The 72089-nt window shown below is 45.1% G+C and overlaps 2 protein-coding genes across 11 annotated transcripts; one reads left to right on the top strand and one right to left on the bottom strand.

Moving 5' to 3' along the window:
- Positions 1 to 33974: 33974 nt before the first annotated feature.
- LOC100304248 (uncharacterized) lies at positions 33975 to 50750 on the top strand. 10 transcript variants are annotated; one of them, XR_555469.2, is made up of 17 exons: positions 33995 to 35114; positions 35205 to 35323; positions 35653 to 35727; positions 40673 to 40751; positions 40878 to 40937; positions 41700 to 41783; positions 41865 to 42056; positions 42686 to 42790; positions 44196 to 44456; positions 44547 to 44882; positions 44995 to 45597; positions 45674 to 45762; positions 48532 to 48568; positions 48660 to 48727; positions 48882 to 48972; positions 49131 to 49462; positions 50159 to 50354. XR_555469.2 is itself a non-coding variant. In XM_008653377.3 (16 exons), exons 1-16 carry the CDS (start codon positions 34038 to 34040, stop codon positions 50318 to 50320), a joined length of 3855 nt encoding a protein of 1284 aa, XP_008651599.2. In that variant the 5' UTR covers positions 33975 to 34037; the 3' UTR covers positions 50321 to 50746. The 10 variants fall into 10 exon arrangements, 5 of the variants coding, with proteins under 5 accessions (XP_008651599.2, XP_008651598.2, XP_020396191.1 ...); XR_002263320.1 differs by having other exon boundaries at positions 48642 to 48727; XM_008653377.3 differs by having other exon boundaries at positions 33975 to 35114; positions 41700 to 41777; positions 48532 to 48727; positions 50159 to 50746.
- A 1285-nt stretch (positions 50751 to 52035) lies between these two features.
- On the bottom strand, positions 52036 to 54108 carry LOC100281013 (RING-H2 finger protein ATL3I). The gene is made up of 2 exons (NM_001291674.1): positions 53929 to 54108; positions 52036 to 52513 (listed from the first exon to the last, which is right to left on the bottom strand). The coding sequence occupies exons 1-2, from the start codon at positions 54032 to 54034 to the stop codon at positions 52326 to 52328; spliced, it is 294 nt and encodes a 97-aa protein (NP_001278603.1). The 5' UTR covers positions 54035 to 54108; the 3' UTR covers positions 52036 to 52325.
- Between the last annotated feature and the right edge of the window lie 17981 nt (positions 54109 to 72089).

Raw genomic sequence — 72089 nt, 5'->3', positions numbered from 1 at the left:
GAGGATCAAGACTGTGTCTGAGTTTCTAGATGTGTTTCCAAAGGATTTACCAGGTATGCCACCAGAGCGGAAAGTTGAATTTGCCATAGAGCTTCTTCCTGCAACCGCCCCCATCTTTAAGAGAGCTTACAGAATATCCGGACCAGAGTTGGTTGAACTTAAGAAGCAGATTGATGAGCTGTCAGAGAAAGGTTACATCCGGCCAAGCACCTCGCCTTGGGCCGCCCCTGTCCTATTTGTGGAAAAGAAATATGGCACCAAAAGGATGTGTATCGATTATCGAGCTCTGAATGAAGTCACGATCAAGAACAAGTACCCTTTGCCCAGAATAGAAGATCTGTTCGACCAGTTGAGAGGAGCCAATGTGTTCTCCAAGATTGATCTGAGGTCAGGTTATCATCAGCTCAGGATCCGACCTTCGTTCATTCCGAAGACGGCATTCATTACCAAGTATGGGTTGTATGAGTTCACAGTAATGTCTTTCGGTCTAACAAATGCACCGGCCTTCTTCATGAACTTGATGAACAATGTATTCATGGATTATCTTGATAAGTTTGTGGTGGTATTCATTGATGACATTCTGATTTATTCTCAAAGCGAAGAAGAGCATGCAAGTCATTTGAGGATGGTATTGCAGAGATTGCGAGAGCACCAATTGTATGCAAAGTTGAGCAAGTGTGAGTTCTGGATTAGTGAGGTCCTGTTCTTGGGTCACATCATCAACAAAGAAGGATTGGCTGTGGATCCAAAGAAAGTGGCAGACATTCTGAACTGGAAAGCGCCAACAGATGCTCGAGGAATCAAGAGCTTCATTGGAATGGCCGGATATTATCGGCGATTCATTGAAGGGTTTTCGAAGATTGCGAAACCAATGACAGCGTTGCTAGGCAACAAAGTTGAGTTCAAGTGGACCCAGAAATGCCAAGAGGCCTTTGAAGCGCTGAAAGAGAAGTTGACTACAGCGCCTGTCTTAGTCTTACCTGATGTGCACAAGCCCTTCTCAGTGTATTGTGATGCTTGTTACACCGGTTTGGGATGTGTGTTGATGCAAGAGGGAAGAGTTGTGGCTTACTCGTCCCGACAACTGAAGGTTCATGATAAGAATTACCCAATCCATGATCTAGAGTTGGCAGTAGTGGTTCACGCACTGAAGACATGGAAGCACTATCTGTATGGACAGAAATGTGATGTTTACACAGACCACAAGAGTCTGAAATATATATTCACTCAGTCAGAGTTGAATATGAGGCAACGAAGATGGTTAGAGTTGATCAAAGACTATGAGTTGGAGATTCACTACCATCCAGGCAAAGCGAACGTAGTGGCAGATGCTTTGAGCAGAAAGAGTCAAGTCAATCTGATGGTCGCTCGTCCGATGCCTTATGAGTTGGCCAAGGAGTTTGATAGGTTGAGTCTCGGATTTCTGAACAACTCGCGAGGAGTCACAGTTGAGTTGGAACCTACCTTGGAGCGAGAAATCAAAGAAGCACAAAAGAATGATGAGAAGATCAGTGAGATCCGGCGACTGATTCTAGACGGCAGAGGCAAAGATTTTCGGGAAGATGCAGAAGGTGTGATATGGTTCAAAGACCGCTTGTGCGTTCCCCATGTCCAGTCTATTCGGGAGTTGATCCTCAAGGAAGCTCATGAGACAGCCTATTCGATTCACCCTGGCAGTGAGAAGATGTATCAAGATCTGAAGAAGAAATTCTGGTGGTACAGAATGAAGAGGGAAATCGCAGAGCATGTGGCTATGTGCGATAGTTGTCGAAGGATCAAGGCAGAGCACCAGAGACCAGCTGGATTGTTGCAGCCGTTGCAAATCCCTCAGTGGAAATGGGATGAAATCGGTATGGATTTCATAGTCAAATTGCCTCGCACTCGAGCCGGCTACGATTCCATTTGGGTAGTAGTGGACCGTTTGACCAAGTCAGCCCACTTCATACCTGTCAAGACCAACTACAGCAGTGCAGTATTGGTAGAGTTGTACATGTCTCGGATCATTTGTCTTCATGGTGTGCCAAAGAAGATAGTGTCAGACAGAGGAACGCAGTTCACCTCTCATTTCTGGCAGCAGTTGCATGAAGCCTTGGGCACACATCTGAATTTCAGTTCAGCTTATCATCCGCAGACAGATGGTCAGACTGAAAGAACCAACCAAATCCTTGAAGATATGTTGAGAGCCTGTGCGTTGCAAGATCAGTCCGGATGGGACAAGAGATTGCCTTATGCAGAGTTTTCCTATAACAACAGTTACCAGGCTAGTTTGAAGATGTCACCATTTCAAGCGCTTTACGGGAGGAGTTGTAGAACTCCGTTGCAATGGGATCAGTTTGGAGAAAAGCAGGTGTTTGGGCCAGACATTTTGCTTGAAGCTGAAGAGAACATCAAGATGGTTCGAGAGAATCTGAAGATAGCGCAATCAAGACAGCGAAGCTATGCAGACACAAGAAGAAGAGAGTTGAGTTTTGAAGTCGGAGACTTCGTCTATCTGAAAGTGTCACCGATCAGAGGAGTCAGAAGATTCGGAGTCAAAGGCAAGCTAGCACCCTGCTACATTGGTCAGTACCAGATTCTCGCAAGGCGTGGAGAAGTGGCCTATCAGCTCAACCTACCAGAAAATTTGTCTGTTGTACATGATGTCTTTCATGTGTCTCAGTTGAAGAAGTGCTTGCGTGTGTCGGAAGAGCAATTGCCAGTGGAAACCAAGAGGACTTGACCTACACAGAGAAACCAGCGCAAATCCTTGAGATTGCAGATAGAGTCACCCGAAGGAAGACCATCATAATGTGCAAGGTCAGATGGAATCATCATTCAGAAGAAGAAGCAACCTGGGAGCGTGAGGATGATCTGATGGCCAAATACCCTGAACTCTTTGCTAGCCAACCCTGAATCTCGAGGGCGAGATTCTTTTAAGGGGGATAGGTTTGTAACACCCTGAATTTGGGGGTAGAATTTTTTTCTTCTTTTCCCTCACCAAATTCAGGTGTTACCCTTTCCTTTTCCCTTTTCTCCTCGCTAAGCCTTGACCCTTTTCCAAAGTTATAGCGGGATTCGGCTTGAGATCCCATGTAAAGCAAAACCCTAAAATATTTTATTTTGCTTGATGCACCATGCCGAACCATGCATTTTTTGATTGTTTGAAAATGTAAATGCATTCATCTAGGAAATAGATATTAAAAAAAGGAAAATCCTTTCCTCTCTCCCCTCCCCCTCCTTCCCCATTTCGGCCCAGCCACCCCTCCCCCTCGTGCCCGGCCCAGCCGCCCCCCCCTCCCCTTTCCCTCCCCCGCGTCGTGGGCCGGCCTGGCCGCGGCCCACCTCGCCCCCCCCCCCCTCGCGCGCCCCCGCTTTGGGCCCAAAGCGGCCCATCCGCGCCCCCCTCCCCCTCCCCCCCCAAAATTTCTCTCCCCTCCCCTGCGGGCCCCGCCCATCATTCTCTCCCCTGCCCTAACCGCGCCTCCCCTCCCCCTGCGCGCCGCCGCCGCCCTCCCCTGCGCGGTAAGCCTCCCCTCCTCCCTCTCCTCTCCCCCTCCCTCCCTCTCCCCGGCCATGGCGCCCGCCCCGCCCGTGCTTCGTGCTCGCCCGCTCGCCCCGGCGTGCCCTGCTCGCATCGTGACGGCCCTGGCGCGGCCTCAAGCTCGGCCCAGCGTGCTTGTGGCGCGCGGCCTTGAGCTCGGCCAGCGCGCGGCCCCGACGTGCGCACGGCTAGTTCGCGGCGCGTGCGTGCAGCCTCGCGCGCGTGCTGGCGTAGTGCGCGGTGCCTTGGCACGACTCGTCGTGCCCTCGTCTACCCATGGACATGCCCGTCTACCCCCCTATATTTTATGCGCGTTAATCACGTTGTTCATGTTAATAAAATAGGAAACTCAACTTAGAAATTGGTTACGTTAGTTAATTTATATAGCTAATCGACTATCTTATTTAATGTTAATCTACTAAAAGTGGTCACGTTTCTATTAGTGCATGTAGCTAATCCTTATTATTGGAGCTAAGTAGAACTAGAGCATGTAACGTTTAGTTATTCGTCTACCCGTAGTGCGCCTCGAGCATAAACTTTAACCCTTGCGAGACATTTCCCCGTTTCTTTCTAACCATGGTAAATGCAATATCGCATAGTGTACTGTTTGTTTCCTAATTTGAATGGATGGATGTATGTATGTTTGCACTCGCATAGAGAACGATCCGGTTGAAGAGCCCGAAGAACTCGCAGGAGAAGCCCCTGAGCAGCAGTCGGTTGGTGGAGGCAAGTGTCCCTTGACCTAACTCTATCTTATACATTCTTTAATTCACCTCCCGCATTACACATTTATACCTAAGGATTGACTAGCTTTTGTTATCCATGTCCTTGTTTACCTATTTGGGTTGGATTATTATTGCTTAGTCTTATGCTATTGCTCCACTCTAATCAATGAACATGATGAGAATGATCAATGATACGCTGTTTTCCCTTCTTTTATTATGATGTTATGCTTGTGGTCTTCAAGGGGGCTCGAGCGGTTTCTCGAGTGCCTCTCTGTAAGGACCTGTTCTTTGGATGACCGCCCGGGAAAACAGTGCAACCATGAGGGTGGAATAGGGTGCCCTTAGCTGAATAATTAGAGGATCCGGGGTGTAGTTCGCTTAGCCGTTGTGCCGTCAATGGGGCTCGGTGTATGTGGCTCGCTCTGCCAAGTTTGGGTTCGCCCCTTAGGGAGGAGTGCGGTGCATTTAGGAAACCTAACGGGCGGCTACAGCCCCGAGAATCTTTGTAAAGGCTACGTAGTGATGCCCTGCTGGGTCACCTTGGTAGTGATCAATGGAGAGTCATGATCTCCGGGCAGAAAGGGAATCACGGCTTGTGGGTAAAGTGCACAACCTCTGCAGAGTGTTTGAAAACTGATATATCAGTCGTGCTCGCGGTTATGAGCGGCCAAGGGAGCTCCAGTGATTAGTGGTACTTGATCAGAGACATTTTGGTTTACAGGTGGCAATGAGGTTGATGGTTCTGGTTATGACTGTGGTGCTGGTAAGTGGTATTCCTTCCATTTGGAAAGAGTACATCGGGCTAATAACTTGGGTCAATGTTAAAACCTGGCTTTCTACTAGTAAATAATAATCTGACCAACTAAAAGCAACTACTTGACTTATCCCCACATAAAGCTAGTCCACTACAGCCAAACAGGATACTTGCTGAGTATGTTGATGTGTACTCACCCTTGCTCTACACACCAAACCCCCCATCCCCAGGTTATCAGCATTGCAACCACTGCTCAGGAGAAGATGAAGTTGTGGAAGGAGACTTCCAGGAGTTCCAAGACTACGACGAGTTCTAGGTGTGGGTTAGCGGCAACCCCCAGTCGGCTGCCTGTGAAGGCCGTGTTTACCTACGTTTCTTTTCCGCACTTTGATTTATTGTAAAGACTATGTGGATGTCTCAGACATATGATGTAATCGACTATTATTTCCCTTTTTAATACTATTTGAGCACTGTGTGATGATGTCCATGTTATGTAACTGTTGTGTACGTGAATTGCTGATCCTGGCACGTACATGGTTCGCATTCGGTTTGCCTTCTAAAACCGGGTGTGACAATAGCCCTACTAGCAAAGAAAGTTGAGTTCAAGTGGACCCTAGAGTGCCAAGAGTCCTTTGAAACATTGAAGAAGAAGTTAACTACATCACATGTGTTGATTCCGCCAGATGTTCATAAACCATTCTCAGTGTATTGTGATGCTTCGTACACCGGACTGGGATGTGTGCTAATGCAAGAAGGGAGAGTAGTGGCATACTTGTCCCGATAGTTGAAGATTCATGAAAGAAATTACCTCACACATGACCTGGAATTAGCAGCAATGGTTCATGCACTGAAGACCTAGAGGCACTATCTATATGGGCAGAAGTGTGACATTTATACAGACCACAAGAGTCTTAAGTATATATTCACCCAGTCAGAGTTGAACATGAGGCAGCGAAGATGACTAGAATTAATGAAAGACTATGAGATGGAGATACATTATCACCCAGGCAAAGCAAATGTGGTTGGCGATGCATTGAGCAGAAAAAGTCAAGTCAACATGATGGTCGCTCATCCGATGCCATATGAACTAGCAAAGGAATTTGATAGGCTGAGTCTCGGATTTCTAAACAACACCCAAGGAGTGACAGTTGAGCTATCTAGAGCGAGAAATCAAGGATGGGCAGAAATATGATGAGAAGATCAACAAAATTCGCCAGCTGATCTTAGATGGGAAAGGCAAGGATTTCCGGGAAGACGCAAAAGGTGTGGTATGGTTCAAAGATAGGTTGTGCGTTCCCAACATCAAATCAATTCGGGAGCTGATTCTCAAGGAAGCTCATGAGGCAGTTTATTCCATACACCCTGGTAGCGAGAAAATGTACCAAGACCTGAAGAAAAGATTCTGGTGGTATGGCATGAGAAGGGAGATCACATAATATGTTGCCATATGTCACAGTTGTCAGAGACTCAAGGCAGAGCATCAGAGGCCCGCAGGTTTGTTGCAGTCATTGCAGATTCCTTAGTGGAAATGGGATGAGATTGGAATGGACTTTATAGTCAGTTTGCCTCGCACTCGAGCCGGTTATGACTCCATCTGGGTGGTAGTGGACCGCTTGACAAAGGTGGCTCATTTCATACCAGTCAAGACCACCTATAACATTGCAATGTTGGCAGAGCTATACATGTCCCAGATTGTATGATTGCATGGAGTAACGAAGAAGATAGTATTAGATCGGAGAACCCAGTTTACTTTTCATTTTTTTTACAGTAGTTGCATTAAGCTTTGGGCACACATTTGAATTTCAGTTCAGCTTATCACCCGCAAACAGATGGTCAGACTAAGAGAACCAACCAGATCATTGAAGACATGTTGAGGGCTTGTGCTTTGCAAGACAAGTTAGGTTGGGACAAAAGGCTACCTTATGCAGGATTCTCCTACAATAACAGTTATCAGGCCAGTTTGACGATGTCACCGTTCCAAGCACTCTATGGGAGGAATTGTCGAACCCCGTTGCATGGGACCAGCCCGGTGAAAGGCAGGTGTTTGGTCCAGATATTTTGCTTGAAGACGAAGAGAATATCAAGATGGTTCGAGATAATCTGAAGACAACGCAATCCAAGCAGCGAAGTTATGTCGACACAAGAATAAGAGAACTAAGTTTTGAATTGGGAGACTATGTTTACCTGAAGGTGTCACCCATCAGAGGAATCAAAAGGTTCAGAGTCAAGGGCAAGCTAGCACCTCGATACATCGGGTCGTACCAGATTCAGGTAAGACAAGGAGAAGTGGCATATCAACTTAGCCTACCGAAAAGCCTGTCAGCCGTGCATGATGTGTTCCATGTGTCTTAGCTAATGAAATGCTTGTGAGTGCCAGAAGAGCAATTGCCAACCGAGTATCTCGAAGTTCAAGAAGATTTGACTTATATTGAGAAGCCAACTCAGATTCTGGAGACAGCGGACAGAGTCACTCGAAGAAGCACCATCAGAATGTGCAAATTCAAGTTGGGCCATCATTCAGAGGAAGAAGCAACCTAGGAAAGAGAAGATGATCTGAAAGCCAAACATCCCAAACTCTTGAGGCAGGATGAATAGGTGAAACCTGAAAATTATAAACTTTGAACACGAACTTCACTCGGGGTTAGGATTAGAAATAAGTAATAATGAAACCAGAGTGTGGAAGAGAGTTCTTCTAGCTATGAGTTGATCAATCAATGTGGATGACTTTGTGAGCAAACTCAAAAAGATTGTAAGCAAGAGAACTTAGAGAGAGGGGTGAGAAAGAATCAAATTGTAAGGTAATGATCAATACAAATGAACACGACGATTTTTTTCCCGAGGTTCGATTCTGAAGAACCTACTCTCCGTTGATGAGACCACGTAGGTCGGGTCTCTTTCAACCCTTTTCCTCTCTCTCAAACAATCACTTAGACCGGTTGAGTGCTTCTCCTTAATATCGAGGGTCACTTAGACCCCGCAAGGATCACCACACACTTAGGTGTCTCTTGCTAGCTTTACAAGTCACTTGAGAGTTTAGAAGGAGATGAAAAAAGCATGATTAAGAAAATCAAGCAACAAGAGCAAAAATGAAAACACCGGATCACACTCTCTCAAGTCACTAATCACTAATGATCACTAGTCACAATTTTGGCACTTGGAGAGGTTTGAAAGCTTTGAATGTATCTTGGAATGAATTGCTTGCTCTTGTATGGAATGTGAGTGAGTAGAATGCTTGGGTGGATTGAATGGAGGTGGTTGGGGTTGTATCTATAGCCACCAACCACTTCCTAGTCGTTACCTCCTTTCTACCAACCGCGGACGGTCCGCGCCCCTAGTCTGGATGATCCGCCCCTGCACATCAACGACTGAAATCGCAATGGTCAGTAGTAATGGCTACAAGTGCATTAAATGCATCGTCAGATGTTAGATAAAGTAGTCGCGGACGGTCCGTCCGTGCACCCCGGATGGTCCGTGAGGACGCTAAAAATGCATTTTACCAAACCCATCACCTTCGGGTTTTTACTGGTTTTTTCAACGAGTGGATGGTCCGTGCCTGAGGCCGAACGAACCGGCTTGGTCCCGGATGGTGCTCTCTTCTGCTTTGGGCGGACCGTAGTATAAATGCGAGTTTTGCACATTTCCTATCCGAGGCACACCTTGGTGTCGCGGATGGTCCGGCGGGAGGGCCCGGACGGTCCGCGCACAGGTGAATTTTCCAAAAATAATCTCCTATCCAGAATAATTTATGGTATTTGGATAGTCAACTTAGAATTGATATAGATGGACTTATGCACCAGAGAAATAATTAACTAGGCAAACTAGTTAGTCCATAAGATTTGTGATGGTCATCAAGCACCAAAATTGATTTATAGAAAATGGTTGAGGCCATTTCCCTTTCAAGTTCCACGGCCTAAAAGAGAAATGTGTTGCAGGGACATTTCTACCTGGTATGGTGATTAAGTGTCCAACACACCACATTGTACTACCTATATTAATGTGAGTATGAGCACAAGTCCATAAAAGGCAAGTTGAAGAGATCGAGTTCAAAAGAGCTCAAACAGGGGGCCCAAATATGCAACTTGGAGTAAAATGGTATATTTGTGAATTTTGCATCTTTAGATATGTTGCATGGGTCTATTACAATGTTTCTAGTATGTGTGTTTGGGCTCTAACCGCTTTTGTAGAGAAAAGCACCTTTTGTGCTTGAGATGAGCCATACTGCACACCCTAGAGAAACTTTGGTAAAAAGTATGTTTCCTACACTTAGTCAATTGGACTAGGTGCTAATTATGTTTGTCTAAGTTGTAGGGAAGCTACCAAAGAAAGCCAAAAAGGTTTGGTGAAGTTTGGCTCAAAATAGCCAAAGTTGGCCTAGTGTGGGTTGCACCAGAATGGGTTCGCGACCTGGCCGTACTGCTCACTCTCGACAATTTTATTATAAATCCACCAGACCGTGAATAGTATCGATCAGGTGTGCACCGGACCACCTCTCCAATGGCTCTCTCTCCACCGGGCTCCAGACACCAACGACTAGCTGATGTCACCGGACGGTCTGGTGGTGCACCGGACCAGTCTCATGCCACCCAGCTAAGGAAAGGCGCTAATTAGACCCAGACTAGAGGCACATGGACTCGGTCTGGTGGTGCACCAGTCACCGGACGGGTCTGGTGTGCCCACAGACTGGAAGGTTTCGCAGTTTCCAAATGAAGGAGGCAACAACTCCTAGGCCCTCTTGGCCTATAAAAGGACCCCCTAGGTGCCTCCAACCAGTACCCAAGTCCTCCAAGAGCTATACAACACTCTGACATGCTGTAACAACGCACACTAGCTGTTTTAGTGAGACCTAAGCGCCAGTTTCGAGTTGTTCTTATTTATTTGTGTTCTTGTGTTCTTGTCTTTGTGATTCTTGCATGTGTTGCTGCTCATTGTTCTTGTGTGTGTGTGTACTTTCTCTCCCTCCCTTACTCTAAGTTGATAGTGTGATCTTTTGTAAGGGTGCAAGAGACTCCGAGTTGTGGAGATTCCTTGGGAACATGAATACTTGAGATATAAGGAAGAACTATGGCACTCAAGTTTGATCTACGTCATCACTTGAGAGGGGTTGATTGCAACCCTTGTCCAAATGAGAACACCACAATGTGGAGGTAGGCTTTTGCCGAACCATGAGATAAAAATTGTTGTCTCACTTGTCTCTTTTACTTTCCTGTGATTTTCTCACTTCCTAAGTTCTCAACATCACTTGCGATATTGCTCTTAGTATAATTCACATCTTGGAAGAGCAATCAAGTGAAGAGAACTTTTCTCTCTTTTCTTGTCTCAAACCTGATTTTACTTTACTCTAACTTCATTATTAGACCAAGTTTGTGTTGTTTTAAGTTATTTTTGCAGGATCACCTATTCACCCCCTCTAGGTGCTCTCAATTGGTATCACAACCGGTCTCTTCCATTATGTCTAACAACCAAAGAGATGGCTAGCAACGACGCTAAAGGGAAAGGCAAGGTGACCGACGAGAAGGAGATCCCCGTCGACAGTGACATCAAGGACGATGCTCCCGTCGACTCTGGATCGAACAAGAAGAGGGACGACAAGAAGGAGTGCATCAAGAAGATATTCTACCAGAAGAGCGACATTTCTTCCTCTTCTCAAAAGGACGTTGACTCCTCCTCTTCAAAGAAAAAGACGGTTAAACAAAACTATACTCAAACATCTTTTAATTACTCTCACATTCCTTACAATGCCAATGACCATTTACTTTCTATAGCTCTTGGCAAGCCTCCTCACTTTGATGGGGAGGATTATTCTTGGTGGAACCACAAAATGCATAGTCATTTATTTTCTCTTCATCCTAGCATTTGGGATGTAGTAGAAAATGTAATGCGTATTTTAGATAGCATTGATGACAACCACAATGCTATTTATGTTTAAGAAATGATTCATAAAAATGCCCAAACTACTATTGTATTGTTAGCTTCTCTATGCAGTGAGGAATATAACAAAGTGAGCGGTTGCGCCAAAGAAATTCGGGACACATTGAAGATCGCTCACAAGGGCAATGATATGACGATGATCACCAAGATGGAGCTCATCTAAGGTGAACTTGGGAGGTTCGCCATGAAGAGAGGTGAAGAGCCAACATTAACATACAACAGGTTCAAGACCTTGGTGAACCAAATCTGGAACTATGGGAGTACAAGATGGACAGATCATGGCGTCGTGCGACTAATGTTAAGGTCATTTGCCATTCTTGATCCTAATCATGTAAACTTGATCCATGAAAGTCCCAGGTACACAAAGATGACACACGGGGAGATCCTTGGTAAGTTTATAAGTGGATACATGATGACCAAGGAGGCTAGGTACATCGACGATGTCGCCAACGGGAGCCTCCCCCACTACAACGAACCACAACTTGTTGCTCTCAAAGCGACAAACAGCAAGGAGGCGCTTCCGACAAAGTGGTGCAAATTGAGACGACCAACCTCAACGAAGATGAGATGACGCTTCTGATCAAGCGCTTTAAAACCACACTCAAGGGCGCAAGGGTTACCCCAACAAGGCAACAAGAACAAATCAAGGGGAAAGCGTGCATGCTTCAAATGCGGTAAGTCTAGTCGCACAATGTCCTAATAATGATGTCTAGGCACAAGACAAGAGCGCCAAGGGGAAGGAGAATAAGTTTTACAAGAAAAAGAAGGGTGAGGCGCACATCGACAACGAGTGGGACTCATATTGCTCTTCATCTAACTCTGACGACGAAGGACTCACCACCTCCGCCTTCAACAAATCAACTCTCTTCCCCAACGAGTGCTACACCTGCCTCATGCCTAAGGAGAGGAAGGTATTTACACGTGAAACTTCTAAGTATACTTCTTCTAGTGATGAGGATTTGGATGGTGATGTAGACTATAGTGATTTATTTAAGGGATTGGATAGATCAAAAGTTGATACAATTAATGAGTTGATTGATGCTTTGAATAATAAAAATAGATTAATAGAGAAGCAAGAGGATTTCCTTTTTGAAGAACATGATAAAATTGTAGAAGTCGAGAAATCCCTTGCTTTGGAAAAGAAGAAAACAAAATTATTATCTTCTGAGTTATCTTCATGTCAATCGTCTACTTCTAGCTTTAGGACTGGAAATGATGATTTGAATGTTAGACTAGAAAAATTGAATGTTCCTAGTTCATCCTTGGAGCATGTTTATATTTGAAATAGATGCAAGGATATTGATATTGATTCATGTGTTGCAAATGTTGCTTTGATTAATAACTTGAATGCTAGATTTGATGAATTAAATGTTCATGTTAAAAATGCTAATGATGAACTAGGAAAAATAAAATTTGCTAGGGATGCCTACACCATTGGTAGACATCCCTCCATTAAGGATGAGCTTAGCTTCCATAGGGGAGCCAAGGACACAAAGAGCCATAAGGTCCCCAACTTTATTAAGGAGAAGGGGAAGGCGCCTATGACTAGTAGCTCACATTCTTCTAATATTAGCAAGAATCATGCTTTTATTTATACTAATGTGAAGAATGTTCGAAATGTGCATCATAGTGTTGATCATGCTTATCATGTGTGAAATGATGTTATGTATGTTTCTCATGCCATGATTGCATCATCTAGTTCATCCAATGCTCATGGTAGAAGTAGACAGGCAAAATGTTCATCATGTCAGTTCTCATGTGCTTAAGGTTAGGAATGCATCATATGGTCATTCTGTTTCACATCGTACATTTGATGCTTCCTATATTTTATATTGCAAATCAGGTTGTGTTGTTGCTTCTCATGTGGGATCCAAAAGCAAGAATGGTAAAACTTGCATTTGGGTACCGAAATCCTATGTAACTAACTTGACAAGACCCAATACTAGCTAGGTACCTAAACCGCAAGCCTAAATTATCTTGCAGGTTTATGCATCCGGGGGATCAAGCTGGATTATTGACAACAGATGCATAAACCACACGACGAGGGAGAAGCAGATGTTCTCTTCCTACGTCAAGAACAAGGATTCCCACGACATGATCATCTCTTATGATGGGAACCAAGGCAAGGTAAAGGAGTTAGGTAAGCTTACGATTACTACCGAGCATTCGATTTCTAATGCCTTTTTGGTAGAATTGCTTGGTTATAACTTGCTTTCCGTTAGTCAACTTTGTCACATGGGTTACAATTGCTTATTTACAAATATAGATGTGATTGTATTTAGAAGGAGTGATGGTTCATTAGCTTTTAAATATGTACTAGATGACAAGCTTTATTTGTTTGATGTTATAAAAGAGAATGCCGATCTAGATGCATGTTTAATTGCTAAGACCGACATGGGCTGGTTGTGGCATCGCCATCTAGCATATGTTGGAATGAAGAACCTTCATAAACTTCTAAAGGAGAACATATGTTAGGACTAACCAGTGTCTGTTTTGAGAAAGACAGACCTTGTGCAACATGTCAAGTAGGGAAGCAAATTGGAACCATTCATCCGAGCAAGAACGTAATGACGACGACAAGACCATTGGAGCTGCTTCATATGGATCTCTTCGGACCCGTTGCTTACATTATCATCGGGGAAGTAAGTATGGTCTCGTTATAATTGATGACTATTCTTGCTTCAGTTGAGTATTCTTTTTGCATGATAAATCTAAAACCCAAGGGACTATCAAGCGCTTCTTAAGTCAAGCTCAAAATGAGTTCAAATTAAGAATAAAAAGATAAGGAGCGACAACAGTTTGATCCAATATATTTGGATTATGTTAGTTTTTTAACCATATCTTGCATGTGTGACTGATTTGCTTATTGGGTCTCATGCTTCACGGTTGTGTCACATATGTGATATATAAACCATAACAACGCACAGACATCTGACTATCATATATGAAGTCTATATGGTACTGATGGTTGCAATGTAGTAGTTAAATAGTTAGATTAAAACAACAAAATTTATGTATGGCTAGGATCACAAATAAATTATGAAAGTTTTTCGCATAATAGTATAACACACGTTTGTACATAAGTTATCATAGTATTATATGTTTCCGTTGTAACACACGGGCACTCACCTAGTAAAGATATAAGTAGAGAAATAAATAGCTCTACAGAAAATTTGAGATCTATATTGAATTTTAAGCTACTTTGAATCTTTTTTAGAATGAAACCAGCGCACATTTGCGCCCGTGGAAGGCATCCAAGTCACCATGATAAATAGATACCGTCAATTTAAACTACAATGTAATACCGTCCGTAGGATCTTGGCCCAAACAGTAGGGGTCTCTCTAGAAGACATGTGATGTCTAGGGAAGGCATCCACGTCATCATGCAACCTAGAAAGCACACAGAAATAAGAGAGAAAGCACAATTAAAAAAAGAAAAGTCGCAGTTGTGGCTCTTGAAGGTCCATTGTAGGGAACCGACTTAATGGTACTAATAAAACAATAGTACAAGAGAACCCACGGACAGAGGAGAGAAAAAAATAAAAAGTAAAAAGAGAAGGAAGAGTAACGACTTCGAGTATTTGCACCTAGGCCCAATCAACTCATCAAAATATATCAAAATAGCATCTGGTGATTTAGAAGTGCAGCAGAAAAAGAGGTACAACCAAAGCCTGACCAAAATATTTACATGTAGATACTTCATCACATTATGTATATTAATTCTTCATCGCTCCATCGCTAAGTTCTAATTTTTTAATTAGTAAAATATAAAATAACAACAAGCTTGGTTCCCAATTAAAGTGGCTAATGAGTTATTTGCTACAATGCCTACGAGCGCCAACTGAAAAGAGAAAGGAAACAATTTGATATACTTTGTTGGCCTTGTACCAATTATTTGGTTTAGAGTTTTGTTCACCTTCTGCTATTTTCGTATTAAAATATAGAAACAACCATATTAAATAAATAATAACAGACATTCTCTTTAACGAGTTCAAATATTACAAATGATGCATGAAAGGATCACGATGCCCAAGAGGGGGGTGAATTGGGCTTTTCTAAAAATCAACACTAATTAAAACCTAAGCAAGAGCTAAATAAAGAGCCCAACTTCACCCCAACAACTAGCACTAAGAATATAATACTAGAAATGCAACAAAGCTAAGATAATACTTTAAATACTTGCTAAACAAATACACAATGTAAAGTGCTTGAATTAAGTGCGGAATGTAAAGCAAAGTTTAGAAGACTCCTCCAATTTTTTCCCGAGGTATCGAAGAGTCGGCACTCTCCACTAGTCCTCGTTGGAGCACCCGCGCAAGGGTATCGCTCCCCCTTGGTCCTCGCAAGAACCAAGTGCTCACTACGAGATGATCCTTTGCCACTCTGGCGCGGTGGATCCCTCGAGACCGCTTACAAACTTGAGTCGGGTCACCAACAAGATCTTCACGGTGATCACCGAGCTCCCAACGCCACCAAGCCGTCTAGGTGATGCCGATCACCAAGAGTAACAAGCCGTAGACTTTCGCTTGACCAAGAGAAGCCTAATGCAAGTGGTGTGTGCTCTAGGTGGCTCTCACTAGCGCTAATGAGGAACAAGCGCGGATTATGATTCTCTAATCTCCTCACTAGGCTTTTGGTGCTTGCAATGCTTTAGCAAAGTGTTGGAATAAATGTGGAGTGCAAGACATTGAATATGGTGGGTGGAAGGGGTATAAATAGCCCTCACCCACCAACTAGCCGTTACAGGCAGTTCACTGTGCGATGGCGCACCGGACAGTCCGGTGTGCCACCGGTGCGCCAACGGTCACTTCCAACGGCTAGTTCTGACAGAGAGCCGTTGGACTCATGGCGCACCGGACAGTGAACAGTCCACTGTCCGGTGCGGTGTCCGGTGTGCCACTAAAATTCATCTCTGAAAGCTGCGCTCTCGGGTTTCTGCGAAGGGAGGGACTCTGCCGTGGACCAGCCTGGCCCCACCTGGCAGAGGGTGCACCGGACAGTCCGGTGCACACCGGACAGTCCGGTGCCCCAAAGCCAGAAACACTAACTCTTGTTTTTCAGCTGATTTTCAAATCGGTTTTTTTGCTCTAACTTGTGTGTGAGTTCTAGAGTGACACCTAGCACTGTATATGAGTGTGATTGTGCACCAACACTACACTAGAACTCTCTTGGTCAAACTACTCATCGACAACCCCTCTTTATAGTACGGCTAAAAGAGAATAAAAGACCTAACTAAATCGCGAGTGTCCACATCTCCTTGACACTCGGACTCCGTAGACCTTCACCTTTTGTTCCGTCGTTTTAGCCGTCGCTTCGAGTTCTTATCTCCGGGATTGTTTTCACCGTTGTAGTACTTCTACCTGTCATGCGACCTAACTTACCATTTGTCTCTGCAAAACACACGTTAGTCACATATAATATTACGTTGTCATTAATCACTAAAACCAACCAGGGGCCTAGATGCTTTCAATCTCCCCCTTTTTGGTGATTGATGACAACCCTACAAGTTTTGTGAGAGTAGTTTGTCTTGAAGATTCTGTCAATAGAAAGAATGGTTAGTTATACTCAGTAATCTTTGACAGAAAGAATGTGTACCATAATAATAAGAGTCAGCGCATACACATCATAAGATTCTTGTTCATATAAAAGTGAAGTTAAATTAATGAAACAAGAGCTAGAAGACTGGTGATAAAATATAAGGTGAAAACATAATACACACAGTCAATCATACGCAACGAGAGTATATGACGAGTTTGTGAGCCAAAAACATCAAGCTAGTACAGAGAGTAGCAAGCACATATATTACATCAAAATGACTCTGACTCTCTACTAACTCTCTAACTCCCCCTAGCTCTCACAACTCATATCTCTCCCCCTTTGGCGTCAAACACCAAAAGGGACCTGAACCTAAACATCTGAAGCAGGAGGAGGCGGCGGGGGCGCATCCGGTCGAGGTCGAGGTAGCAGAGCGAACGCCGGCGGAGGGTCAGAGTCAGTCTCGGATCCAGGATCTGCGGTAGAAGCTGGAGCTGGTACTGACTCGGACGGAGGCCGCGCTGCAGGAGCTACCGGAACAGAAGCGGTCACAGATACTGCCACAGCGGTAGTGGTAACAGCAGATGCTGGTGGCACTGGCGGCTGCGGACAGACAGAGCTGAGAACCGGAGAGGTGAACGCCAAAGTGACCGGCCGGAGCGGAGAGGTACCAACAGGGGGTCCAGACAGAATCGATGGCACCACTGGAGCATGAAGCGGAGGAGGCGGAGCAGACTGAACCGGAGGTGCTGAGATACCAGAATGCTGAAGCATGAGAGCCATGAATGCCCTATTCTCTGCCCGATCCTGAAGTAGCTGCTGCTGAAGTGCATCCTGCCTGTCCTGCATGCTCTGAAACATCGAGAGCATCGTCTCAGATAACCGGGCCTGCTCGGCTGCCAGGTTGGCCAGAATCGTCGCAAGAGCAGGGTCCATAGCCGGAGGAGGAGCAGGGGCAGCACGAGAACTCCCAGCCTCATGATCATGTGAGCGTGGAGGCATAGGAGGCGGAGGAGTAACCCCAAAATCATCATCATCATCATCATCAGCTGTTGTACCCTGAGTGTCAAACTGTCGAAGAGCTGCATCCTCGGCCTGAGAGTCAAACACAGAAGCAGAAGCTGGCACTGGAATCTCAGGAGCAGGACGGTAAGATCCAAATACAAGGCGTGAGGCCTCAAGGGTGCTCTGAAATCGAGGTGGCTGAATCAGCTGCGCAAAGATGTGGCACAAGTAGTGAGCATAAGGTAACTGCCGACGAGCACGAATCCCATCCAGAACGGTGTCCTCGATCTCACAGATCAGGAAGTCCACAACGTCAAACTCAGAGTGGGATACCAGGGCACCAAGGAGCCAAAGCTGAATATGAGTGGTAGCCTCCCTGTATCCCATCCTCGGCAGGAGTGTCCGTCTGATGAGCTCATATAAGTACTTCGCTGCTGTAGTAAAGTCTGTTGGTGAACGTCGCGACCCATCTGTGAAAGGCGGGCGGAACAGAGCCGCGACGTGAGCTGTCCCTGGAGCCACACCGCCGTGAGGGCGACGAGGAGGGTCAGAAGAGCCGTAGCAAAGGCTGTGAAGGCGAGTCGTCGACTCTGGGAATCCAAAGAGCTGACGGATCTGACTGGCAGTGATCGTGACATCCTCTCGCTCAAAGCGGAACCTCATCCAGTGATGATCCGGGTCAATCCAAACAGAGGCGTAGAAGACGCGGACCCACTCCTCAACATATCTGCCGCTGATAGTCAGAAGGGTCAGGAGGCCAGGCAGATAGGTGAGATGCGCCTCAGACTCAGCACCGGCTGCAAGCAGAAAAGCTGGAAGATCCAAAAGGCGGTGCACTCGCAGCGCTATCTGAGTAGACATCTGAGCTCTGAAAAACGACTCCTGAATCCGTGTGCTGAAAAGATCACCTGCTGCAGGGTCTCTCTGAGCTGGTAGCCAAGACTCCACGGGTACGTGCCTGAACCGACGTACCCGTGCCGCAGTAGCACGCTGAAGATCAAACAGACGAGGATCCGAAACCAGAGGACGGACCTCAGTCTCATCACGCTCCCAGAATCGAGGTGGAGGGACAGGAGGAGCTGAAGCGGGAGCGGGAGCAGGGGAAGCAGTGGAAGCTGGCGTAGAGGAGGTAGTGGGTATGGCTGTGGAGGTGGATGGAGCAATAGGAGTGACGGGAGCAGGCAGAGTGGGTGGTGGAGTGGAAGCGGAGGTGTGAGAGGAGGAGCGAGGCCGGGAGATGAGACGACGAGCACGGAATGCAATCTGCGGCTGATCTCCAAGTGCGGCCTGCGCAGCGGCTGCTACAGCTGCTGCCGCTGCACGGGCTTCTCTGTCCGTACGCCGCTTCTTGCGGCCTTCTTGCTGCTCCAAATAGACAGTCTTGCCCTTGACCTGCCTGAAGGGGCGACGAGGGTCCTCATCATCGCCACCCCCTGGCGCCGACGCATTCTTCGTGCGCGGCATCCTGATCTGATGTCTGCAAATGAGATAGAGAGACTAAGCACAGAGCAAAAGTCACCGATAGATTTAGCAAAGAATGAGATGACTACCTGGAAAGCTCACACGAGAGGTGACGATCCAGGCAGGACGGGAGACGGCACACGGTCAAACAAGGTCACTGAAATGACAGAAGAGGTGAGCACGTATTAGTCACATAGTCATAAGCATATGAAATGTGAATAAATACATACACAGAGAGATATGGCACGAGACGGGACGATCAAGAAGTCAAATGACGTGAAAACGACGTTTGACGGATAAATAGTGTTATAGGATGTTTGGAATTCGAATTGAGGCACGAAACGATATGGAATTGAGCCGATACTTCACGAATAGGTTTATATAGGTGAATATGAGTGAAGTGTGTGCTTGGTTTGAATTTAGGCGAAGAAAAAGGAATTAGGGCACTCGGCTCGGAAACGATCGCTCAAAACGGGAAATTTGGTGAAATTTAAGCCTAGAATCTCGGATTGGCGTGAAATTTGGCAAGGATGTTGCTGGAAGTGTTGTGAAGGTGCCTGAAAAATTTGGGTTCAATTGGAGCATTTTTGGCTGGTTTGGGCATTTCACCGAGCACGTGGAGGGCGAGGATTTAGGGTTTTAGGGAAATGGCCATTTGAGTTATGAAAACCCTCTCGAAGGAGCTAGGAACCTGCAAGGATGTTTAAGGCACACATAGGAACACATTCCACAACAGGAAATCTCCAGATTTCACAGGAATTTGAATTTTGCACAAAGGGAGAGAAAGAGGGGCTTCACTGCCTTTCAGTCAGAGAACAAGAGAGAAGGGGAGAGGAGAGTAGCTGCTCACCGAGGGGGAAGAGCACGGGCGAGGTCGCCGGAGCCCAGTCGGGGACGGTGGCCGCCGGTGGAGGGAGTTCACCGGCGGGGGAGAGGAGAATCGCCAGGAGCAGAGAGCAAGAAGGCGCTGGCAGAGAGAAGACAACGCCTCTGGCTCGGTCGGGCTGGAGGCCTTTTTTAAAACGCGATAAGGGCGCACCGGACAGTCTACAGTGCATGTCCGGTGCACACCGGACAGCGCACAGTAGCTGTCCGGTGAACCACCGGACAGCGCACAGGAAAATTGAGATTTAGCGCGCGGCTGCCGGTGCACCGGACATTGCACAGTGCAGTGTCCGGTGCACACCGGACTGTCCGGTGAGCCCAGACAGAGGAGAGTTTGGAAAAATTTGAAATTTTCTATCTAACTCCCAACCAAACCAAATCCCAACTTATAATCACACAAAATAACACTTGTTGGGACAGGTATTGGCACCCTCATATACTTTTCAAAATATTTTGCCATAGGCTAGATAATTTTTAGAGAAAATAGGCAAATGGTGAATTTTGCATTTTGGTTTGCACTAGGGGTTTTCCTGAATGATTTGAGTTTTGAATACTCCCCCTAAGTGCAGTACCTCATGCATATTTCAAAAACCAATAATTGCATGAAAAGTAAGAATTTAAGTGCTAAAAGCTTAAAAACTAAGACTTGTCAGGTTTGACCCGAGTTAAGCTTTTTCACTCGCTTTGTTGGCGGTTATCTCAACTAGGTTAGACAAGTCCTAGATGCAATACAAGGAATTTAAATATGCAATGCAAGCTTGACAACACCATTTGACATTTTACATAAAATTTCTGAGATCAAGAATATTTAGTTCATTCCTCAACATGCAAAAGCGGGTCTTATCAAGTGGCTTAGTGAAAATATCCGCTAATTGATCTTCCGACCTCACTCCTTCTAAAATGATATCTCCTTTAGCTACATGATATCTAAGGAAGTGATGACGGATATCAATGTGCTTGGTGCGAGAGTGTTGTACAGGATTATTAGCAATTTTAACAGCACTCTCATTATCACACAACAAAGGTACTTTTTCTAGAACTACGCCATAGTCTAGAAGAGTTTGTTTCATATATTAAATCTGTGTACAACAAGCACCTGCGGCAATGTATTCCGCTTCGGCAGTTGACAAGGCAACACTATTTTGCTTTTTGGATGTCCATGAAACTAGTGATCTACCAAGCAGATGGCATCCCCCAGAAGTACTTTTCCTATCAATTTTGCAACCGGCATAATCCGAATCAGAATAGCCAATTAAATCAAAAGTAGCTCCTTTGGGATACCACAGACCAACGCTTGTGGTGTGCCTGAGATACCTAAGAATTCTCTTAACAGCGCGAAGGTGAGCTTTCTTAGGATTAGATTGAAATCTAGCACACATGCAGACACTAAACATAATATCGGGCCTAGATGCGGTAAGGTATAATAAACTACCAATCATAGAACGGTAGAGAGTTTGATTAACCGGGTTACCTCCCTCATCTAAGTCGAGATGTCCATTTGTAGGCATGGGGGTCTTGATTGGTTTGCACTTCTCCATGTTGAACCTTTTCAACAAGTCTTTGGTATACTTCTCTTGTGAGAGAAAGTTACCATCTTTCATTTGCTTGACTTGAAAGCCGAGGAAGTATGTTAGCTCACCAATCATTGACATCTCGAACTCCTTCGACATCAACTCACCAAATTCCTTGCAATGATAGTCATTTGTCGAGCCAAAGATTATATCATCAACATATACTTGACAAATGAAAATATCACCGTTATGTTTCTTTGTGAAGAGAGTTGTGTCGACGGTCCCGATCTTGAAGCCCTTTTCGATGAGGAAGTCGCGAAGACGCTCATACCAAGCCCTTGGAGCTTGCTTTAGCCCATAAAGCGCCTTGGATAACCTGTAAGCATGGTTAGGATATCTAGGGTCTTCAAATCCAGGCGGTTGCTCAACATATACAAGTTCATTTATGAAGCCATTTAAAAATGCACTTTTTACATCCATTTGATAAAGTTTTATATCATAGCATGATGCATATGCAAGAAGGATACGGATGGCTTCCAGTCGAGCAACCGGTGCAAAGGTCTCTCCAAAATCTAAGCCTTCAACTTGAGAGAATCCCTTTGCGACAAGTCTTGCCTTGTTTCTTACAATCACACCTTGATCATCTTGTTTGTTTCTGAACACCCACTTTGTTCCAATGATTCTTGCATCTTGTGGGGGCTTCTCCAGGGTCCAAACTTCGTTACGGGTGAAGTTGTTAAGTTCTTCATGCATGGCATTCACCCAGTCCGGATCCTGTAGCGCCTCATCTATACAAGTAGGCTCAACACAAGAAACAAAAGAGTGATGTTCAATAAAATTAGCATGTCTATGTGATCGAGTAATAACCCCTTGTGAAGGACTCCCGATGATTTGGTTTTGAGGATGAGCTTGAAGTAGTGATGAGTTTCTCCTGTCAACCACTTGGGAAGAAGATCCTGGAGCATCAACATCTTCGGCTTGTACCCTTGCTTGTTCATGAGAGACAAATGTATCTTCATTTGCATGCCTCTCATCTTTTTCATCATCTTGTGGTACATTTGATGAAGAAGGCCTGTCAATGATTTGCACCTCTTCTTCATCTTCTTTTGGTTTGATAGCTCCAATAGGCATGTTCTTCATTACTTCCCTAAGTGGCTCATCACCTACATCATCAAGATTTTCAAGTGCTCCTTGGGAGCCATTAGTCTCATCAAATTCCACATCATATGTTTCTTCTACCACGCCAGTGGCATGGTTGAATACTCGATATGCTTTGGACTTTAATGAATAACCCAAAAGAAAACCAATATCACAACGTCTTTGAAACTTCCCTAGGTGATGGCGTTTCTTGTAGATGTAGCATTTGCACCCAAATACCCGGAAGAAAGAGACGTCTGGCTTTTTCCCATTTAGCAGTTCATAAGGAGTCTTCGCAAGTAGCCGGTGAGGAAATAGCCTGTTTGATGCATAACAAGCAGTGTTGACAGCTTCGGCCCAAAACCTCTCCGGTGTGTTATACTCATCAATCATTGTTCTTGCAAGGGTGATCAAGGTCCTATTTTTCCTTTCAACAACTCCATTTTGTTGAGGTGTATATGTGGCAGATACTTCATGCTTGATCCCAATTTCATCACAGTACTCATGAATGTTGGTGTTGTCAAATTCTTTACCATTGTCACTTCTAATCTTCTTAATCTTGCAATCAAATTCATTTTGTGCTTTCTTGGCAAACTTCTTGAATATAGATGCAACTTCAGATTTGTCATGGAGAAAGAACACCCAAGTGTATCTTGAGAAGTCATCAACAATCACTAGACAGTAGAGGTTGCCACCGGCACTGACATAATTTGTAGGTCCAAATAAATCCATATGAAGTAGTTCCAGTGGCCTTGATGTTGACATGAAAGCTTTAGTGGGATGTGTATTGGCAACTTGCTTTCCAGCTTGACATGCACTGCATGGCTTGTCTTTTTCAAACACCACATCCTTTAATCCTCTAACCATATCTTTCTTTAATACCTTCTTGAGTGTGCTCATTCCAACATGTGCAAGCCTCCTATGCCAAAGCCATCCAAGAGAAGCTTTGGTGAAGAGGCAAGTTCTTAAGTTTGCATCTTCTGAAGTGAAATCCACTAAGTAAAGATTGTTGTATCTAAATCCCTTGAATACCATTGATTCATCATCCATTTTTGTTACAATAACCTCTGATGGAGTGAATAAGCATTGAAGTCCAAGATCACAGAGTTGTCCCATTGATAATAAATTGAAGCTCAAGGGTGCAACTAAGAGAACATTTGATATTGATAAATCATTTGAGATTGCCACCTTGCCAAGTCCTTGCACTTTTCATTTTGAATTGTCTCCAAATGTGATTTTATCTTGACCATCAACATTCTCATCTAGTGAGGTGAACATCCGTGGGTTGCCTGTCATATGTTGTGTGCATCCACTGTCAATAACCCAATGGCTCCCACCGGTCTTGTAGTTCACCTACATTCACAGACAATTCAAGCTTGAGTTTTGAGGGCCCTATATTGCATAGGACCAGTGACTCTCTCAATTAAGGACTTTGCCACCCAGATTTGTCTAGGTCTACTTTTATTTGGTGGACCTAGGAATGTAACCTTAATCTTTCCATTTGCAACCTTTCTTAGAACATAGTGAGCATTGAAAGCAAATGGTCTTGAGTGCTTAGGCAAGGGAGTTGGTGGTTTAGCTTTGCAGTTGTGGGCAAAATGACCTTCATTTCCACACTCAAAGCATTTGATAGGCTTGTGAGTCTGCTTTGGCTTGTATTGAGTGATAGCTTTCTTTTGCACAAAAGCATTGTATCCAATACCACTCTTGTTATTTTTCATAACAGTGTTCATAAGCAGCTCATTTTGGAGGTATTGACCCTTGTTGAACTTTTGCACACTTGTTGCAAGATGTTCATTTTCACTTTTTAGTTTCTTGACCTCATTCTTAAGCCTTTGATTATCCACTGCCAACTCATTGTTGAAATCATTGTTCTCAATAGCAACTTTTCCTCTAGTAGTTGCATCAGTCAAGTAATTCTTCAATTTTTGGTTGTCTAAAGTCAGGACTTCAACTTTTTCAGTCAATTCAGCATGTAGACTAGTTTGCTCTTCTTGAATCAAGTCATCACATGAGGTTGCTACATCAAGCTTAACAACAGGGTTAATAGCCTCATGTGTTCTGCAAGATAAAAGTTCATTTTCAACAAGAAGATTGTCATGATCAAATTTAATTTGAGTATAGTCTTCCTTGATCTTTACTAGTCTATTTTGCAACTCCCTATTAGCTTCATTTAATTTGTCATATTTTTCCTTAGCATCTTTTAGGGAGTTTGTGAGCTCATTTACAGTTGATGACATAGTTTTATTTTCTTCTTTTATTTCATCACTAGCCTTTATAACTATGTCATACTTGGCATTTAAAGATTCATTTTCATTTTTCAACCTATCACATTTAGCTTTTGACTTTCTAATGATTTGAGTATATTCTTTAAGTAAGTCAGCTAACTCATCATATGAAGGTGAAGCAAATTCTTCATCACTATCACTATCACTATCATCATCAATATTAATATCATTTTGTACCTTCCGTTCACCCCTAGCCATGAGGCATAGGTGAGAAGTGGATGATGGCGATGGTGGTGGTGAAGAGAAGTCCCCGGCGATGGCAGCAACTTTTTCATCATTCTCTTCTTCACTTGAAGAAGACCCACTTGATGATTCGATGTCGGTGAGCCAGTCGCCAACAATATATGCCTTTCCATTCTTCTTCTTGTGAAACCTCTTTTGCTTTCCATCCTTCCTCTTGAAGAATTTCTTTTCCTTCTTTTCACCATCGCTGTCATCTTCTTTCTTGCCCTTGAACTTGTTCTTCTTGGGCTTGTTGCATTGATGAGCAAGATGACCAAGCTCACCATAGTTGTAGCAGTCCATCTCAGAAATGGGCTTTCTTTTGTTGGAAAAGAACTTCTTCTTTCTTGAATCAAATTTGATGCCTTCTCTATTTAGCTTTTTTAACATCTTGGTGGTCTTCCTTACCATCAAGGCAATGTTTGCATCAAGGTCATCATCACTTGAGGATTCTTCCTCAACTTGTATTTTTGATTTTCCTTTTCTTTCATGATTTACTTTGAGAGCCAAATCCTTTCTTTTGGAAGATGATTCTTCTTTGTCGTTGATGTGCATGTACATTTCATGGGCATTGATCTTTCCCAAAATTTGTGTAGGTGTGGTAACTGAAAGATCCATTTGATGCAGCACAGTGACAATGTGTCCATATTTGTCTATTGGGAGGACACTGAGAATCTTCCTCACAACATCCGGTTGTGAGATTTGAGTAAGCCCCAATCCATTTACTTCCTCTACAAGAATATTAAGTCGTGAGTACATAGCATTTGCATTTTCATTAGTAAGCATTTCAAAAGAATTTAACTTTCGCATGGCTATGTGATATCTTTCCTCACGTTCACTTCTAGTTCCTTCGTGTAGAGCACAAATGTCCATCCACAAATCATGAGCATTTTTATGATTCCTTACTCTATTGAACACATCTTTGCAAAGGCCTCTAAAAAGGGTGTTTTTGGCCTTAGCATTCCATTTTTCATAATTGAACTCATAACCTACAAGATTTGTGGTATCTCTAGGTTCGGGGAACCGTTGTGTGGCGGCTTTATAGACACCAATGTCTATAGCCTCTAAGTATGCTTCCATACGAATTTTCCAATAAGGAAAATCGTCACCATCAAAAACGGGAGGAGGTCCATCCCCACCGGACATCGTAACTCTAGCGGTTAAGCTAATCTATGAGCAACAAGGCTCTGATACCAATTGAAAGGATCACGATGCCCAAGAGGGGGGGTGAATTGGGCTTTTCTAAAAATCAACACTAATTAAAACCTAAGCAAGAGCTAAACAAGAGCCCAACTTCACCCCAACAACTAGCACTAAGAATATAATACTAGAAATGCAACAAAGCTAAGATAATACTTTAAATACTTGCTAAACAAATACACAATGTAAAGTGCTTGAATTAAGTGCGGAATGTAAAGCAAAGTTTAGAAGACTCCTCCAATTTTTCCCGAGGTATCGAAGAGTCGGCACTCTCCACTAGTCCTTGTTGGAGCACCCGCGCAAGGGTATCGCTCCCCCTTGGTCCTCGCAAGAACCAAGTGCTCACTACGAGATGATCCTTTGCCACTCCGGCGCGGTGGATCCCTCGAGACCGCTTACAAACTTGAGTCGGGTCACCAACAAGATCTTCACGGTGATCACCGAGCTCCCAACGCCACCAAGCCGTCTAGGTGATGCCGATCACCAAGAGTAACAAGCCGTAGACTTTCGCTTGACCAAGAGAAGCCTAATGCAAGTGGTGTGTGCTCTAGGTGGCTCTCACTAGCGCTAATGAGGAACAAGCGCGGATTATGATTCTCTAATCTCCTCACTCGGCTTTTGGTGCTTGCAATGCTTTAGCAAAGTGCTGGAATAAATGTGGAGTGCAAGACATTGAATATGGTGGGTGGAAGGGGTATAAATAGCCCTCACCCACCAACTAGCCGTTACAGGCAGTTCACTGTGCGATGGCGCACCGGACAGTCCGGTGCGCCACCGGTGCGCCAACGGTCACTTCCAACGGCTAGTTCTGACAGAGAGCCGTTGGACTCATGGCGCACCGGACAGTGAACAGTCCACTGTCCGGTGCACACCGGACAGTCCGGTGCGGTGTCCGGTGTGCCACTAAAATTCATCTCTGAAAGCTGCGCTCTCGGGTTTCTGCGAAGGGAGGGACTCTGCCGTGGACCAGCCTGGCCCCACCTGGCAAAGGGTGCACCGGACAGTCCGGTGCACACCGGACAGTCCGGTGCCCCAAAGCCAGAAACACTAACTCTTGTTTTTCAGCTGATTTTCAAATCGGTTTTTTTGCTCTAACTTGTGTGTGAGTTCTAGAGTGACACCTAGCACTGTATATGAGTGTGATTGTGCACCAACACTACACTAGAACTCTCTTGGTCAAACTACTCATCGACAACCCCTCTTTATAGTACGGCTAAAAGAGAATAAAAGACCTAACTAAATCGCGAGTGTCCACATCTCCTTGACACTCGGACTCCGTAGACCTTCACCTTTTGTTCCGTCGTTTTAGCCGTCGCTTCGAGTTCTTATCTCCGGGATTGTTTTCACCGTTGTAGTACTTCTACCTGTCATGCGACCTAACTTACCATTTGTCTCTGCAAAACACACGTTAGTCACATATAATATTACGTTGTCATTAATCACTAAAACCAACCAGGGGCCTAGATGCTTTCAATGCATTTTTGCTAGGACATCATACACCCGTTCGCCGTCCTGCTGTGACATTTACCTTCCGCAACCTTGAAAGCAGAAGATTCTTCATAAAATTACTTCCCATATTGTCATTATGATAAAGCATTAAAGGATCTTTGTAATATAAATAGCACAAGTACTTCATACTTATCTGTTTGACATCTTACTCCAAAAAAGATATATAATGAGAAAAATCAATATAACAATAGCTCCAACAAGACTAACCTTAAGCAATAGACAAAAAAATAATCAGTAGATTACCATGGAGTAATATTTCAACAAAAAAAAATTGTTCTTCCCTAGCAATAGCAACAACAACTGACACACAAATAAACAACTTTGGGAACTGAATGTCCTAGATTACCCGATCACTTATTTTTTTGTATCAAACAGTTAGTTTACACCTTACAGTCAACCATGAATGGACTCTGTTGTAATTCATTAGTAACAATTATTTGTTAACTCAAATTCGTTAGCCTGATTTGGTTATATTGATTTGTTAGGTCCAGGTCCATAGTTTAGCGAACCGCGTCATAGAGAGAGCGCCAACGGCACGCCACGCTTTCTAGTAAAGCTGAGATTTATGTTGCAAAGTATTATGGCCCATTTTCCGCCGAGTAGTATAGCATAAAAACCAACAAAATCAACAAAACCCAACATGCCTGACTGTCTTCCCCGACCCAACCAAATAACACGAGGCCCATCTAAGCCCACCACACGCCCTACACGTCAGCCCACTGCCAATAGGGCCCCACACCTCACTCCCCACCACCTCGTTTCCCGCCCACTCTTAGGTAGGGATGTAATAGGATCGGATACGGACGAATATTACTAATATTATATTTGTTTCCATTTTTTGTTCGGATTCGAATTCGAATACAGATATCTTCGGATACGAATACCGATATGAATTGTCTCGGTTTCGGATATGGATAGTCACATATCGAATACGGAACGAATCAGATGCGAATATCTTCGGTTACAAATATTTTCTTCGTATATAAAGACACATCATTCATTCATATATAGCATCTAGAATCAAATGTCACAACTGACAAGGCTAATAGACAGTCTGACACTAGAAGTTCATAAAGCTAAGTAAATAGGCAAGCAACCATGAGCATGAGCCATCAGCATTGCTAAGTACTGCGTACATGTCACAATGTCACATAGTCATAGACTCATAGTACATGCCTCTCCAAAATAGAACTACATTACTACATTAAGGATTAAGTGTAGCAGCTACCAGCCAGCGCCAAAAGGTCCAAAACCAAGATTTAAGCATCATCTCAGGCTTCGGAGCACTGAAACTTCTGAAACAGACTCCCATGAACAACTGCAGAAAAATCATAACTCCATATCGCTGCCCTCATCCTCACTATCCTCACCATTTCCTTCATTGTCAGCTTGGTTATGTCCCTACAGATAGTGCATATTAAATTGAAACCTAGTATGTCAATTGTCAACAACAACAAGTAATTGAAATAAATACTAACCTCTTCAATTGTCGAGCTATATTCATTTTCATCTGCCATGAACTCCTCAAGAATTGACGGTACCTTGTCATTGCGATCTAAAAGTGATAAGATAAAATACCTAACAGCAAGCAAAACATGAACAACAAGTATGCACTGTCAGTTTTACCTTTGTTAGATGCAAGATTCCAGTCTTTGGTACAAACTAATACCCCCACAGTCTCATGCTCTAGACGACTGCGATATTTACTCACAACACGCCCACTCGAACTGAAAGCACATTCTGAGGCCACAGTAGAGACTTGAACAGCCAATACATCATGAGCAAGACGCGAGAGAACATGATATATAACTTGGTTGGCCATCCACCATGACAATATGTCAAATTGTAGACCTTTACCAGTAGGATCAACCCACCGAATTGGTTTATCTTTCATGTACACATCCAATTCATTTATTTCACCTTTGGCTGCATCATTATCTTCATATACAAACTTGCTAATGTCAGTATTGATACAAATTGAGTTACATGTACTTGTAGCAAGATCAGTTTGAGTAATAGAAACATCACGTGTACTGCTCAAATATGATTGAAATAATTGGTTCACAACATCCATAAAGCGAGTGAGTTCTGCGACAGCACTGTCCTTATAAATCTTCAACATGAAATATTCTACCAACTTTTTCTTGTATCTAGGATCAAGAAAGCAGTCCACTGCAAGAGCTATGTTGGACCTTTTCCATTACTTATCATATTTTTTCTGCATTGCTTCGGCCATAGAAGCTATAGTGATATTTGCACTTTCACACCATTCTCTAAGTGCTAACTTTATCTCACAGAACTTCCACCAGAACAAGTTGGTTGTTGGATACTGACAACTTGAAAACAACACGGTAGCATCATTGAGTTGCTTCAAACATTTGCAAAATGATTCTGCCATGTCCCATTCATCACTTGATGGAGTACAATGCCAATATTTATCCTTGTGCAAGTATACCAACCTTTCAAATGCACTCCTATAATACATAGCATGGCTCAACATGCCATATGTTGAATTCCATCTTATAGGAACATCCAATGGAAGACCAATTTTGTTATTCAAATCAAAAAATTGTGCACACTTTTCAAAATTTTCCCATTGCAATGTAGACTTCTTTACAATAACAATAATAGCTCTAATGTTCCTAAGTGGTGATGCTATAACTAACAGACCATCTTGAGCAACCAAATTTAGTATGTGACATAAACATCGGACATGAAAGAAAACACCCCCACAGACTAAAGGAGGATATTTCTGAATTCTAGCAGGATTATTAAGCTCATTGACAACTAATCTCACACACTTATCATTGGCTGCATCATTGTCTAATGTGAGAGCAAATAACTTTTTCTCTAGGTTCCAGGACATCACACCTTTGACAAATTCCGAAGCTAATAATTCTCCATTGTGATGTCCTTTCACATGAGGGAGACAAATTATACGTTTTTGCATCTGTCGCTTTTGTCATCAATCCAATGTATGGTAATGCTCATATAGCCTTTATTTTCGTTCGATGTCCACATATCCATAGTTGCAGAAAATCGGCAAGAAAGGGATTTAAGCTGCTCAAACAATTTTTTCTTTTCATCCATGTACATTGTCATTATCTCATTCCTAGTGGTTGTGCGGCACAAGAATGTAAAGTGTGGATGCAAAGACTTCATGAAATCAACAAAATATTCATGTTCAACCATCTTAAAGGGGTACTCATGCATAACTATTGCCATATGGAACTTCCTCAAGCTAGCTTCAGGATCATACTTGAAATTTTGAACAATATCATTGTTCCCTTCACCTTTCTGAACTTGTAGTTCTTGCCGCCCTTTATGTATGTAGTGCCTTGATTTCAAATGGTTCCAGAAGACAGTTGTGCCCCTCGATGATTCACCACGAGTTTTGAACTTGCACTTCTTGCATTTTGCCCAAATTTGTTCCTCGGTCTTGCCCTTATCTCCCTTCTCTGTCACTGTGGACTTGATGAAGTAGTCCCAAACCCCAGAGGTTGGTCTTTTTGGTTTCCTTTTCTTTGTATCAGACTCTTTCACTCCAATATCAGTTGTTCTTTCTCCATCTTCTCCTTCTCCACCTCTATTAACTGGAGTTGTTTCTTGCACAACCACAACTAGAGTGTTCGCAGCAGCAAGGGATGCTCCAGTGCTTGCGCACCCACTGCCACTTGCAGATGCCATCCTACATCCATAAGTTTCAATTAAAAAGCTAGTGTTATAGTCAGTTTAACAACAATTAATCATTGCATCATGAATCTTAATATTCAATCATTTTAGCACGCACAAACACATGACTACTGCACTTGAAAGCTTATATCAACATCAGTACATCACTACTTCAGGAAGAATTGAAGATCCACTCACCAGTCAGGTAGTCACCAGTCGTCAAGTCCGACGCGAGGGATCGGAGCGTCCTGCCGCCTGCAGACTGCAGCCATCGTGAGATGAAGAGCCGAGGAGGTGATGTCGTGAGGAGCGGACGATTGCGGTCGTCGTGGGCTCGTGGCCGAGCCTGCCGTCCGTGGCTCCGTGTGTTGTGCGTCAGTGTGTGGGCGTGTGGCTGGCTAGCTGTCGGCTGGAGCTGCCGACCTGCCGTCGCTGCCGACCTCTAGGTCTAGGGTTTGGAATTGGGAGTCTGCGTCTTGCGTGGGGCATGTACGCGTGCGTGCGGGCTGACGGGTTGTGCAATGCCGTCGTGGCTTACTGGCCTGCTTCTGCCGTTGTGGCTTTACGGGTTGATGTTGCTTGCTTGTGCGTGAGTACCGTGCAGACCAGACCATGTTGCCATGTTGGGCTGTTGGCCTTGCTGCCTTGGCCATGTGGGCTGTGGTCGTGGGTTAGGTTTGGCGCGGGGCGTGGGCTGTGATCTGTCGGATATTTGTTCGGATAGATGTCGGATACATCCGATCAAAGTCATGGATATTCGATATCCAACGGATATCAGTCATATTATATTTGGATTCGACATCCGAACAGACTATTTGTAACCGTTTTCCGAAAAAATCTGAATATCCGAAAATTCTATCCGAACCAGTGTTCACCATCTTTGAATCCGGATCCGGATGTATATTTTCCGAACCATATTATATCCCTACAAAAACAGCTCTACAGTGAAGATATAAGTAGAGAAATAAACAACTCTACAATAAAATTGAGATCTATATTGAATTTTAAGCTACTTTGAATCTTTTAGAATGAAACCAGCGCACATTTGCGCCCGTGGAAGGCATCCACGTCACCATGATAAATAGATATCGTCAATTTAAACTACAATGTAATACCATCCGTAGGATCTTGGCCCAAACAGTAGGGATCTCTCTAGAAGACATGTGATGTCTAGGGAAGGCATCCACGTCATCATGCAACCTAGAAAGCACACAAAAATAAGAGAGAAAGCAAAATAAAAAAGGAAAAGTCGCAGTTGTGGCTCTTGAAGGTCCTCTGTAGGGAAGCGACTGAATGGTACTAATAAAACAATAGTACAGGAGAACCCATAGACAGAGGAGAGAAAAACTAAAAGTAAAAAGAGAAGGAAGAGTCATGACTTTGAGTATTTGCACCTAGGCCCAATCGATTCATCAAAATAGATCAAAATAGCACCTGGTGATTTAGAAGTGCACCAGAAAAAGAGGTACAACCAAAGTCTTAACAAAATATTTGCATGTAGATTCTTCATCACATTATGTATATTAATTCTTCATCGCTCCATCGCTAAGTTCTAATTTTTTAATTAATAAAATATAAAATAACAACAAGCTTGGTTCCCATTTAAAGTGGCGAATGAGCTATTTGCTACAATGCCTACTAGCGCCAACTGAAAAGAGAAAGGAAACAATTTGATATACTTTGTTGGCCTTGTACCAATTATTTGGTTTAGAGTTATGTCCGCCTTCTGCTATTTTCCTATTAAAATATAGAAAGAAACCATATTAAATAAATAATAACAGACATTCTCTTTAACAAGTTCAAATATTACAAATGATGCATTTTTGCTAGGACATCATATACCCATTCGCCGTCCTGCTGTGACATTTACCTTCCGCAACCTTGAATGCAAAAGATTCTTCATAAAATCACTTCCTATGTTGTCATTATGATAAAACATTAAAGGATTTTTGTAATATAAATAGCACAAGTACTTCATACTTCTCTATTTGACGTCTTACTCCAAAAAATTATATAATGAGAAAAATCAATATAACAATAGCTCCAACAAGGCTAACCTTAAGCAATAGACAAAAAAAAACAGTAGATTACTATGGAGTAATATTTCAACCAAAAAAGCTTGTTCTTCCCTAGCAATAGCAACAACAACTGTCACACAAAGAAACAACTTTGGGAACCGAATGTCCTAAATTACCCGGTCACTTAATTTTTTGTATCAACGAGTTAGTTTACACCTTACAGTCAACCATGAATGGACTCTGTTGTAATTCTTTAGTAACAACTATTTGTTAACTCAAATTCGTTAGCCTGATTTGGTTATAATGATTTGTTAGGTCTAGGTCCATAGTTTAGCGAACCGCCTCTTAGAGAGAGCGCCAACGGCACACCACGCTTTCTAGTAAAGCTGAGATTTATGCTGTAAAGTACTACGGCCCATTTTCCGCTGAGTAGTATAGCATAAAACCCAACAAAATCAACAAAGCCCAACATGCGACCCAACCAAATAACACGAGGCCCATCTAAGCCCACCACACGCCCCACACGTCAGCCCACTGCCAATAGGGCCCCACACCCCACTCCCCACCACCTCGTTTCCCGCCCGCTCTCAGGCCTTCTCTCCGACTTCTCTCCCCTCCCAAAATTCTCAAACCCCCAACCCCAACGCCCCTCCCCAATCCCTTAGCCATGGAGGCCTCGGCGCCCGCCCCGCCGCGTTTCACTGTGGCCGACCTCCTCCGGCTCCGCCGTCCCACAACCGGCGCCTCCTCCCTCCTTTGCCTCTCCGTCCCCACCTCCACCTCCACATCCCGACCCCGTAAAAAGCACAAGCTCTCCGCCCCAGTCCCAACCTGGAGCACCGGCACGGTCCCGTTCGCGCCGATGTCCCACCCCGTGCTCCTTTCCGGCACGCTCTCCCTCCCCTCCGCCTCCTCCCCGATCTCCTGCCGCAGCAACTGCTTTTCCTTCTCCGACCCATGCCCCACCGCTGCCTCCCCGGCCACCGCGGCCGCCTCCGTCTGCTGCTGCATCCTCGACTTCGATCCCGCCGCTCTGGGCCGCGTGATCCGTGTCCTTGCGTGGAACTACCTACCCTCACTGCGCCTCCACGCCGAGCCGGGCGTACTCGAAGTGGTCCGCTGGCACCTCGAGGAGTCCGCTCCTCCCGTGAAATATAGCTTCCTGGCGACGGTCCCCTTCCGTTTCCCGGATCAAGAGCCCGACTTGGCTACCCGCGGCTGCGCATTTGGTTTGGTCAGGTCCGTCAGCATTGTGTTCAGTATGCCGCTTGCCAAGGCTGATGCAGGAAGCAGAAATTCAGTTGGGTTTCTGGCGGAGATTTTGTGTTGTGGGTGTCGCCGCTGCTGCAGGGCGACACCGCCGGAAGATGCCCAGACTCACATGTTTGAGACGATGAAATTTGTCTACTTTGTGGATGCGTCTAGCATGTGGCGGCCGGTTCTAGTGTGGCTTGTGGGGAGGCTGGTGTACATTTCTGGGTTAAGTAAAAAAATGGTTTCTGTTGGGGACAAAGCCTCACACACAATTTTGGTGTCATCTGCGAAGACAACCATGGCATGGTGCCCATCCTACAGGGGCAGTCTGCCATTGGATAACTTACCTGAAAAGTGCGGTGGAGAGTATGCTGGGGTTATCACTGGAATTTATTCACAGGGTCTGGTGGTTGAGCTGGATGACACTGCATGGCTGCTGATTGATGATCAGAAGCTTCTGCCACCACATTCCCTTCGAGTTGGTGCCATTGTATGTTGCAACTTTACAACTTCACCTTCAAATTTTCAGTCTTAAATTTTCCATCTCAAGGTGCCACTTACCTATTTTACTTCTTTGTAGGTCTCTGTAAAGAACTTTCGAGCAGTGTGTCTGAACTTTGCTTGGACACGGGTTGTTCTGCTTGCAACTTGCAGTAAAACCTGCATTACTGTAAACTGTTTTTCCTTGGTGGATTCCAAGTAAGCCAGGAACTATTCCCATGTTACTACACACTATTCCATCTGTCCATCAATGTAGGATCAATTTTGATGGAGTCTTCAAAAGTAGATTATCGCCTTTAATATATTTTTCAATAGATTATCAGTTGCTACAAAATAAACATCATAATAAAAAGAAATCTGAAATATAAATATACCTATACAACATTATACACAAACATTGCATATAATTTAACTAATTGTTCGTCAAACCTTACAAAGTTCGATTTATCCGATTCAAGACAAACTTTTACATAATGGACGGAGGGAGTATTACAGATATCATCCAACAGCTTCCACTCTTGATGCAGAATTCATTTGAAGACAGATAACAAGGGCCTCTTAGGAACGTTTGTTGACTCATTGGAGATGCCTGCTCGATTTTGGTTTGAACTTTGAACTTTTTATGCTTTAACTTTTATGAGATATACTTGTTAGAGATGAAGAAGAAATGGCAACTTGTCTATTCCATAGGGCCCAAAGGGCAAAAGTACATGTGTACACTTTACAGGGAGAACCCTAGAGTACAAGAAAAGTAGAAAACACACTAGTATACATATACACTAACACTCCCTCAAACTCATGATGGATCAACAACACTGAGTTTGGAAAGAAGAAAACTATGTTGAGCTCTTGTATGGGCCTTTGTAAGCAAATTCTCAAGCTGAAACTCTGAAGGCACATACTGAAGGGAAACCACATGATCCTGAACTACAGTCCGAACATAAAACAATCGATGCCAATATGTTTAGTGAGTTGATGCTTTATCGGATCCCGAGCAATACTAATAGCACCGCTACTATCACACCGCACAGTCGTAGGAGTAGTAAGAGAAATCCCAAAGTTAGCCAACAGCCATCGAAGCCATGTCACTTCAACCGTCACACAAGCCAAGGCACGCAACTCAGCCTTAGCACTGGAATGAGCAACAACAGTCTGCTTCTTGGTCTTCCATGAAACCAAGGAGGAGCCAAGAAAGACACAATATGCAGAGATCGACCTGAAATCCGAAGGATCAGTATCCCAAGTCGCATCAGAATAAGAAGAGAGCTGAAGAGAGATGGTGCTAGAAAAGAACAAACAACTGTAAATGGTGCCACGAAGGTACCGAAGCACACGAAGAAGGTGACCATAGTGGAGAGTAGTGGGTGCAGACATGAACAAACTCAGAATGTGAACAACATAGGAGATGTCAGGACGAGTTATGCCAAGGTACTGACATGGCTGCCAACAAGATGGCGATAGTGAGTGGGATCAACAACAAGAACACCATCGGTGGCATGAAGACGAAGGTGAAGATCCATGGTAGTGTCCAGTTGTCCACAGAACGATGATCAGTAAGACCAGCACGATCAAGGATGTCCTGAATGTATTTGCGCTGAGAGAGGTAATAGCCATCAGGTGTGGAGGTGGCCTCAATCCCAAGAAAGAAGCTAAGAGGACCCAAGTCAAACATGTGGAACTGCGCATTGAGTCGTGCCTTGACGAAGACAATGTAATCAAGATCACTAGTGATCAACATATCATCAACATAGAGAAGAATGAGGGTGCAACCTCGATATGAAGTGTGAACAAAGAGAGCAGGATCTTGTTTGCTGGCAACGAATCCAACAAAAGTGACAACAGAGGTGAAGCGCTCAAACCAGGCACGAGGAGCCTGCTTGATTCCATAGAGAGAATGACGAAGCCGACATACATGACCATCAGGAACAAGGTAACCAGGCGGAGGATGCATGTAGATTTCCTCACGCAACTCACCATGAAGGAAAGCATTCTTCACGTCAAGTTGTGAGATAGCCCACCGGTGAATAGAGGCAACATCAACAAGGGTATGAACAATGGTCTGATGAGCAACAAGAGCAAAGGTTTCCTCATAGTCACGCCCATACTCTTGTCGAAAACCACGTGCAACAAGTCACACTTTGTAGCACTCAATGGAGCCATCAGAGTGGGTCTTAATCTTATAGACCCACTTGCATGTGATAGGAGAAGCAAAAGAAGGAAGCAGGACAAGATCCCAAGTGCCAGTGCGCTCAAGAGCAGCAATCTCCTCAGCCATAGCGAACTGCCACTCAGGATGAGAAAACGCATCACGGTAGGAGGTAGGCTCAGAGAGAAGGGAAACAGAAGTGACAAAACCAAGACGAGCCGGACGACAAAGCTTACGTCTATCGCGAAGGTCATATCGCGGAGGAGGCACACCAAGTACAGGTGGAGACAGGCTAGATGATGCCGGAGGGGATGGTGGAGGACGCGGACGTCGAGTGTAGTGGAAAGGAATTGGAGGACGTGTCGGAGGGGATGGTGGAGGTGATGGATGGAGAGGAGGCGATGGTGGAGGTGGAGAAGGCGATAGTGGTGGAGGCGAGGGAGGTGGGGTTGACGATGATGAAATAGGAATAGGGGAGGGTAGCAGAGACAAGGTGGTAGGAGGAGGTGGAACCAAGCGGAGGAAATCAACAGACTCAGAGGGAGAGGAAGAAGAGGACAAATCAGGAGGAAAGAAATGACGTGACTCATCAAAGGTCACATCCTGAGATACTCGAATGTGGCGAACGACAGGGTCCCAACAATGATATCCCTTACGCTCAGAGTCATGGCCAAGGAAGACACACTGAATAGACTGTGCAATGAGCTTGGTCCTCTCACGAGGTTGAAGAAGGACAAAGGCAATACAGCCAAAAGCACGAAGGTGACTATATTGCGGTGGCCGACCAAAGAGGCGCTCAAGAGGAGTGACACCATGTAGAGCAACTGAAGGTTGAATGTCCACAAGGTAAACAGTTGTAGACACAACTTCAACCCAGAAATGAGGAGCAGAGGATGTCAGAAGTAATGCGCGAGCAGTCTCAAGAAGATGACGATGTTACGCTTAGCAACACCATTCTGAGCATGAGCGCCAGTACAAGAATACCGAGGAAGGGTGCCTTGCTCAGCGAGAAACAGACGTAGAGCTCGAGACAAGTACTCGTTGGCAGAGTTGGCCCGAAGAACACGAATGAGAGAATCAAATTGGGTGCGAACCGTAGCAGCAGAATTCTGATATGCAGTGAGCACTTGAGCTCGTGAATCTAAGAAATATACCCACGTGAAACGAGAAAAATCATCAATGAAAGTCACATAATAACAATGTTCCCTTTTTGAAACAAAAGGAGCAGGGCCCCATACATCAGAGTGAACAAGATCAAAAGGTCTAGTAGACACTGTCTGACTACTAGAATAGGAGAACTGTAGCTGCTTGCCAATCTTACAACCCATACAAGGGAGGGAGGTATCACCAGAACTGGAAAGGGTTTGGGGGCAATGTGAGGATTAGGTGGACTCTGTAACCATGTTTGGAATGGAAGCTATTCTAGAGTTAAAGCACATCTGTTGAAAATTCCTGGTTTTGGGATGAAGTTTTGTTAGAGTGGTGATAGTACATGTTATTGAACAATTGAAAGCTGAAGTTGCTGCAGCCAGTGCTATTGCTGATAGAACCATGCCTAGAGATATCCCACTTCCAGTTGAGGGCAATGAGAAGAGGAAGAGGAGGGGTGTTTTAGCATTTAATTTTATTTATAATATATTGCGTATCGCTGTATCAATATTTTTTGAGAAATGGCGTATCTGGGTATCGGCGTATCGCGTATCCGTATCCCCGTATCAGGGCAACATAGACGACGAGGCACCTGACGGTTGCCCTGGCGGGGGCACATGAGAGGCAACCGAGGAGACCACAGAGGAAGTTGACGAACTAGCACAAAGGCGCTCCATGCGTCGAGTCAGGTGAGGGCCCAATCAGGAGGCAACTGAGGCGAGGCAGTGGCAGTAGGAGTGGGGGCACCCTCACGACGGCGTGGAGGATGACGCCTGCACTTCTCGATGGTATGCGTCGTTGCCTTGCAGTAGCGGCAGAAGACAGCTGCAACAACGCCCCCTGGAGCAAGAGGGACTGCTGCAGGAACCGAAGTAGGCGTAGAAACTGGAGCAGGCGACACAGTCGGAGCAGCAAGAACTGTCGAGGAAGACGACAACACACCATGGAGACGGATCTCCTCAGCTCGGGCTAAGGTGACCGCCTCAACCAGGGATGCCAGAGGAGAACGAGTGAGGAGCTGAGCCCGAAGCTGCTCCAACTCTAAATGGAGACGCCAGAGAAGCTCATGGAGGCGAAGAGCACTGGTGTGCCCTTGTTGGAGGACACAACAAAGGCAAGTCTGACAATGCTCCAACGAGTCGAGCTAGCGCCACACATTAGTCAGCTCGCGGTAGAAGACATCAACAGAGGAGTCCTGCTGACGAATAGAGCTAGCGAGCTTCAGAGTGGAGATGTAGAGAGCAGTGTTGCTCGGCTGGTAGAGAGCCTGCGCCCGCTCCCACATCGCCTGAGTGGTGGGCAGAGCAGATAGATCCATGGCAAATTCCACCTTCATACTGCCAAGAAGAATCTGAGTCGCCTGAGCCTCATCAGCAAGCCAAGCATCATAATCAGCTAAGTCAGCCATGTATTGTTCAACTGCCTGAGCATAATCCTCCATGACCTGAGCAGGAGGAACACCATCAGCCCCGACAGTGGGCTCCTCAGGACGTGGCGGGACCGGACGAGAAGGAGACAAACCGGTAAGGTGACCCCAAATGTGGTGGCTATTGAGACAAACACGAAGCATAGTGGACCACTCTCGAAAATTGGTTCCATTAAAGGTAACAGAGGGAAGTTGCACAAGAGGGGCGGAACGAGGAGCCGCCATGCTGAGGGAGTGTAGGGAAACAATGGACGCAACGGGAGGTGAAGGACTGCAGCGCGCGCTCAAGCGCAAGATAGGAGCAGCCGGAGGGGAAGGACAACAGCCGAGCGAGCAGGAAAGTCTACTCGAGGTGGGACACACTGAACTCAAGGACTGGAGTCGAGCACAGGACAGGGACCGGGCGTGGACAGGCGCAGCAGCGCGTGAGCAGTGGCGAGCGACGAGGAGGTGGCCGGCAGCGGCGAGCCCTATGGCGAGTGGCCGGGCACGGACGAGCGCGGGATGGCGAGGTCGTGCGCGGACGACAACGGCGAGCACGCTGGACGCGACCGGGCACGGCCGGAGGTGGCCGGCGGCTGCAAGGGCCTGGTGGTAACCTTAGCTCTATACCATGTTAGAGATGAAGAGGAAATGACAACTTGTCTATTCCATAGGGCCCAAAGGGCAAAAGTACATGTGTACACTTTACAGGGAGAACCCTAGAGTACAAGAAAATACACTAGTATACATTTACACAAAAAATACTTACCATGATAAATGTTTGACATAATAAACAATTTTATGTCACAGTGTATGCTCATTGTTTTCTCCACTTCTATTTCAGGATGTTACTTCTGATATCATGCTTTAAACAGAAGTTTACTAAATTATTTTCTGATAAAGAGATTTTGGGTTCACAAAATGTATGTTTCTAGTTTATATTTCATTATTGGAACAGTTTATTGACTGGTTTAGCTATTAGCTTCCAGTCCATTGTAACTGCTGCTAATTTACTGAATTAAAACTCATGTATTGCAAGGTACCAACAGAAGCAAGGGTTGGTTCATGCTTATGCTACTAAAATTCTCACGTCAAAGTGCCAACCTCAGGCAAGTTTAGTAGTAGTGTATCTATATGATTGAATGTATGCAATGCATATGACTTCTGGTAAAAATATTGCATGCAATTAACAATTGGTTTCGTTTGCTGCCAAAAGGAAATTATCCTTGCTTTTGAATTTCCCTTAATTGCCAACATATACTAGTTTTCACTTTTGATTTTTTTACTGCCCCCATCAGAGACAGATATGAAGCACTAAATTTTTGAATATCTCGTGTTACACCTCTGCGACTTGACTTAGCTAATATGATGCCTGGACAAGATTCCATATGAAAGTTACTACCCAGAAAATCTTTAGTTAGTATATTTTTTTACTCGAACTGGCAGGGGAGCAGTGTTTTTTTAGCGATGCATGTCCATGTACAAAAAAAAAAAAACTCGATTAAGGGTCCAACGTCCCCCTAACATTATATTTAAGAAGATGGGCCTACCGAAACCTGCCGGGGCCAGGCGTCACCCAATGGGATGCCACAGCAACCGTGACAGGGAGGTGGGCACTAGGCCACAAATTGGTGCGTCACCCAGGGTTCGAACCTTGTGCGGGAGCACTTTCGACGGGTGGCCTTTGCCACTGCGTCATGAGACTGGAAGTTGAAGTACTGCATGTAGGTACTTACAATTTCTGTTTATTGTTTTCCAACTTCACCAACAGTGTTTAATATTAGTCATGCTTGTTGTATTAGCCCTTTCTAATGTTCTTGTGCCCCTCTCTTTTTCCTTGTGAATTAATTAACTTGAACTTGGTTGTGCAGGAAAGTTTAATAATAAAATTCTGCAGACATAACTGTAGTAGCTTAAGCCTTGGATCTAAACTGGAGGCTTGCAAATTGGTACTGGTATCTTACTATCTTCTTTAATTTTTTACTTTAAACTAGTTTGGTTTATCCTCATTACTAATTCAGTATTGACTTCACTAGGTCGTACCATTCTCTAATTTAGTCTGCAAGTGTGAATCATTGTGGATATTATCGATGCTTAAATTATGGAACGGTTCTGAAAAAGTGGGCAAGAGCCAGGGTTTCTTATGCGATGGGGTTTCCTATACCAGCAGTACCAAAAGAATAATTTCGAGTGAAGATCTGGATTTTATATTAGTGGGAAGCATCAAGGTTATTTCTGTTCTTGCATTATCTACCTCAAATTAATGGGTTTTCTTTTAAAAAAACATCTATCAAGTCATAAGATACTAGAATTGTGATACCTGGAATATTTTGTAAGTTTTTTGAACCCTGAGTTTTCCTTGTCACTGAATTTATTTAATAGGTGGAATATTAATCCTTGTTAGTAAAATTTGTTTTATTTGTTGATTTCGCAATCCTCTTATGGGTGATGGGATGTTTATCTTGTAACTAAACATGTATAGTCCATTAGCCCTAGTTCATCTATTATTGCATCTAGAGGTTCTATTTTTGCAGGTTTAATATTGAATACAGCTTGCATGTAGACAGTTCAGCTAAATAGATTAGGCCAATTAGTGTGAAAATCTTAGTTTGCTTTATGCTTAATATGTTGAATGTTGGATGCCAATTTTGAATGCATAGAGTTTGACATCTGTTAAACATTTTAGTAGTACATGGAGTTTTTTTGGAAATATTTCATTTGCACATTGATTGTGCACTGTGCAGGGTAGAGAATGAATTTTCTGCATAGCCACATAAGTGATTTTACTTGCTGACGTAATTCTTAAAACTTTTGATCAAGGTACATTTTGAAATGCCTGTGTTCTTTCTGTCTTCAGACTTCTCCGCTGTCAGGGAGACTGCAGTTGGTTGATTCCACTGGATGTATAGATGTTTTTATACCTGATCTCCCGCCTAATGAGAGCTTGCATGACATATATGAGGTAATTACCATATGTTACTGTGCAATATTTCTACTTTTTTTCTCAAACGCGCAGGAGAATTATACATTATTATATTAAGAAGAGATCAAGAGAACGGTCCAAAGGGGACCAACACAGCCGAAACACCGGTGTATGGTGGCCAAAAACGAAAATACAGGAAGGGAGCCATGATATTAGAAGAAAAACAACGCTACTTTGCTCAAAGAACAAAACAGCTATGGCCAAATCTTCCTGAGCTCTGCTGCCCCAGCCAAGCACCACAACTTGGCTTCTTCCTCGATGGCATGGATGATCCTCCAGGCACTCGGAGGTAGGGATGGCAATTTGACCCGCGGATTTGGATATCCGTCGGATATCCGACCCGACGGAGCTAGGTACGGATACCTGTTTTGACCCGTGGGTCAGACCCGAATCCGATCCGAAGTTGAGCGGGCACGTATTAGGATATTACCTTCCACCCGCGGATTATTCTTTGGATATTCGAAATCGACCCATAGTGTATATTTTTAGCCTAACCCATATTACATAGCAAAGAACAAACCCTAACATCCTCTGTTCTTAAGACGTCGCCTAGGCGTCCGGGAGGTGGTCTAACGCCTAGGTGCCTTGCCCGCCTACCTCGCCTAGGCGTCCAGGCGGTGCTCCAACGCCTTGGACCGCGTTACCTCTTTAAAAACCATGCTAACATCATGTACCCCACGCCTAACGCTCTCAATTCCCCACTGTTGGCCGCCCCTTCTAGCCTTGCTAGCTTCCTGCGCTGTGCCTCGTGGTTCCTTCCAAGTCCCATAGGCCGCAGCACGGCTGGTTGCTGGCCCTTCCAAGCTCTAGTGCCCCTAACCACGACCCGCAACATCAGCGCACGAAGCACGTGGAGATCGACCTGCACTTCGTTCGCGAGCGTGTCGCCGCCGGTGACGTTTGGGTTCTCAGCGTTCCCACTACGCCGCAGTTCGCCGACATCTTCACCAAGGGGTTGCCGTCGAGTGTTTTCGCCGAGTTTCGCTCCAGTTTCAACATCTGTACATGATAGAGTTGAGAGACTACCGGGGGGGGGGGTGTTAGAGTGTTGTTTACGTCTCTCTAGTGGGCTGCCCTCGTCTACTGTCTACAATGTCAGCGCGGTCTACCTCTCCACCAATCCCGTGCAACATCAGCGCACGAAGCACGTGGAGATCGACCTGCACTTTGTCCACGAGCGTGTCGCCGCCGGTGATGTTCGAGTTCTCAGCGTCCCCACCACGCTGCAGTTCGTCGACATCTTCACCAATCCGGTGATGTTTGGTATACTTAGGTTATCTTCTGCTGTATGATAAAGAAAATTCGCATAACAGTAAAGCTGCCGTTTTATCTAATGTCTGTATATATTAAACAATTGTTATCTTGTTTTCATTTTGCCATTCAGATTGTCAATTACAAACTAGCTCTTGAAGGCCCGATGGCTTACATAGATCATTATGATGTTGCTGATGCCCTATCCTGTAAAGCTGTGTTTCAGAAGCTTCCTTACAAAAAAAGATTGCATCACCTCAATATTTATGTTATAGTTCAATGGAGGCAATTAATTCATATTGGCCCTTCCTCGTGTATTCCTTCTTATATTAATTATAGGATCAGGTTGTTTCACTTGCTGAAGTTGTCCCACATATTTCCTGTGAATAGCAACGTGAGTCATTTCTCATATATTAATAATCTTGACCTTTTTAGCATAGTCATGCCCCTAAATAGTGTCTATGTTTTTGATTTGCCATTTCAGATTCAATGTTCAAACATGCCAGGGTCTAGCCTGTATGCTGAAGCTGTAATACTTCCATATGTTTTGAAGTTTATTGGGCAAGGCGAATTTCTTGAGCATGCTGAGGGCTTTATAATGTCACACTCTACTTTACTAGGTAATTCTGAAGCCTCTGTGGCAAAATCATGCAATATTCCATGTTCGCTAAGCTTTGGCAGCACCAACCTTTGTGGTACTCTGGTGTCTACCTATGCCTCTGGATCAGAAGGTACTGTTCTAAATGAACCTATTGTACTAAGAAAAGAATACTCAAGGATCTTGTTGGAGTTCGAGGCAGGAATTTTTAAGAAATATCAGGTATAATTTTGATGATGAAACCTACTTTCTACTAATTTCATTGTCACATGCACATTTAGCCGTGTTTCTATAGCTAGATCTCTAAATTCTACATAACCGCATCAATATGCAGTTACCGCGAATCAATGGTTCCTATATTCTCCAATGTCCCAGTCGAAGTTTTACTTGCACCATGGGAAACTGTGGATGTTTGCAAGGTGGTAAAGTCTCGATTGATGCTCAAGATAGACTTTGGAGCTTCGCCATTACCATTGGTGGTAATATAAACATCAAGGGGTCAATTGGGGATCAATCTATTGGAGTTACTTCAATGAAGATGGATGAGATATTTTCCAGAAATATGGTCGATGATGAGCTAAGATTAGTTCAGCCTTGGAATGACTTCTACCGTAATTCTTATTTTCATTTGGATTTTTCTTATGAGGCAATAAGCAAAAAGATGGAAGATTATAACACCGTATGTCATGTATTGAATGGGCTGTGTGTTTCCTCCAGTGAAGTTTTAAGTGTGTCATCATGTGTTGATATTATGATGCCTAAAGATGCTTCTGTGTCCGCTGACTTCAAAACTAAAGAAGTGGTTCATGGAGATTTATTAATATCAGTACAGGGAAAAGTAGAAAATATACATTCACTTGTCTGTAAGTGGGAAAGATGCATTCCTGGTAATGAGAAGTACAGTCTATGTATCCATATTGCTGATAATAATCATGCGGTAAATATCCAGGTTATTTTTTTATTAAGTGGGTAGTTGTTAGTTTGATATTTCATTTCATGGCAATCCTTTGCAGGTATATATCCGTGGATACTCAAACAAACATTTTACTGTTGGCATTGGACCAGGGGCAACAGTGACATTCCACCGCATCCGTTTCAAACAGTTTGCTCCTTCCCTTCTGGTTTTCTTTAATTGTTTCTTCCATTATTTTGTTAGGATCGTTGCAGCATAAAACCCCTATTTACCCATCTGCAGCATTTTAGCTTTTACCTTGATCTGACTAGAAACCTGATGTGATGTCTACCCTTGCTTGCTTTGTAAGAAATGGTAGTTTGGTGGTACACTGAATAGAACATGTTGAGCGAACTGACTAGTGCGCCCTGTTTACATGTTATACTCTACATGGATAAACATGATTTTAATGAGTTTACTTTTGTCAATCCTTACAAATTACAATAACTCGCTGTGCTAATTGCTTGGGATCATTCTTTTTACATAATATCAGGTTCAATGTATAAATCTGAACTTCAGGGTACAATTTACTTCTAAATATACCATTGCATTCTCTTTTTTTGACCGAAAGGGCCATGCCCCCCATTTCATTAAGAAATGAACCACATTCATACTGTCTTACAAGGACCAGGCAAAAGCAAGATTTAATCCTAAACCGCCAGTTCAACCAAAATAGCAAAAGGAACCAAATGCTAAGACTGGTCTAGAGTTTAACATTATCAACGCTGAAACATACAAGCAGAGATAGGCCATCTAGATTATTACAAATTTACAAGCTGTTAGGAGACGAAGCTCCAGATCAGCTAAGATGCAGTTAAGACCCAGCAACCAAATTTTTCCAGCAGCGCTCTCAGAAATGCTCCAGCAGATGATGACGAATGTCGCGCCAGTCAACAACATCTTCCCCGCGCCACTCATCCAAGAATTCTCTTGGTATTCGGCGCCCAGCCTTTAGCTCGATCAAACACCTCCCTTGCCGTCCTTCTGACTAGACGGCTTCCTCCCTCCAGGGTCTCTTTTCCCATTTTTTTTCTGCAAAATCGACCATTAGTCCAACCAATGACAACATAAGAAAACAATGTCAAAACTCAAAAGGCTCACTAATCAACTTATTATTGAAACAAGCATCATTTCTGATTTCCCAAATGGACCAGAGAACCGCCCCTGCTCCCACAATCATCAAATTTCTGTGCTTCTTACTAAAGCCGTCCAACCAACGAGTACAGGTCTGTGTGGCTCCTTGGAACAGACTTCAGGTTCAGGGCAACCTGTACAATTCTCCAGATGAATTTAGCCACAGAGCATTTGAAGAACAAGTGATCAGGTTATTCAAAAACCCCACAGAAACAACACACACAACTTCCTTTCCAGTTTTTTTTTTTTTCAGATTGCTTTTTGTTAGAATTTTGTTGTTAACGACCAACCAGAGGAAAATTTTGATCTTTTGAGGTATGTTAACTTTCCACAAGAAATTGAAAGGGACTTTTGTTGCAATGCTTCTAATCTGTTTGTAAAGAGATTTTACAGAGAAGCCTGCTTTGCCTAAAGTACACAGAGCCGAGTCCTCTTCTCTCAGTCTTTAGGACCCACATAACAGTTTAAGGGATTCAAAATGAGTCCCAGATTTCACCAACTAATCTTCTCCTAAATTTTAAAGCAGAAAGGTTGGATCTAAGAACTCTGTTCACTGTAATGTTTTTGTCAAAGGTTAAGCTAAATAGAATTGAGTTGCCAGGGGGGAATCTCCCAGCCAGGTATCATTCCAAAAGCTAGTTTGGTTACCATTGCCTATCTTTTTTCTACAGAACTTGTAAACAGTATCTTTAACTTTCAGCAGACCTTTCCAAAAATACAAATCATCTTGCTTTTTCTCTACCATAATAAGAGGTTTTCCCTTAACTGTATTTCGACCTAACGATATTCTGCCAAATCCCATCTGAGGTTTCTAACTTCCAAATCCACTTGGCAAGGAGGCCAATATTCATTTTTTCCAAGTCAATCACACCCAAACCCCCTTGATCTTCAGGGAGACACACCGTGTCCCAATCCGTTAAGTGGTATTTTTTGGTCAATTGACCCCCCTGCCACAATAATCTTTTTTCTGTAAATATCAAGTTTTTTAATCAGACTTAGGGGCAGAATACAGGGAGAGCATGTATAAAGGAACGTTCGAAAGGCTGCTGTTCAGCAGAGTGATCCTACCCCCTAAATGGCGCCTCTGAGGGGGACAGGTGCTGGTTTTCATTCTTTATTTTTAACTCATTAATTTTTTGAGTTAGGTATTTTTTGGATTTTTTGTACTCCTTCAAAATTTAGGTTCCACCCTTTCAGCTTTTTTTAAAGTCTTTTCACTTTCCCCTTCCATATCTCCAAACTGTTCTCGTTTTTGACTGGGGATTTCCAGTTACTCTCCACAATCTGTTTGAACTCTTGTCTTTTAATCCAACAAAGCTCATACCTAAAATCCTTTTTCGGAACACTCATCCCACCTGTACTCAGACAGAGGGGAACGTTATCCAAAAATGATCTGTTTAAGACTAACCATCACATTAATATAAGTTAGATCCCAATCGGGACTAACCAAAATTCTGTCCAATTTTTCAAAGGTGGGGGGCTCTCTGTTGTTGGACCACATGTAGAGTCTACCCATGAGGTCCAATTCTATAAGATTATACTGAGCAATGATATCATTGAAAAGGAAACTCCATCTATTATTTCCTCCCGGTTTGTTTTTGTCTTTTTTCCCATCTTAGAACATTGAAGTCTCCCCCAACCAACATAGGATATCTGTTATTAGAACAGAAAACCGGCAGTTCTCTAAGAAAGTTCTCTTTCCTATTATCCTGAGCCGCACCATAAACGTTGATGAAGTTCCATTTAATCTGCTTGTTTCTTATATTCTCTGTTATCTGGCTGCAGGCATGGATTATTCTTAACCTCTGAGACATACATTGAGGTTAGCTCCATCAGCCATGCTAACTTGACTGAACAAAGTGTTATTTCATCACCAAAGTCTAATTTGTCAAAAGATGGTTCATTTTGCACAGCTTCACCGTGCTTGTTCTTTCATCAGAAGTATTTTACAGACAGTAGACCCATGCAATTTCACTGCAGGGTAGGTGCTTTCTGCACAAAGTTCACTCTACATGTTACAGATGTACTACATTTTATTCTTTCTGAGTCCTGTTGGTCAGATGTATTCTTTGGTTGCTACCTCTTTGCTTCACTCATTTTGAATTTCTCATCTGATGTCATCATCTTTCTTCCAGGTAGCAACTATCCTTGTGCTGGTATTGAACAAATCGACTAATCAGGGTGAAACTCCAAATGTAAAAGTTCGGCTAGCTGGTTTTATTCTGGGTAAGACATGCAGTATTTTTTCTGTTTAAGCTACAGAAGGTATACATCATATCCAGATTTGAAATTGTTTCAATGATACACAGGGATGTTTTACAGTTCTGATTTGCATTGTGCACATGTGTTTATTAATCAGGCTATATTACCTATGTTTTTTGCAGATGATGGATCATCCCTGTGCTGTGGCTGGGCTGATGATGCTAGGGCAGAATTATTGCTTAGGCTGCAGGAAATTGTGCATCTGGATGCTTCTGTTAATTTAAAGCTTTCAAAAGGAGGAGAGAATAGCACAAAATTAAAATATACTATTGGATGCTGTCTTGAAAAAATGTTGAAGCAGCACACAAGTGTTACCGTAAAGAACTGTGGAATTCCTCCTGATTTCTATTGCCGAGATTTGGATGCATCTTCTGTTTCGGACAAAGCCTTAAGTCGCTTGGAAGACAAACTTCTGAAATTTATTGTCCTTAATGCTTGTTGCAAGGGATCTCTGGTGAGCTTATCTATACATTGGTTGTCAAAGCATGTTTGACTTGACCTGCGGGGGGTAAGACAGCCCCCGGGCATTGTATTAAGAAGAAGACCTTCTCACACAGGTCAAGAAAACCCCCGAACCCCTGCCCCACCCATACACAGCGGCATCGAAGCCCATGTGAGAACGACCACGACTGGGGCTGAGCCTTAGACCTGTGCTTTGGCGTGGGACAAACGAGGGGATTTTTTTAACCACAGCCTGAAAATTCGCTCCCACGGGGAGTCGAACCCAGGACCTGAGGAGTGCTACTCAGACCACCTAACCAACTCAGCTAGAGGCCCTTTCGCTCAAAGCATGTTTGAGTTTGGATCGATTATCTAGCACGTATACCATTGGAGCTAATGAACTATTTTTTGTATTATACCATAAGGTTAATATTAGATATAAAAACTTGACATTATTCTAACAATCTTGAATTGTTCCGTAACAAAATATTTACTATTTGTGTCATTAGTCAGGTGATTTGTAGTCCATTTCTACAGTGATTTGCTTTGTCCCATGAGATATACACCTGATTTTCCTTTTCTTTGTGTGTTTTCTAGTTTCATAATGACTAAAAAAAAATTGCTGCATTGGTTGGTCAGGCATTATGCTTATCAGTAATATACTTGAAATTTCTTAATTGTATGCTATTTGGTGAACACATTTTTGCAGAATGTTATGGCATCAGCTCTGAGCCCAGATGATATAAATGGGTTCAATGTGGAGCTCCCTGTTCCAGTGCAGAACATGCGGATGCTTTGGATAGAAGAAGTTTTCCCAGTAGATCCCTTGGAAGAAGCTCGCAGACTACATGATATTTTGGAAAACAGCTAGTGTTCACACATTCTGGATAGTTAGTATGCAGCATAAAAAAAAGAGGATGGATTGTCCAGAACTCCAGATCGTACTGCCACTTCGCTGAGATTTTCGCAAAGGAAAACTTGTTTCACACTCAGTATCCAGAAAAGGATGGTTTGTCCAGATAGGGCCGCCACCTTGAAGTTGATCCCAGATTGGTCCTCCACATTTTCCAAAGAGATGTACTCACGGCGAACGAGCGATATATCCTTTTGATGCTGATACTGATCTCTGACGTATGAAGAAGGGACATAAATTTGGCTGTTCGATCTCTTTTGCTGAACGAGCGGGCCTTTTGTATCCAATGTCCCAAGCTCCCCAAAGCAACGCAATGTGTATATTCTACTTGCATTATTATGTCCCAACGTTAATTTTGGCTTATATCATGCTTCCTCTTTCGTATCCTACTACTGTTACTATAATCTGATGGTGTCAAGATCAACTGTGTAGTTTGGACACACACACCAAAGTGACTGGACTATCTTCACGTATCAACGTCATAATTGCGAGGACCATAAAAGCACGCAGCACATAAATGTCCCATATCTTATCAAAGAGGTAAGTGTAAAAAAACATAAGAGACGGTATCTGGTTAAGGAACGTCTCTAGCACGATTTTCTAGTTCTAGATACGATTCTACCGTACAATCTACATAAATGAATTGAATTCTAGTGAATAAGATACAAGACCTAGATATATTAAGTTGTATAGAGTTTTTTAGGTGTATCTAGTGCTCGGAGAATTGAAATGTAATGTAGGTTGTACATGACCTTAGTCTAGGGACTAAAGTTTAGTCCTACTACGTTTGGTTTCATGGACTAAAAGTATTTAGAACATATTAAATAACTCAAAGAGACTAAAATACCTCTTAACATTCGCTAGCACAAGTGAAATAACAAGCAAAAGGTGGAATTAATTTGATTTAGTCTCTTTTAGTCATCTCGAGAGATTAGAGACTAAATCAGTTTAATCCTACCGTTTAACAATTTAAAGACAAATGAAAGCACAATCATTACCAATGCGCCTTAGCTATATATATATATATATATAGCATGCAATCTATATAATATTCTAGAGTTAAGTCAGCCATATAATATTCTAGAGTTAAGTCAGCCATATAATATTCTAGAGTTAAGTCAGCCAGAATTAGAGATGGCACACGGAATTCGCTGCCGGGGAATAGCTCCCCATTCCCGTCGCGGTGACGAAAAAATTTCATCACGGAGATCCCTATAAGCTTATGGGGAATATTTCTTCCTCATTCCCGTTCTCCGCGAGGATAAATCCCCAACGAAGATCCTCATTCCCCTTTAAATTATAATTAAAATATACGTTCTTTGTTATTAATGTTAAACATTATCACTTATACACATTGTCAGATGTAAAAAATTATTATGCATACATTAAAATGAACACATTTATACATTTATACAATTAATGGTCTCTTAAAAAGATAATTATTTATTTTTGTCATTAACTAGTACACAAAAACAGTCACATGCAAGTTTAACGGGTCCCGTAAGAAACGATGATGAAAAATGCTTCCCCATTCCCATCTCCGTTTACCCGTCACGGAATAAATTTTCCTCATTTATATCCCCATGAAAGAAGTTTATTTCCCATCTCCATCCCTAATGGAGAATTCACCGCAGGGAATCGGATTGGGTCTTCGTTGCCATCTCTAGCCAGAATTGCAAAATGGTCACTTCAGCCGCTGATTGCAGACAACAGAACGCGTGTTTGTACAAAGATATAACAATTGATGCATATAGCCTAATTAATCAACCAACAAATCCTGACAAAAATCAACAAACAAAATTATTTATTTTCAATCCTGCCGATCGGACCAACAGCGATTTCTTGTTAGCTACCACGTGTCAGGCCAAAATGATGTTAAAAAGGGGCAGCAGAGTCCAGGTGAAATTTATGCGTATACAAGGCATTCCTCCATACACCAAAAACAGCAATATTCATGGGAAGATCATGGGCTCGACCCTTTCTTGAACAGCTTGATTTGATCGCCATAGTAGTAAGCACTGCCAATCATCAGAGCGACTGTAGCGCCTTGAGCAACTACACGTGCCCTCATCAGTTTCTGACCCAGCTGAGAGTTCCCATATCGGAAACTGATCAGACCAGCAGTCAGAACTCCAGCAGTAACCAGTGCGCCTGAAAAATATGTGAAACGTTGTAAGAATTTAGTGGTCAAGCGATTAAGCTTAAGGCATCCAATCAGAACATTACTAATAAATTAAAATTTTAGCAGCAAGTGCCAAGTCAGGTTTCCATCTGCTTCATCACAGAATGACAGGAAGTTTCATTGGTAAACTATAAAGCAAAATTGCCATACACACACAAAACCACATTGTCTGGCAGATCCAGAAAGCGCAGTAAAATATGCTATTGAATGGCCTGAGGTTTTGAAAAGAGAACTAGCAAAGCAAGGATGATAAACTCAGGAACAAATCAAAGACTTAATAAGACTTCCTAATAAATCTAAATACTTCCAAGGACATTGGCCCATACATACTTCATGAATTATCTTAAAGCTGGTGGATAGTTATGCCGAAGAGGCTGAAGTTTCCAGAACATCCTCACTCCAACCTCCATTCTTTATGCTCTTAATATTATTTGTAAGGGCATGATCAAATTCAACCCTTCAAGTGTTGCTCATGGGGGTGCCACATGTCCTCCTGACTCCAACATCCATTCTTTATGCTACAAACTCATTCATCACAATAGTATGCCCCCCTAAATGGCTAACCCAGATGAAAGTTCCTCATTACGTTACCCTGAGCTAATCTAGGAACCTCATTTTTGTTTCCAACAAACAGTCTATTGGTCACACAATAACTACTGTTTTCATACATAGAAACCTAGGTCTATTCCACAGTTATTATTTTTCATTCATAGAGGTACATGAAAATGGATGTAAGTGTGCTTACAAATAACCATACATAGAAACCTATGTCTATTCCAGAGTTTCCCTACCCCTATCATCAACAAACCAATCCTTTATAGCCATGTTTTAAAGGGAGGGTGAGTCCCTATGCACTACTTGATTATTGATGAGGCAGAAAATTTCGACCACCATATGCATACAAATCAGGGACATAAAAATTAATGCAAGGCAAATTGCTATCTTCTCAAATTTCGTTTTCTCCTGCTCCGGCCACATAGTGCAGTTACTGATATAATGCGAATAAAGAATGCACGCTACGCAAAAGAAGTAAAACAAATAGACAAACTACAGCAGTCTATATGTATTACGTATTGTGGCAAATCAAACAACAAGCATCAAATTCCATGCCAGTTTTCACACCTTAATTCCTACGCTAGCGGCTTCATCAATCTAGCGGCACCATAAGCAATCCAAAACAGCAAAAATACGGCCCTAGGAAAAAAAACGGAGCCAGATCCCCACCCCCACCCTACCAATCCAAACCTGCCCCCAGAGAATTACACCCCACGAGTCTCGATCCGGGCAGCTGCTCGTCCCCGTTCTCAGCGCGTAAAGGACTAGCTAGGTCCTACGGGGCCAGCCTCGGGCGTCAGAGAGAGGGGGGCCGTCGGCGCGTACATACCGATGGGCACAAAGGGGTTCTTGACGGGCTTCTTCCCCTCCAGTTGGAAGTCCTCCATGTGGAGCGGTGGCGGCGGAGGATTGCTGCCTCCACTGCCCTTCTCCATTCGCGTCGCCGGGGTGGAGGAGAAACAAGACGTAAAAAAGAGGCAACTTCTGCAACAGCGGCGGTGCCGGCACTTCGGGTTCACAGGAGCCTTGCTGGCTTATTGCCGCCGCTCTTCAGCTAGTGAGGGAGGGTGTGCGCGCCGTTGGATTGAGATCCTAGGGGGAGGGATGTTGGGGTTAGTGGGTCTGTTTGTGGTGTCAAACTTGCCAACCGGGCCTCAGCGGTTTTTCTCCATCGTCGATTCGATGGTCACTCTAGTCTAGATTCTAGAACCTTCTGGCCACCAGTGTTTAAATTCCTTTTTAATTTGTACCTGAATTAACCAAATTAACATTTTAGGGCCTGACAGGATACACGTGTAATTACCAATTGAAGTTAAAAAATTAGTTAAAATTAGTTCATGTCTCAAATCTCTAAGACTAAACTAATAGTTAGCCGTTAAAATCACTTAAGAGATTTAGGCCATGTTCTAGACCTCTAAACTAGTTAGCAACTAAAATTACTTGAGAAGTTTAGAACGGATTAGCTAATGGACCAGTTAATTGTTAGCTATACGTTACAAATAATCATTAGTTGTTAATAGCTCCAAACTAGCTAAAACCAAGTAACAACTTATTAGCCAACTAAGCTCTAAAGATTTAGAACGGAATGGGTCAGCTAATAGACCTACTAATTATTACCTATACCTCTTCAATATCTATTAGTTGTTAGCTATTTCAACCTACCTAAATTAGCTAATAACTTATTAGCTGATTACCAATTAGTTTTAGAGGTTTAAAACAGAGTCTTAGTTATAGTTAGTTTACTAAGAGCATCTCCAAGAGACTCTTTATTTGACTCTTTATTTGTCTTTCCATGAATATTAAACAATATATATATATATATATATATATATATATATATATATATATATATATATATATATATATATATATATATATAACATTTCATTTCAACAGACTCTACAACATAAAGTTAGCTTGGCTAGCGAGAGTTGCTAACCAAATTTGGCTAGTGAGGGAGTTAATTTAGAGAGCCGAATAGCTTAGCAAGTTAAATAGCTAGTATGTTGGAGAGATATTATGCTATTACTAGTCGGTTACCCGTGCGTTGCGACGGCTCACATCAATACCCACGTAAATTATCCACCAAAAAGATCCCAAGATTTTTTATTGACTGTCTCTGCTCTTCACATAATATTTATTAGGAACGCACGGGTACCATAGGCAGCAATCAGAGACCCCATCCCTCGCCTCCCCCATTTTCAAGGTTTCGTAGAGCATGAGGGGAAGGGAAGAGGCAGACATGCATGTTCGTTGCCGGAGAAAGACACGACGAAGACCTGAGCATCTGGAGACGACATAGTTAGTATACCGCTAGATATATAGGGAGAGAGCACGCAAGCGGAGAAAGAAGCCCAGCCGGAGCAGCTCCAAACTGAGAGGCACCCGCACCAGGCGTCAATCCGAGAAGGGCGAGAGAATGCGAGTGTATTCCCAGCCCTGGACCCGCCGAAGCGACACAACATCACCACCAACTCCATAGGATATATCGACTGCTGCCACGCTATGGGCCTTGGTTGTCCAATATCTCAGACCTGAATTCCTCATTGCCAAGATAACCTAAGCGTGGCAGGCGTCACCATGTCCTCCTCGACAGCAGGCACGGACAAAGGCCAGGAGCATGACCGACTCGACTCGTACCCGCATCGACGAGCGTCGGTCGGCTCGCGGCTGCGACCGAGGGCGGAGGCAGCAGGTTGGGGAGGAAGAACAGGACGAAGGCCGGGAAGACGAACGGGATGTCCGACGACGACGGAAACGATGATGCGCTTATGATGTGAAACGTTCTCGTGGACGTGCAATAGCCACTGCGCGAATCGGTGTCGAGTCTGGTGTCGGACGAATAAGGGGAGGAGGCGCATGCTCCTACGCCCTCTATCGACAATGGGGTGGCGCGGAGGTGGAGGCATGAGGGGAGAGAGAAAAGAAGTAGAATGGTGAACGAGGTGGTGGCAACTGAGGCGAGGACCATCATTATCGTGCAAAAGTATAGATGGTCAAATAGGTTGTGTCTGACGAGTCGATCCGAGGCACGACCCATTTAATAGTGTCTAGGCCAACCCAGCACGAGCGTCGTGCGGTGCTTGGGCCGTAGCCTCGACCCGTAGTGCTAGCCCAGCTCGTCACGATTATTTTTTTATTTTACAAAAATCATATATACAATTTATATTCAATATTATAAACAGTTGAGCATGATGTTCTACTTATTAGACAGTTTCGTCCAATGTCTCCTACCCTTCTTCCATCAGGTTGTGGTTCAAACCACACCTCCTGCACCGCTTTTTAATATTTTACGCTGAGTTGATTTAAAAGAAATATAGAGATTTTTTGTAAAAAGATGACGCGGGACGACCGTTGAAACTGGTGCTTTAAGTATAGTAGAGAAGTAGCTAAAATTTAGCTTGATAAGCTATTTAGCTAGTCTCTTGGAGATGACCGAGCAACTTCCACAACCAAGCTAAATCGATTAAAACCCAGTTAAAAATGCATCTAACAGATTGCCTATCTGCCTCTCTTTTTCATTAACCTCTATATTTGTTCACCCCGGCCTAGCATCTTTGCCGAGGGTGTACGGCTTGCCATCTCCCTCCCGTCCTAGTAGACAATTCTGTTCTGGTGCTTCGTCCTGCTCCGGTGCCCTCGCCACCACGACTAGGCCGCGACCTCCAGCTCTCGCGCCGTCGGCCGTTGCCACTGCGATTTGTGTGCGGCCTCCTGCTGCCGCGCCGCCACAGTTGTCCATTGCCGTCGTCGCACCATGTACAGACTGCTACAACCCAATTCATCAACGTGTGAAGAAATCAACTACTAGAATGCATCCGCAATCATCCCTTTTCATAGCATTGTTTTTTGATCAGTCATTTGCATACCTCGAATTGTTGCAAACAAAAGGAATTCAATTTCATGGCTTATCAATAAATTATGTGTTATATTTTGGTTTGTCTGTGTTGTATGCTTTTCTTTCTTAAGATGGGATATGAAAGTCAATGCAATAAGTTCACTGGGATTTGTCTTCTACGCATGGCCTTTTGATGTTTGATTTCATACCTATGGTTGTCAGGCAGCTGAATGTGTGTTTCAGTTTGAGTTCCAATATTCAGTGATGCAAAGGTGTTGTGGACAGCTCCTGGATTGTTTCAGTTTTGGCATTCCAGTCTTTGTTGCCAGGTTTTTGCTTCATCTGTTCCTTGAAAGTGAAGATGTCTACAAGCCGGCAGGAAAACTGTGGTAAGACAGCAAGAAATTTCTTGGGTGCTTTATTCAGTTATGTTGCCAGATTTCAGTTTGTTCAGATTTTGCTTTATTTGTTCCAATATTCTTTTTTGCATCTCTAATGTTACCATGCACTGTGCAGCTTCAGGTTGTCCATCATCTGCAATAAACTATTGTTTAAGAAATGATGTGCTCTTCTTCAAGAATGCCATCGTCACTAGTTATTTAGTTAAGTTGATGGATGTGCTTGCGACCCTGCGTGTTCGGGAGATCCATGCACCCTATTCCGTCAAGACTGTATATGAAGATTCATGCGCCCGCTAAAACGGAACTAGATATGTTCAGTTAGTTGAGATTTACGAGTCATCATCTAAATTTAGAGAGTTTATTGGATACATCCATGCTTGAGAAACTATTCTATCTTTTTAAGAGCCCTCAATACTCTAAATTTAGCTAAGATTTATATCTAAACTGTTGGAGTTGCTCTAACAACTTGTTGGAGTTGCTCTAACAACTTGTTAAAGAATTGACTAAAAGATTAGTCCACCTATGTGCTAGAGTTAATGTGGTTGTTTTCTCTCTTTAGCTAGCACTTATACATGTATGAAACACACCCTCATATTATGTTCGGTAATAATATCTCAATAGGGTGGTTAATCCGATTTATTATCCATTTTTCTAGAGAACGATCAATATTATGTTAGGATTTATGGCCTAGGCCCAGTTAAGAAATTCAAATAAATCACAGGAAAATCTCAAAAGCCCATATAAGTGTATGGCTAGGGGAATAGGTGGAACCAATAGCACCATATTGCTAGTTCTTGTGGAGTAGAGCTAGCTTAAATATGGAAGCCACACTCACTCACCAAGTCATGGATGAGAGGAAAGAGTGTGGAGAGTCCCACGCGCGTGCTCGCTCGCCTCGCCTCGCCGGGCCGGGCCGGGCTGAAGGGCGCACGACATGTGCGCGTGAATGATCCGCCGAAATCCGGCCCCTCGCCTTGCGGGGGCGCGGCTTCCTTTTTGTCGTTTGATTTTTGGTTACTTGGTTGTTACGCTTATCCTAATGAACCAATACCAGCTATCCTTATGAACTGTGACAATCAGACAGTGATTGCTAAAGTGACGAGTTCTAAGGATAATGGAAAGTCATCAAGACATGTCAAAAGACGATTGAAGTCTGTCAGAAAGTTGAGAAACTCCGGAGTTATAAGTGTGACTTATATTTCAACAGATAAAAATCAGGCAGATCCTTTTACCAAGGGACTACCACGTAATGTGCTAGAAATCGCATCAAGAGAGATGGGTATGAGACCCATATAAGTTGCCATGGTGGAAACTCATTCTATGTGATCGGAGATCCCGTGAATTAGGTCCTGGGAAGAACAAGCCATTGGTGAACTGAGGAGAGTAACCTTTGACCCTCTCTAAGTAAAGATGCAATACTCTCTAATGCTGTAAGGCAGGTTGGCTTTGTGCCTTAATGTGTTCTGTTGGCTTGTATTAGCGAAGATGTTGTCCTGCAGAACATTCTTGAAAGAACACACCTATATGAGTTAGACTGTCTAACGTCGCAGTCTATGAGATTTGGGTGATCTCTAGTAAACTCATGAAGAGACCTTGGAGTACGACGTATATGCTCCACCCGAGAAGGGGACTACTGGTAGCCAAGTACTGGTCATGACTTCATGTGAAACCCATTCACGCAAAACTTGCAATTCAAGGCATAGTCCATTGTTCAAGTTGTGGGTTGGTGTAGCTTGGAGTTCTAGGCGGAAGTTCAACTTAACAGTCTCTACTGAAAAACTAGTATATTAAACAGTAGTGAACAGTGGCGAAAACTATGGATGGACATTTGAGATCTGGTGGGGATTGTTAGGATTTATGGGCTAGGCCCAGTTAAGAAATTCAAATAAATCCCAGGAAAATCTCAAAAGCCCATATAAGTGTATGGGTAGGGGAATAGGTGGAACCAATAGCACCATATTGCTAGTTCTTGTGGAGTAGAGCTAGCTTAAATATGGAAGCCACACTCACTCACCAAGTCATGGATGAGAGGAGAGAGTGTGGAGAGCCACACGCGCGCGCGCGCTCGCTCGCCTGGCCCGGCCTGGCCGGGCCGGGCCGGGCCGGGCTGGGGCGAAGGGCGCGGGCGCACGACATGCGCGTGAATGGTTCGCCGAAATCCGGCCCCTCGCCTTGCGGGGGCGCGACTTCCTTTTTGCCGTTTGATTTTTGGTTACTTGGCTGTTACGCTTATCCTAACCGATCGCTATAAAATCTCAACTGAACGCGAGATTTTCGTGGGCGGATAAGATCGAAGGTCGCGGACTCGGCCCTATAAAAGGAGCCCGGCAGTTTCATAGCTGAGCCCAAATCATCCCCAGTTTCGCTTTTGCCTCTCTTCATAGCTGAGCCGCCTTTTAGTTCCCTTCGTCCCGACCGCAGACGTGCATCTGCGATCAGGAGAGCAGGTCTCCGGAACCCTTTGTCTTCTAGATCCTGCACCGGGAGAGGGCGAATAAGGTTTTTGGGAAGCGTCTTCACGCGACTGCTCGTGATCTTCTGCCTCGTCGACCCTGCTGATTTCGCTGCTTCGACATCGTCGACCCTGGTAATTCCGGCGCGCGCATTTATCAGTATGTCTAATGAGTACGCATCATCTAATTTGGCTTTTTACTTCAGTTCTTCTGATTTGGTCATGATTTATATTCGGAATTTAATCTGGAATTTGTCTAATTATTCAACAATCCAAAAACCTTATTGTAGACAATTTCATAGTTTTTCTATGGCTGCTTTTGCCGACGCACTGAAGCCAGAAAAGTTCAATGATATGCACTTTAAGAGATGGCAAGTCAAGGCCACGCTCTGGCTTACTGATATGAATGTCTTCCATGTTAGTAAAGGCAGACCTGAGGGTCCACTGACTCCTGAACAGGAGAAAGAGTACGATCATGCCAATACTATCTTTACGGGAGCCGTTCTTAGCGCCCTTGTTGACCGTCTGGTTGATGCGAATATTCAGTACACAAACGGAAAAGAGTTGTGGGATGCACTTACTACTAAGTATGGTGCATCAGATGCTGGCAGTGACCTGTATATCATGGAGAGCTTTCATGATTATAAGATGGTTGATAATCGCTCTATTGTAGAACAAGCTCATGAAATACAGTGTATAGCCAAGGAGCTCGACCACCTTAAGATAGTCCTTCCTGACCGGTTTGTGGCTGGGTGCATTATTGCAAAGTTGCCTTCTACATAGAGGAACTTCGCCACATCTCTGAAACATAAGAGACAGGCGATATCAGTTGAAAATCTGATAGCGTCTCTGGATGTTGAGGAGAAAGCTCGGGCTAAGGACACGGGATCTAAAAGAGGCGAGGGCCACTCCAGCGCCAACATGGTTCAAAGGAACCACAACAAGGGCAAAGGAAAGCCAAAATCTAACAAGACCAACAAAACTACCAACTTCAAGAAGAAGAAGAATAAGGCTGAATTGACATGTTTCGCATGTGGCGAGGCGGGTCATTTTGCCAAGGATTGTCCTGATCGAGCGGATCGCCGTGGCAAAAAGGGCAATGTCAACACAGTGGTCGCTAGCAATGAGGAAGACAAAGGGTATGGTAATTTACCTTTCATCTTCTCAGTATTTCAATCACCTAGCTGGTGGCTTGATACTGGTGCTAATGTTCATGTGTGTTCTGACATTAACTTGTTCTCTTCTTATCAGGGCGCCCGGGATTCTTCCGTCCTAATGGGGAATGGGTCACATGCTTCTGTTCATGGCACTGGCACGGTGGATCTGAAGTTTACTTCGGGAAAGATCGTGCAACTGAAGAATGTGCATCATGTCCCTTCTATACACACGAATCTCGTTAGCGGAACCCTTCTATGTAGAGATGGGTTCAAGGTAGTTTTGGAGTCCAATAAATTAGTTGTGTCCAAGTCTGGACAATTTATTGGTAAAGGCTATGATTGCGGAGGCTTGTTCCGCTTTTCTCTGTTAGATTTCAATAATAAGTCTGTGAACCATATTTGTGCTAATGTTGATGATCTTGCGAGTATTTGGCATTCTCGTTTGTGTCATATTAATTTTGGCTGTATGTCTCAGCTTGCAACCATGAGTTTAATTCCGAATATCACCATAGTCAAAGGTTTTAAGTGCCATAGTTGTGTGCAGTCGAAGCAACCTCGAAAGCCTCACAAGGCTGCTGAGGAGAGACACCTGGCACCTCTAGAACTCATACATTCTGATCTTTGTGAGATGAATGGTGTGTTGACAAAGGGTGGTAAGAGATACTTCATGACATTGATTGATGATGCATCTAGATTTTGCTATGTATACTTGCTAAAAACTAAAGATGATGCTTTAGACTACTTTAAAATCTATAAGGCTGAAGTTGAAAACCAACTAGAGAGAAAGATCAAACGTCTTAGATTAGATCGTGGTGGCGAGTTCTTTCCCAAAGTCTTTGATGATTTCTGTGCAGAACATGGCATTATTCATGAGAGGACTCCTCCCTATTCACTCGAGTCAAACGGGATTGCTGAAAGGAAAAACCGTACGTTGACTGACCTGGTGAATGCCATGTTAGACACTTGTGGTTTATCTAAGGCATGGTGGGGGGAGGCAGTCCTGACTTCATGTCATGTTCTGAATAGAATTCCTATGGGCAAAGAAGAGAAAACCCCTTATGAGAAGTGGGTTGGGAGAAAACCATCACTTTCATACTTGCGCACTTGGGGGTGCATGGCGAAAGTCAATGTACCAATTAATAAAAAGCGCAAGCTTGGTCCAAGAACAGTGGATTGTGTCTTTCTTGGATATGCTTCGTGTAGCATAGCATATTGATTTTTAGTAGTTAAATCTGAAGTTCCTGATGTGTATGTTGATACTATTATGGAATCACGTGATGCTACTTTCTTTGAACATATATTTCCAATGAAAGACATTCATAGCAATTCTAGATACTCTTCTGAGATAACTCCTGAACATAGTACACCTATTGAGAGTTTTGAACAGCCACATGAAATTGTCCTAGAGGAGGATGACAATGATGCTCCTAAAAGGAGCAAGAGACAAAGGGTTGAAAAATCCTTTGGTGATGATTTCATTGTGTACCTTGTGGACGATACTCCTACTACCATTGCAGAAGCATTTGCATCTCCAGATGCAGATGATTGGAAAGAAGCAGTTCATAATGAGATGGACTCCATTCTTTCAAATGGTACGTGGGAAGTCACTGATCGACCCTATGGATGCAAACCTGTGGGTTGTAAGTGGGTGTTTAAAAAGAAGCTCAAGCCTGATGGTACAATTGAAAAGTACAAGGCTAGGCTTGTGGCTAAAGGCTATACTCAGAAAGAAGAAGACTTCTTTGATACTTACTCACCTGTTGCTAGAATGACCACTATTCGAGTACTACTTTCTTTGGTTGCCTCGTATGGTCTCCTTGTTCATCAGATGGATGTAAAGACAACTTTTCTTAATGGAGAGCTGGACGAGGAAATCTATATGGAACAGCCTGATGGATTTGTAGTAAAGGGTCAAGAAAGCAAGGTGTGCAAGTTATTGAAATCTTTGTATGGTCTGAAGCAAGCACCAAAGCAGTGGCATGAGAAGTTTGACACGACTCTAACGTCTGCAGGCTTTGCCATTAATGAGGCAGACAGGTGTGTATATTATCGCTGTGGTGGGGGCGAAGGAGTTATATTGTGCTTATATGTTGATGATATATTGATATTTGGCACAAACATTGATGTGATCAATGAAGTCAAGTCTTTTCTATCAAAGAGTTTTGATATGAAAGATCTAGGAGAAGCTGATGTGATTCTAAACATCAAGCTGATTAAGATAGATGGTGGGATTACTCTCTCGCAATCTCACTATGTTGAAAAGGTTTTGAAGCGATTTGGCTTCTCTGAGTGCAAACCTTCTCCAACACCTTATGATCCTAGTGTGACACTGCGAAAGAACAAGAGAATTGGTTTAGACCAATTGAGATACTCTCAGATTGTCGGTTCACTCATGTATCTTGCTGGTGCAACAAGGCCCGATATCTCGTTTGCTGTGAGCAAATTGAGTAGGTTCATGTCAAACCCCGGGACTGATCATTGGCATGCACTTGAGCGGGTTATGCGCTACCTGCAAGGTACAATGAGCTATGGAATTCACTATTCTGGTCAGCATGCAGTACTTGAAGGATATAGTGATTCGAACTGGATATCTGATGTAGACGAGTTTTATGCCACCAGTGGTTATGTCTTTACTATTGGTGGAGGTGCGATATCATGGAGGTAGCTAGCTGCACTTGACACAGCAACCGTTGAGGCAGAATGGTTGCGTGAACTCTTGATGGACTTGTCGGTGGTTGAGAAACCAATACCAGCTATCCTTATGAACTGTGACAATCAGACAGTGATTGCTAAAGTGACGAGTTCTAAGGATAATGGAAAGTCATCAAGACATGTCAAAAGACGATTGAAGTCTGTCAGAAAGTTGAGAAACTCCGGAGTTATAAGTGTGACTTATATTTCAACAGATAAAAATTTGCCAGATTCTTTTACCAAGGGACTACCACGTAATGTGATAGAAATCGCATCAAGAGAGATGGGTATGAGACCCATATAAGTTGCCATGGTGGAAACCCAGTCTATGTGATCGGAGATCCCGTGAATTAGGTCCTGGGAAGAACAAGCCATTGGTGAACTGAGGAGAGTAACCTTTGACCCTCTCTAAGTAAAGATGCAATACTCTCTAATGTTGTAAGGCAGGTTGGCTTTGTGCCTTAATGTGTTCTGTTAGCTTGTATTAGCGAAGATGTTGTCCTGCAGAACATTCTTGAAAGAACACACCTATATGAGTTAGACTGTCTAACGTTGCAGTCTATGAGATTTGGGTGATCTCTAGTAAACTCATGAAGAGACCTTGGAGTACGACGTATATGCTCCACCTGAGAAGGGGACTACTGGTAGCCAAGTACTGGTCATGACTTCATGTGAAACCCATTCACGCAAAACTTGCAATTCAAGGCATAGTCCATTGTTCAAGTTGTGGGTTGGTGTAGCTTGGAGTTCTAGGCAGAAGTTCAACTTAACAGTCTGTGCTGAAAAACTAGTATATTAAACAGTAGTGAACAGTGGCGAAAACTGCAGATGGACATTTGAGATCTGGTGGGGGATTGTTAGGATTTATGGGCTAGGCCCAGTTAAGAAATTCAAATAAATCCCAGGAAAATCTCAAAGCCCATATAAGTGTATGGCTAGGGGAATAGGTGGAACCAATAGCACCATATTGGTAGTTCTTGTGGAGTAGAGCTAGCTTAAATATGGAAGCCACACTCACTCACCAAGTCATGGATGAGAGGAGAGAGTGTGGAGAGCCACACGCGCGCGCGCTCGCTCGCCTCGCCTCGCCTGGCCGGGCCGAAGGGCGCGGGCGCACGACATGCTCGTGAATGGTCCGCCGAAATCCGGCCCCTCGCCTTGCGGGGGCGCGACTTCCTTTTTACCGTTTGATTTTTGGTTACTTGGCTGTTACGCTTATCCTAATCGATCGCTATAAAATCTCAACTGAACGCGAGATTTTCATGGGCGGATTAGATCGAAGGTCGCGGACTCGACCCTATAAAAGGAGCCCGACAGCCAGCCTCCAAATCATCCCCAGTTTCGCTTTCGCCTCTCTTCATAGCTGAGCCGCCTTTTAGTTCCCTTCGTCCCGACCGCAGACGTGCATCTGCGATCAGGAGAGCAGGTCTCCGGAACCCTTCGTCTTCTAGATCCTGCACCGGGAGAGGGCGAATAAGGTTTTTGGGAAGCGTCTTCACGCGACTACTCGTGATCTTCTGCCTCGTCGACCCTGCTGATTTCGCTGCTTCGACATCATCGACCCTGCTGATTCCGGCACGCGCCATCTATCAGTATGTCTAATCAGTGTGCATCATCTGATTTGGCTTTTTACTTCAGTTCTTCTGATTTGGTCATGATTTATATTCGGAATTTAATCTAAAATTTGTCTAATTATTCAACATATTAAAGTATAACTTTATGGAGGGAGCTGTTGTTAAATAGAACACGCAAATTTAGATGTCATGATACAACTGACGTTGTATATTTTGGCCGGGGATCAAATAAAGATCCATATATTTATAAGGAAGTTGCAATATTTGAGGCGCCTGAATTTTAAGGCCACAATTTTAAACAATGAACTAGTAGAACTAAAATAATATTTTTTATAGTTAAACAGTGACAAAATTACATGCCTAAACCACACAAAACAAGCACTTGAAAATATACGAGAAGTATATTTATAACTGTGGAAATGCCACTAAAAACACAAAAGCTAGTAGCTTGGAATCATGTGTGCTGGTATTTTAGATTATCTTTTTTAATAGTGATAGGCGAGAGTTCAGTTAATTATTTTTGTAATAGTAAATGTGGATAATTTTGTGGGGAGCGGGGGAGTCGGAGGTATGTGGAGAGCTCTCAAACCTGCTCCGGCTCTTGGAGGAGTCCTTCCAAACGGTTTCAAAAAAGAGCTCCCAACAAATAGCAATCAGGAGTCGGAGCCATTTTTATAGAGAGAAGACAAAGCAAAAAAATTGGTTCCTAGCGGCTCTTCTCACACCCCTTCTATCGCGTCAAGAGGAGCCGTTTTGCCAAACGATTTGTTAAAAAACACCGACTAAACTATTCTTGAAGAGAAGCCAGAGCCGGAGTCATTTTTAGAGGAGTCGGAGTCGTGCCAAACAGGGTCGTAGTATTGAGAGTGCATAGGTAGGTGGATTGTTAGAAATGACGGTTGTCAAGAGCAACTCTAATAGGCTAGCTATATCATTTTATAAAGATAAATTTGATTATTATTCAAAGAAAAATGTATGCAATCAGTTTGGTAGATGTCTCTTTAAATTTAGTAGTTTTTTATCTCTCTATATTTATTTTCTATGTTTAGATTGCATGCTTCACTCACCATCTCTATTGTTGGTTTACACAATTGGATTAGCTTACTATTTTTTTGTGAAATCTATTTTAGAAAGTAACTAAATCATTAAATTTGACTAATCTTTTGGTTAATCTTTTGGAGTTGCTCTAATGGCTCTGGAGGCAACTTGGCTAAGTTGTGTAGGCACCCGTCAATGGTGGATGCGGTGGTGGACTGGTGGCTACGGTTTTAGAAGTAGTTTGTGGAGTTTGGTGGTAGAAAAAAAGGACGCAATAGGTACTCATGTCTAAGTTAGGCTTGCAATATGGATATTTTCTGTCCACTTATGAGTTCCAATCCGTTTATTCGTATTCTAGTGAGACTGTCTTTAGTGGATCATGTAAAATAGAGGACGTGACACTGTATATGAAACTGTTTGTAGAGTCAAGTTTGAGATAGAGGATGTGATACATGATCTGCTAGAGATGGCCAGATAAGCCAAAAATGCATTCTGTGTGGAATGTAGCTCTGCTACTCTGTCCCATCATGCAGGCCCTTCAATCCTCACACTGCAACCTTAGGGCAGCCGCAATGGTGTAGATAGCATACTCTCTATAACAACATCCATGTCATCTACATATCATAATATAGTAATTCTTTGCAATGGTGTATCTATATAGATATCTATATCTATTTTTAATTACATACCCCACCTCGATTTGTGCATATAGATTTACTTTATGTTCATAGATAGTAGCACTCTCTCTATTTAATTTCTTGCCACATAGGATAGATGCTGACATAGACTCCTTATAGAGAGCTGACAAGGTACCTGTCGGGGACCATAATTAGGGGTACCCTCAAGACGCCTAATTCTCAGCTGGTAACCCCCATCAGCATAAAGCTGCAGAGGCCTGATGGGTGCGATTAGGTCAGGGATCAGTCCATACGAGTGACTCGATCACGCTTCGCCCGAGCCTAGCCTCGGACAAGGGCAGCCGACCTCGAGGGACTTCCGTCTCGCTCGAGGCCCCCCCTTTTAACGGCGGACACATCTCCGGCTCGCCCGAAGCCTTGGCTTCGCTAAGAAGCAACCCTGACTAAATCGCCGCACCGACTGACCAAGTTGCAGGAGCATTTAACGCAAAGGTGGCCTGACACCTCTATCCTGACGCGCGCCCCCCGGCAGAGCCGAAGTGACCGCCGTCACTCCGCCGATCCACTGACCGGTCTGACAGAAGGACATCGCCGCCTGCGCCACTCCGACTGCAGTGCCACTCGACAGAGTGAGTCTGACAGGCAGTCAGGCCTTGCCAAAGGCGCCATAGGAAGCTCCGCTCCGCCCGACCCAGGGCTCGGACTCGGGCTAAGACCCGGAAGACGGCGAACTCCGCTCCGCCCGACCCAGGGCTCGGACTCGGGCTAAGTCCCGGAAGACGGCGAACTCCGCTCCGCCCGACCCAGGGCTCGGACTCGGGCTAAGACCCGGAAGACGGCGAACTCCGCTCCGCCCGACCCAGGGCTCGGACTCGGGCTAAGTCCCGGAAGACGGCGAACTCCGCTCCGCCCGACCCAGGGCTCGGACTCGGGCTAAGACCCGGAAGACGGCGAACTCCGCTCCGCCCGACCCAGGGCTCGGACTCGGGCTAAGTCCCGGAAGACGGCGAACTCCGCTCCGCCTGACCCAGGGCTCGGACTCGGGCTAAGTCCCGGAAGACGACGAACTTCGCCTCGCCCGACCCCAGGGCTCGGACTCCGCTCTGGCCTCTGCCGAACGACCTCCGCCTCGCCCGACCCAGGGGCTCGGGCTCGGCCTCGGCCACGGAAGACAGACTCGACCTCGGCTTCGGAGGAGCCCCCACGTCGCCCGACCTAGGGCACAGGCCCGCCACGTCAACGGGAAGCGCCATCATCATCCTACCCCGAGCCGACTCGGGTCACGGAGAACAAGACCGGTGTCCCATCTGGCTAGCTCCGCCAGATGGGCAATGATGGCGCCCCACAAGCTCTGTGATGACGGCGGCTCTCAGCTCTCTTACGGAAGCAGGGGGACGTCAGCAAGGACTCGACCGCTCCGACAGCTGTCCCTCCGCCAGGCTCCGTTGCTCCTCCGACAGCCACGACATCACGCCAGCAGGGTGCCAAGATCTCTTCGGCTGCCACATTGGCATGTACTTAGGGCGCTAGCTCTCCCTCCGCTAGACACGTAGCACTCTGCTACACCCCCATTGTACACCTGGATCCTCTCCTTACGCCTATAAAAGGAAGGACCAGGGCCTTCTTAGAGAAGGTTGGCCGCGCGGGGACGAGGACGGGACAGGCGCTCTCTTGGGGCCGCTCGCTTCCCTCACCCGCGTGGACGCTTGTAACCCCCTACTGCAAGCGCACCCGACCTGGGCGCGGGACGAACACGAAGGCCGCGGGATTTCCACCTCTCTCACGCCCGTCTCCGGCCACCTCGCTTCTCCCCCCTTCGCGCTCGCCCACGCGCTCGACCCATCTGGGCTGGGGCACGCGACACACTCACTCGTCGGCTCGGGGACCCCCCGGTCTCGAAAAGCCGACAGTTGGCGCGCCAGGTAGGGGCCTGCTGTGTGCTGACGAACAGCTTCCCGTCAAGCTCCAGATGGGCAGTCTCCAGCAACCTCTCCGGCCCGGGACGGTGCTCCGTTTCGGGAGTCTTGAGTTCATGTCCTTCGACGGCAGCTACGACATGATACTCCTTCCACCGCCGCGCGACAACGACAACGGCGGCCGACATCCCGCCCGTCGGCGGCGGAACCGACGACATCTTCCCCGCGTGGTGGAAGAACAACATTCGAGCTCGCCCCGTCCTCTCCCCCGCCAACGGAGGAGGAGGCGGGGCAACCAAGGCCAAGCGGGAGGCCACGCTTCGTCGGCTGTCGAGCGAATCGACGTCCCCAGCGCCCCGACGGAAGGCACGCCGGGCGTCGACCTCGCGTTCGAGACGAAGGCGAGCGCCGTCCCCCCGCGACACGCCAATCCCGAGCAAGTGGACGACGCCGGCGCACTCGCGGAGAGCTTGCAGGACGTCGCCCTCGTACCTGAGATGACGGTGCAACCAGTCCTCGATGTGACTACGTCGCTCCGCGTCGACCAAAAGGTACTGACTAATTCCCATCCTACGTCTTTTCGACTCGGCCTCAACCCGCCAAGCGACCTCGCTTTGGCGGGCGCTCTCATTGAGGCGAGTGCAACCCCACTGGGGTTTCGTATGCGGTCGCCTTGGGACCGGTTGACGGACGTCACGACCTACGGGCCCTCTGGGTCCGAGGAAGATGACGATCCCAGCATCTGTTGGGATTTCTCTGGATTTGGCAACCCCAGTGCCATGCGGGACTTCATGACCGCATGGGACTACTGCCTCTCCGACTGTTCCGACGGAAGCCGCAGCCTTGACGACGAGGACTGCGGCCCAAGCCGCGAATGTTTCCACGTCAAGCTAGGGGATCCCTCCGAAGGCAACCATCTTGGCATGCCGGAGGATGGTGATTTTCCTAGGCCGGTGCCTCGCGCCGACATCCCGCGGGAGCTAGTTGTGGTCCCCGTTCCGGCGGGGGGTCACGACCCACAGCTCGAGCAAGTCCGCGGGGCGCAGGCCAGGCTCGACGAGGGAACATGAGCGCTTGAGACGATCCGTCGGGACGTCGGGCAGGTATGGGCGGGCCAACCCCCGGCCGGAGAAATACGTCACCTGCCCCAGGGTCTCCAGCACCGCGTCGCCAACGATGTCAGGGTCAGGCCGCCGCCCGCATCCAGCGGGGTTGGTCAGAACCTGGCAGCCGCAGCGATGCTCCTCCGCGCGATGCCGGAGCCATCAACCACCGAGGGTCGGCGAATCCAGAGAGAGCTCAAGAATCTCCTGGAAGGCGCTTCGGCCCGACGGGCCGAGAGCACTGCCTCCCGAAGGCAGGGATATCCCTCGGAACTTCACGCCGCGACTTCCCGATTCATGCGGGAAGCCTCGGTCTACAACGGGCGCACGCGCAACATCGCGCCTGCGGCCCCGGGCCACCTCGGCGACGAGCACCACCATCGCGACCGTCGGGCCCACCTCGACGAAAGGGTGCGCCGAGGCTACCACCCCAGGCGTGGGGGGCGCTACGACAGCGGGGAGGATCGGAGTCCCTCGCCCGAACCACCCGGTCCGCAGGCCTTCAGTCGGGCCATCCGACGGGCGCCGTTCCCGACCCGGTTCCGACCCCCGACTACTATCACAAAGTACTCGGAGGAAACGAGGCCGGAACTGTGGCTCGCGGACTACCGCCTGGCCTGCCAACTGGGAGGAACGGACGACGACAACCTCATCATCCGCAACCTTCCCCTGTTCCTCTCCGACACTGCTCGCGCCTGGTTGGAGCACCTGCCTCCGGGACAGATCTCCAACTGGGACGACTTGGTCCAAGCCTTCGCCGGCAATTTCCAGGGCACGTACGTGCGCCCCGGGAATTCCTGGGACCTCCGGAGCTGCCGGCAACAGCCGGGAGAGTCTCTCCGGGACTACATCCGGCGATTCTCGAAGCAGCGCACCGAGCTGCCCAACATCACCGACTCGGATGTCATCGGCGCGTTCCTTGCCGGCACCACCTGCCGCGACTTGGTGAGTAAGTTGGGTCGCAAGACCCCCACCAGGGCGAGCGAGCTGATGGACATCGCCACCAAGTTCGCCTCTGGCCAGGAGGCGGTTGAGGCTATCTTCCGAAAGGACAAGCAGCCCTAGGGCCGCCCATCGGAAGAGGCTCCCGAGGCATCTACTCCGCGCGGCGCCAAGAAGAAGGGCAAGAAGAAGTCGCAATCGAAACGCGACGCCGCTGACGCGGACCTTGTCGCCGCCGTCGAGTACAAGAACCCTCGGAAGCCCCCCGGAGGTGCTAACCTCTTCGACAAGATGCTCAAGGAGCCGTGCCCCTACCATCAGGGGCCCGTCAAGCACACCCTCGAGGAGTGCGTCATGCTTCGGCGCCACTTCCACAGGGCCGGGCCACCCTCAGAGGGTGACAGGGCCCGCGACGACGACAAGAACGAAGATCACCAAGCAGGAGAGTTCCCCGAGGTCCGCGACTACTTCATGATCTACGGTGGGCATACGGCGAATGCCTCGGCTCGGCATCGCAAGCAAGAGCGCCGGGAGGTCTGCTCGGTGAAGGTGGCGGCGCCAGTCTACCTAGACTGGTCCGACAAGCCCATCACCTTCGACCAGGCCGACCACCCCGACCACGTGCCGAGCCCGGGGAAATACCCGCTCGTCGTCGACCCCATCATCGGCGACGTCAGGCTCACCAAGGTCCTGATGGATGGGGGCAGCTGCCTCAACATCATCTACGCCGAGACCCTCAGGCTCCTGCGCGTCGATCTGTCCTCCGTCCGGGCAGGCGCTGCGCCCTTCCACGGGATCGTACCTGGGAAGCGCGTCCAGCCCCTCGGACGACTCGACCTTCCCGTCTGCTTCGGAACGCCCTCCAACTTCCGAAGGGAGACCTTGACGTTCGAGGTGGTCGGGTTCCGAGGAACCTACCACGCGGTACTGGGGAGGCCATGCTACGCGAAGTTCATGGCCGTCCCCAACTACACCTACCTGAAGCTCAAGATGCCGGGCCCCAACGGGGTCATCACCGTCGGCCCCACGTACAAACATGCGTTCGAATGCGATGTGGAGTGCGTGGAGTACGCCGAGGCCCTCGCCGAGTCCGAGGCCCTCATCGCCGACCTGGAGAACCTCTCCAAAGAGGTGCCAGACGTGAAGCGTCATGCCGGCAACTTCGAGCCAGCGGAGACGGTTAAGGTCGTCCCTCTCGACCCCAGTGGCGACACCTCCAAGCAGATCCGGATCGGTTCCG

This window comes from Zea mays, chromosome 7 (assembly GCF_902167145.1).
Source record: "Zea mays cultivar B73 chromosome 7, Zm-B73-REFERENCE-NAM-5.0, whole genome shotgun sequence".
In the NCBI taxonomy this organism is placed as follows: Eukaryota; Viridiplantae; Streptophyta; class Magnoliopsida; order Poales; family Poaceae; genus Zea; species Zea mays.
The sequence above is the reverse complement of the archived record's forward strand: the minus strand, read 5'-3'. Positions and strand labels throughout refer to the sequence as shown.

What these genes read in the sequence shown, in the direction of transcription:
- LOC100304248 (XM_008653376.2), top strand. Translation starts at nt 34,038, where the DNA reads ATGGAGGCCTCGGCGCCCGCCCCGCCGCGTTTCACTGTGGCCGACCTC. An exon ending in CACCGCATCCGTTTCAAACA is followed by an intron (nt 45,763 to 48,531) that starts GTTTGCTCCTTC and finishes ATCTGGCTGCAG; the next exon opens with GCATGGATTATTCTTAACCT. An exon ending in CCATGCAATTTCACTGCAGG is followed by an intron (nt 48,728 to 48,881) that starts GTAGGTGCTTTC and finishes TCTTTCTTCCAG; the next exon opens with GTAGCAACTATCCTTGTGCT.
- LOC100281013 (NM_001291674.1), bottom strand. Translation starts at nt 54,034, where the DNA reads ATGGAGAAGGGCAGTGGAGGCAGCAATCCTCCGCCGCCACCGCTCCAC. An exon ending in GAACCCCTTTGTGCCCATCG is followed by an intron (nt 52,514 to 53,928) that starts GTATGTACGCGC and finishes CATATTTTTCAG; the next exon opens with GCGCACTGGTTACTGCTGGA.